This window comes from Triticum aestivum, chromosome 3B (assembly GCF_018294505.1).
Source record: "Triticum aestivum cultivar Chinese Spring chromosome 3B, IWGSC CS RefSeq v2.1, whole genome shotgun sequence".
Classification (NCBI taxonomy): Eukaryota; Viridiplantae; Streptophyta; class Magnoliopsida; order Poales; family Poaceae; genus Triticum; species Triticum aestivum.
The window spans coordinates 396,897,385-396,969,473 of NC_057801.1; the positions used below are offsets into that span (position 1 = coordinate 396,897,385).

The 72,089-nt window shown below is 43.5% G+C and overlaps 1 long non-coding RNA gene across 8 annotated transcripts; it reads right to left on the reverse strand.

Moving 5' to 3' along the window:
- Positions 1 to 16,169: 16,169 nt before the first annotated feature.
- Positions 16,170 to 20,505, reverse strand: LOC123070043 (uncharacterized). 8 transcript variants are annotated; one of them, XR_006433311.1, is made up of 7 exons: positions 19,923 to 20,503; positions 19,768 to 19,837; positions 19,598 to 19,691; positions 19,345 to 19,477; positions 18,267 to 18,831; positions 17,205 to 17,325; positions 16,170 to 16,560 (listed from the first exon to the last, which is right to left on the reverse strand). It is a non-coding gene; the product is annotated as an uncharacterized lncRNA (long non-coding RNA). The 8 variants fall into 8 exon arrangements; XR_006433306.1 differs by having other exon boundaries at positions 18,267 to 18,350; positions 18,719 to 18,831; positions 19,345 to 19,837; positions 19,923 to 20,505; XR_006433310.1 differs by adding an exon at positions 17,748 to 17,847 and having other exon boundaries at positions 19,345 to 19,837; positions 19,923 to 20,505.
- Positions 20,506 to 72,089: the final 51,584 nt, after the last annotated feature.

The window sequence follows — 72,089 nt, forward strand, 5'->3', positions numbered from 1 at the left end:
TCCCTCAACCTTGACAAATTTGTCGTGGTTTATCTTGATGATATTCTAGTCCATTCCAAGAATGAGGAATAAAATGCCCAACATCTTCGGCTTGTACTAGAGAAACTTCGTGAACATCAGCTTATGCCAAGTACTCCAAGTGTGAGTTCTGGTTACCTGAGGTAACCTATCTTGGCCATGTCATCTCTATAGAAGGCACTGCTATTAATCCTGAACGAGTTCAAGCTATTCTTGATTGGTCTCCCCCTAAGAATGTCAAGCAAGTAAAAAGTTTTCTCGGACTCGCCAGCTATTGTCGTCGTTTTGTCAAGAACTTCTCCAAGATTGCAAAGCCATTAACTGATCTGCTCCACAAAGGCAAGAATTTTGAGTGGACATCCAAATGTCAAGAAGGTTTCCAAACTCTGAAAGACAAGTTGACTTCTGTCCCAGTGCTTGCTCCCCCTAATACTCGCAAAGACTTCGTGATCAACTGCGACGCCTCTCGGCAAGGGTTAGGTTGTGTCCTGATGCAAGAGCGTAAAGTGGTTGCTTATGTATCTCGCCAATTGCGTCTTCATGAAGAGAACTATCCAACACATGATCTCAAACTTGCTGGAGTTATCTATGCTCTAAAGTTATGGCGACATTACCTCCTTGGTAATTATTGTGAGATCTTCACAGATCATCAAAGTCTGAAGTACTTACTCACTCAGCAGGATCTGAACCTTTGTCAGCAAAGATGGATGGAGGCAACATCATACTATAACTTGGGTATTTCTTATACCCCAGGTAAGGCTAATGTAATGGATGATGCCTTGAGCCGCAAGTCTTATTGCAACAACATCATGGTTCAGCAAGGATAACCACTTCTTCATGAAAACTCCGCAAGCTGAACCTCCATATTATTCCTCAAGTTCTCTAAATACACTGGTTGTTAAACCAGATATCATGGGAAACATCAAGAATCTTCAAAAATATGACTCTCAAATCCAGAAGATTACGTGCTATCTCTCAAAGGGAAGGCCCTCATTCTTCTCTATTGATGGTGATGGCACCTTGTTCTTCAAGGGTCGCTTAGTGGTTCCTACAAAAGACAACCTGGATATGACTCAGGAGCTTATGAAAGAAGCTCATGATACACCTTTTCTATTCATCCGGGTAGTACCAAGATGTACCAAGACATTCATCAGAGATTCTAGTGGTCAAACATGAAGCAAGACATTGCCCTCTATGTTGCTGAGTGTGACATTTGCCATCATATCAAAGCAGAACATCAAAGACCTGCTGGAACTCTGCAACCTCTTACTATTCCTGAATGCAAATGGGACCATGTTTAGATGGACTTCATCATTGGATTTCCCAAACTGTGGAAGGGTAATGATGCTATTCTTGTCGTCATTGTCCGACTTTCGAAGGTTGCTCACTTTTTGCCCGTTAAGGAAACCATCACTGCTAGTCAGTTGGAAGATCTATATGTTTCTAGAATTGTTTCACTCCATGGTATTCCGTTGGTAACCAGCTCAGACCGTGACAGTCTTTTCACTTCAAGATTCCGGGGAAGTTTCCAGGAAGCTATGGGAACTCATCTGTCCTTTAGCACCGCATTTCACCCCCAATCTCAGGGTCAAGTTGAATGAGTCAATCAAATTCTAGAAGACAAGATTCGAGCTTGTGTCATTTCCTTTGGCAAGAAATGGGAGGAACCTCTCCCATATGCTGAATTCTCGTACAACAATAGCTATCAAGCTAGTCTAAAGATGACCCCCTTTGTAGTATTGTATGGACAAAAGTGATGAACTCCTCTGAATTGGTCAGAAACTTGGGAATGGCCACTCTTTAGTCTGGATATTATACAACATGCCGAAGAACAAGTCCGCATTATTCGCGAGAATCTGAAGACTGCTCAATCTCGCCAGAATAGTCAGAATGACCGTCATCACAAAGATATGGTCTATCAACCTAGCGAAAAGGCTTACCTTCATGTCACACCAATTAATGGTGCTCACCGCTTCGGGATCAAGGGCAAGCAAGCTCCTCGCTACATTAGTCCTTTCCCCATTCTCGAAAGACGTGGAAAAGTGGCATACCAATTGGATCTGCCGTCGAACCTTTCTCCGCCGCTGCTTCAAGGACCCTATCCAGGCAGTGGACCATGAAGTGCTTGAATTACAAAAGGACCTCTCTTATAAAGAGCATCCGGTCCGCATTCTTAATCAAGCTGAATGTCGCACCCGTCAGAAGGCAATCATGTTCCTAAAAGTTCAGTGGTCGAAGCATTCTAAAGATGAAGCCACTTGGGAAGGCGAGGATTGTCTACATGATGAATACCCCGCTTTGTTTCCATCTACCTCCTAAATCTCGGGACGAGATTTCTTTTAATGGAGGAGATTTGTGACACCCTTGTAATTAAGCTACAGTGATCTCTGACTAATGATGCCATGTCACCTCCTTCTGCTAAGATTAATTGTCACTTAGTTTAAAACCAATTCAAATTCAAATTCAAATGCAAGTCAAATTATAAGATTTTCAAAAAGGTAAAATAAAAATGTAGGTTGGGTTGCAAATATTCACTAACTAATTGTCATGTAAGAATCAACTTTTTTCAAAATATTCAAATGCCCCTAAGCTATTTAAAGTTTATCCATGAGCATTTAATTGGACCAATTTAATTTAAATAAATATGTAAACTATTCAAACTTGGTGGGATAACTCAAAACCCTACCTAGTATTTATGAGCTAAGTTGCATATTTAACTAAAAACATTTGGAGCTAAAATATAATGCAAAACATTAAAGAAATAAAGAAATAGAAAAAGAAAAAGAAAAAGGAAAGTGCCACTATGCCCATGGCCGAGCTGCAGCAACAGTGTCGGCCCAGCCCACCAGGGGGTCTTCCCTTTCCCCAGTTCATGCATGGCGCACTGGCCGCTCGTGTCGCGTCTATGGCCTCTGCAAATTTTATTTATCTCTGATTTGAGCTTTGAGCTCTGGCAACTCTGCAAATCCATGCTTCCCTCTGCGAAGGGGCTATCTATTTACTTTGATGTTATTTTACTTTTATGTTGAGTCATCACCTTCTCAAACAAGCGTCAGACCTGAGAGCATTATTGTCATCCTCATGCATTGTGTTTAGTTAATGTTGAATGCATCATGACTAGGTCCCTTCTACCATGAATTACAATGTTTAGCCGCTGCTTGAACTTCGGAGGTGCTCCGCATTTATGTTTTGCGGTCTCAAAAAGGGCTAGTGAGATACCACTATTGCGATATTATATCATAATTGTTTTAACAAAGTGTTGGCATCTGAGATATCTTATTATTACTCGCTAGTTGATTACGCCATTGATGTGAGTTAATATAATTTTCGAGAGTTATTGTTGGCATGGTTAGTCATGATCTTTGCTGAAAACCTGGGTGCTACTTAAGCATATATATGTAAACAACAACAAAAGATTTCGTAAAAGTTTTTCTTTATCACTTTCACTTTGTCAACTGAATTACTTGAGGACAAGAAATGGGTTAAGCTTGGGGGAGCTAATACGTCTCCATCCTATCTACTTTTCCTAACGCCTATGAATTATTCGCTTTCTGTTGAAACATTTGATGTTTGGGGTTTTGATTATATGGGACCTTTTCCTTCCTCTAATAGGTGTACACATATTTTGGTTGTTGTTGATTATGTTACTAAGTGGGTAGAAGCTATTCCAACTAGTAGTGCTGATCATAACACTTCCATTAAAATGCTTAAATAAGTTATTTTCCTGACGTTTGGAGTCCCTAGATACTTAATGACTAATGGTGGTTCACACTTCATTCATTGTGCTTTCCGTAAAATTCTTGCTAAATATGATGTTAACCATAGAATTGCATCACCCTACCATCCTCAATCTAGTGGTCAAGTTGAACTTAGCAATAGAGAAATAAAACTAATATTACATAAAACCGTTAATAGGTCCTGAAAGAATTGGTCTAAGAAATTAGATGATGCACTTTGGGCCTACAGAACAGCATATAAAAATCCTATGGGTATGTCTCCTATAAAATGGTTTATGGAAAGCTTGTCATTTGCCTCTAGAGTTAGAATTTAAAGCATATTGGGCAATTAAAGAACTCAACTATGATTTCAAACTTGCCGGTGAAAAGAGGTTATTTTATATTAGCTCACTAGATGAATGGAGAACCCAAGCCTTTGAAAATGCCAAGTTATTTAAAGAAAAAGTTAAAAGATGGCATGACAAAAGAATCCAAAAGTGGGAATTCAAAGTTGGAGAATATGTTCTTTTGTACAACTCTCATTTCAGATTCTTTGTAGGAAAACTTCTCTCTAAATGGGAAGGATCATATATCATCGAGGAGGTCTACCGCTCTGGACCTATTAAAATAAATAATACCAAAGGTACTAACCCAAGGTGGCCAATGGGAAAATAATTAAACACTATATCTCAGGTACGCCTATTAACGTTGAAAGCAATATTATTCAAACCATGACACCGGAGGAACACATAAAGGAAACCTACCGGAACACTCCAGAATACTAAAAAAGAGGAGGTACATGATACGGTAAGTAAACATACTCCAAAAAATCCACAAAAATATTTTTTGTTAGTTTTGGAATATTTTATAAATTAGGAAAATAAGAAACAACCAGGAAGGGACCCGAGGGGGGCACAAGACACCAGAGCACGCCTGGGCCCCCTGGCGCGCCTAGGTGGGTTGTGCCCACCTCGGGAACCTTCCCGACTCCATTTTCCTCCCATTTGCTTGTTTTGCAAGATAAAAAATCTTTATATAACCCCTGAATGTATTGAACACCGTATCACGGAGAAATCTTTTGTTCTTCTTTCTTGTTGTTTTCTGACTGATCTAGATCGGCATGGCCACTCCGAGCTCCTCTAAGGACAAGTTCTTCGAGAACATGATCAACCCGTATTTGCAGGAGGTGATGTATCACCCTCAAGCCATTGAGATGCGTGAGGGGGTGCTCCACATGCTGGACGTCCAGGGTCCCAAGGGGACGGGGACCATGGATGCCAGGCTCGAAGCTATGGAGCAGGAGGTCTTCAAGTGCAAGGGTATGGTGGAATGTGGACTCAATGCCAATCACCTCATGATCGCAGATTACACCCGTGATCTCAAGGTGGATGGAAATTCCATGAAGGACATCGTCTTCACCTTCAACGAGCAAATCTACTTTCTGTAAAGCCAAATCTGTGATCTCCAAAACCAAGTCTTTGAATATGAGGCAAGGTTTAAAGTATGAGTTTGGCTGCCAGTTGCAGGACCCGCGAGACTCACTCCTCCTCTTATGATGGTGAGCCATTGCCATGGAAGCCGGAAGATAAGATTGCTACTACCTCATCACCACCACCACCTTGTTCATCACCAAAGGAGACTTGAGTTCATGGTATGGGCACTCCCCTTGGTTTGTGCCAAGCTTGGGGGAGGTGTCCCAGTATCGTATCACCACCACTATCTCACTTTTATCTATTTTAGTTTGATCTTTAGTTTTCCTATGATTTAGTTGAATAAAACTTTAGTTCGATCCTTTCTTTTAGAGTGTTTGCTTAGTGATTTATCTATCGATGTAATCATCTGCATGATATATAATAAAGAGTAGTTTGAGTTTTGTTTCTTTACTTTAATGTTTCAATAAAAAGAAAGTAAAATAAATGAATAAGATCATATGCTAATAATCTTATGGTAAGTAATGACATCACAAAGGAAAAGTATAAGTGGTAAAATTTATTGTAGTTTGACAAACATAGCATTGGTCAATGATGCAATTCATGAAACAATTAATAAGGGAAGAGAAGATTCACATGCAAATACACTATCTTGGACATCTTTTATGATTTTAGACCCCATTAAATATTTTGTGTCAAAATAGTTGACGTTGGACAAGGAAGACAACATAATGATTTATGTTTGTTCATATTCACATAGAAGTTATATTGTCATAGATCCTTTAACATGTGGTGCTTGCTCAATATCTTTTCTGGCCAAAAATTCATCACTAAGTAGAGATACTACTTATGTATCCAAAAACCCTTAAACCCAAATCTTATTTTGAGAGTCCACCATACCTACCTATGGATTGAGTAAGATCCTTCAAGTAAGTTTTCATCGGTGCAATAAGGCAATAAAAAATTCTTCTAAATGTGTTGGATAATTTAGTGTAAGAGAAAATTGAGCGTTGTATGAACTTGTGATGGCAAAGTAATAAAAGAGGCAGACTGCATAATAAAGGTTGCTATCATAAGGGGCAATATAATGTGATGTTCTTTTGCACTAAGGGGTTTGGCATACAAACAAATAAGCGCATGACAACATCTGCTTCCCTTTGTGAAGGGCCTACCATTTACCTTTTAGCATTTACTTTTATGTAAGAGTCAAAAGTTTTCTTCCCTATTCCTTTTTATTTTCTATTTTTGAAAGCATCATGTGGTGAGGAAAGATCTAGGAACATATATCCAGTTGGATATGAGTATGCATGAGTTATTATGGTTGACATCACCCTTGAGGTGAATACGTTCGGAGGCGAAACTATAAGCCCCTATCTTTCTATGTGTCTGGTTGAAACTTTTTGTTCGTGGGTATGTTGTGGGTGTTACCAATATAGAAGATTAAATGATGGTTGAGTATGTGGACTTGCCTAAAGGCTCCGATACTTGACCGTTCCTGAAAATATGATGAATTGTAGTTACAAAGTTGACCGAGAACATAGTTTGTTGGTTTTCAATAAGGTTTACGCTTTATACTTCAATGTTGTGACGAATTGTTACTTGTTCATGAGAAGTTATATGATAAAAGTTGTTTGATAAAGTTTTATATTAAAATTTCTTTGCTATTATAATAATATGCATGATGCTTCTATGTGGACATGTTTTTCGATTTCGGTTTTCGCTTGAGGACAAGCAAGGTCTAAGATTGGGGGAGTTGATACGTCCATTTTGCATCATGTCTTCCTACAATTATTTATAATGTTTTTATACATAATAATGCTTTTGGGAGTAATTCTAATGCCTTTTCTCTCAGGTTTACACAAAGAGGGAGAATGCCGGGAGCTAGAATTTTGGACCTAAAAAAGCTACACCAGAGTTACCTATTCTGCACATCTCAAAATGAGCTAAAAATTTACGGAGAATTGTTTTGCAATATATGAAGAATATTGGAGAAAATAACTACCAAAGGGCCCACCATGTGGGCACAATCCACCCGGGCGTGCCAGGGAGCCCAGGCGCGCCCTAGTGCGTTCTGCCCTCCTCGACCCACCTCCGATGTCCCTCTTCTGGTATATAAGTCATTTTGACCTAGGAAAAAATAAGGGGGGGACTTTCGGGATGAAGCGCCGCCGTCTTGAGGCAGAGTTGGGGCAGGAGCACTTTCGTCCTCCGACTAAGAGATTCAGCCAGGGGAACTTCCCTCCCGGAGAGGGAAATCATTGTCATCATCATCACCAACAACTCTCCCATCTTTGGGAGGTCCATCTTCATCAACACCATCTCCTCTCAAACCCTAGTTCATCTCTTGTGTTCAATCTTTGTACCGGAACCTTAGATTTGTGCCGGTGGGTGACTAGAAGTGTTGATTACATCTTGTAGTTGATTACTATATGGTTTATTTGGTGGAAGATTATATGTTCAGATCCATTATGCTATTTAATACCCCTCTGATCTTGAGCATGATTATTATTTGTAAGTAGTTACTTTTGTTCTTGAGGTCATGGGAGAAGTCATGTTGCAAGTAATCATGTGAACTTGATATGTGTTCGATATTTTGATGATATGTATGTTGTGATTCCCTTAGTGGTGTCGTGTGAACATCGGCTACATGACACTCACCATATTTGGGCCTAAGGGAATGCATTGTGGAGTAGTTATTAGATGATGGGTTGCCAGAGTAACAGAAGCTTAAACCCTAGCTTATGCGCTATTTCGTAAGGGACTGATTTGGATCCAAAAGTTTAATATTATGGTCAGATTTTATCTTAATACTTTTCTCGTAGTTGCGGATGCTTGCAAGGGGGTTCATCATAAGTAGGAGGTTTGTTCAAGTAAGAGCAGCACCTAAGCACTGGTCCACCCACATATCAAATTATCAAAGTCACGAACACGAATCAAACCAACATGATGAAAGTGATATGATAAAATCCCCGTGTACCCTCAAGAACATTTTGCTTAATATAAGAGACCATTTTGGCATGTACTTTGCCACAAAAGGATTGGGCTACCTTGCTGCACTTTATTTACCATTACCGTTGCTTTCTCGTTACAAATTATCTTGCTACCAAACTATCTGTTACCGACTATTTCAGTGCTTGCAGAAAATACCTTGCTGAAAACCACTTGTCATTTCCTTCTGCTCCTCGTTGGGTTCAACACTCTTACTTATCAAAAGGACTATGATTGATCCCCTATACTTTTGGGTCATCAGGGCATTCTTCTTCTTCAACTTGCGTTTGAGGATAAAGTTTTCCTCCCTCAAATGTGGCCCATAAGTAGGGATAGGTCTTCCTAAAGATATTTGGGTATGGAGCATAGCTTTCTCCATCTGAATCTTGTGATGACATATTTACAGATCTACTAGGAAAATAGTACAAACAAGAACAAAGGATTTCTTCACAATGCGGTGGTCAAATCGTCTGGGGCTATATATAAAGATTTTTTTTATCTTGGGAAACAAGTATGCTACAGGAAAACAGAGTCGGGAAGGTGCCCAAGGGGCTCACTACCCACCAGGGCGCGCCAGGTGGAGCAGGTGCGCCCTGGTGCCTGACACCTGGGTTGCCTTCCTGGGTGTTTTTTATTTTTTTTATTTTTTCTAATATTCCAAAACTGACAGAAAATATTTTTACGGAATTTTTGGAGTCGGTTTACTTACTGTATCACGTACCTCTTTCTTTTCAGGGTTCTGGAGTGTTCTGGAAGGTTTCTTTTATGTATTCCTCTAGTGTCATGGTTTGGATAATGTTAGTTTCAACATTAATAGGCGTAACTGAAATATAGTGCTTAGTTCTTTGTCCATTAACCACCTTCGGATTAGTGCCTTCGACATTGTTGATCTTAATAGCTCTAGAGCGGTAAACTTCTTTGATGATATATGGTCCTTCCCATATGGAAAGAAGTTTTCCTGCAAAAAATCTAATACAAGAATTGTACAATAGAACATATTCACCAACTTTGAATCCCCTCTTTTGGATTCTTTTGTCATGCCATCTTTAAAAATTTTCTTTAAACAATGTAACATTTTCATAAGCTTGGGTTTCCTATTCATCTAGTGAGCTAATATCAAATAACCTGTTTTCACCAGCAAGTTTGAAGTCATAGTTGAGTTCTTTAATTGCACAATATGCTTTTTGTTCTAACTCAAGAGATAAATGACAAGCTTTTCCATAAACCATTTTGTTTGGGACATACCCATATGATTTTTATAAGCAGTTCTATAGGCCCAAAGTGCATCATCAAGTTTCTTAGACCAATTCTTTAGGGACCTATTGACCGTTTTCTGTAATATCAACTTTATTTATCTATTGCTAAGTTCAACTTGTCCACTAGATTGAGGATGATAGGGTGATGCAATTCTATGGTTGACATCATATTTAGCAAGAAATTTATGAAAAGCACCATGAATAAAATGTGAACCACCATCAGTCATTAAGAATCCAGGGACTCCAAACCTCGGGAAGATAACTTCTTTAAGCATTTTAATGGAGGTGTTATGATCAGCACTGCTAGTTGGAATAGCTTCTACCCACTTAGTGACATAATCAATAGCAACCAAAATATGTGTATACCCATTAGAGGATGGAAAAGGTCCCATATAATCAAATCCCCAAACATCAAATGGTTCATTAACAAGTGAAAAATTCATAGGCATTTCCCGACATCTACCAATATTACCAATTCTTTGACATTCATCACAAGACAAGACAAACTTACAGGCATCCTTAAAAAGAGTAGGCCAATGATTGTAATACCTTGTGTGCAGTTCTATCTCCCACATGATGCCCTCCGTAAGCTTCAGAGTGACATTTCCGTAGGATTTGTTCATGTTCATGCTTAGGTACACAATGTCTAATAATACCATCTACTCCCTCTTTATAAAGATGTGGGTCATCTCAAAAGTAATGTCTTAAATCATAGAAGAAATTTTCTTTTGTTGGTATGTGAAACTAGGTGGTATAAATTTAGCAATAATATAATTAGCGTAGTCAGCATACCAAGGAGTATGAGAAGCATTAATGACAGCTAGTTGTTCATCAGGAAAGCAATCATCAATAGGTAGTGGGTCATCAAGAATATTTTCTAACCTAGACAAGTTGTCAGTTATGGGGTTCTCAGCTCCTTTCCTATCAGTGATGTGCAAGTCAAATTCTTGTAGCAAAAGAACCCACCTAATGAGTCTAGGTTTATTATCTTTTTTTCCATAAGATATTTAATAGCAGCATGATCAATGTAAACAATTACTTTAGAATCAACAATGTAAGATCTGAATTTATCACAAGCAAACACAACTGCTAAGAATTCTTTTTCAGTAATAGCATAATTTCTTTGGGCACTGTCTAGAGTTTTACTAGCATAATGGACAACATTTAATTTCTTATCAACTCTTTGTCTTAGAATAGCACCACCTGCATAATCACTAGCTTCACACATGATTTCAAAAGGCAAGTTCTAGTCAGGTGGTTGAACAATAGGTGCAGAAGTTAAGGCTTTCTTAAGTGTTTCAAAGGCTTCTACCAAATCATCATTAAAAACAAATGGAACATCCTTTTGTAAAAGATTAGTAAGAGACCTAGAAATTTTAGAAAAGTCTTTAATAAACCTCCTATAGAAACCAGCATGACCAAGGAAACTACGAATACCTTTAATGTCTTTAGGACATGGCAGTTTCTCAATTGCATCAACTTAGCTTTATCCACCTCAATACCTCGCTCAAAAATTTTATTCCCCAAGACAATACCTTCATTCACCATAAAGTGGCACTTCTCCCAATTCAGGACAAGATTAGTTTGTTCACATCTTCATAAAACTCGATCAAGGTTGCTTAAGCAATCATCAAAAGAAGTTCTGTAAACGGAGAAATCATCCACGCAAACCTTAACAATCTTTTCAAAAAAAGACAAAGAATATACCAGTCATACATCTTTGAATGGTAGAAGGTGCATTACATAAACCAAAAGGCATACGTCTATAAGCATAAGTTCCAAAAGGGAAAGTAAAAGTGGTTTTCTCTTGATCCGGATACAGGTATTTGAGAGAACCAGAATATCCATCCAGAAATCAAAAGTGTGTGTGCTTAGATAATCTTTCTAACATTTGATCAATAAAAAGTAAAGGGTAATGATATTTTCTAGTGGCTTTATTTAATTTTCTAAAATCAATTACCATTCTATAGCGAGTCACAATTCATTGTGAAATGAGTTCATTTTTATCATTAGGAACAACAGTAATACCTTCTTTCTTAGGAACACAATGAACATTACTTACCCATCTACTACCAGCTATAGGATAAATTACACCTGTTTCCACAAGCTTTAGTATTTCAGTTTTCATCACTTCTTCTATCTTAGGATTCAATCGTCGTTGATGATCAACGACATGTTTAGCATTAGATTCCATATTAATCTTGTGTTGACAGAGAGTGGGACTAATGCCCTTGAGATCATCAAGAGTATATCAAATAGCAGCATGATGCTTCCTCACAAATTTTAATAATATATTTTCTTCATGTTTTGTAAGGTTAGCACTGATAATAATAGGATACACCTTTTTATCATCAAGATAAGCACATTTTCAAAGTGTCAGGCAATTGCTTTAATTCAAAAACAGGATCACCTTTAGGTGGAGGAGGACCTCCTAGAGTTTGAACAGGCAAATTGTGTTTAATGATAGGTTGTTGTTCAAAGAATATTTTATCTATTTCATTTCTTTCATGCAAGTGCATATCATTTTCATGGTCTAGCAAATATTGTTCTAATGGATCAGTAGGAGGCAGGGAAATAGAAGCAAGACCAATTACTTCATCCTTACTAGGTAATTCTATATCATGAGGATGTCTACGAAACTTGACACTAACAGTTTGTTTATGGAAATCTATCTTAGCATTCACAATGTTCAGGAAAGGTCTACCAAATATTATGGGACAAAAATCATCTTGTGGAGAACTAAGAACTAGAAAATCAGTGGGGTATTTTATTCTCCCACACAAGACTTCAACATCTCTAACAATCCCAAGTGGTGTGAGGGTGTCTCTGTTTGCAAGTTTAATAGTGACATCAATATCTTCTATTTCAGCAGGTGCTATATCATTCATGACTTATTGATATGAGGTAAAAGGAATAGCACTCACACTAGCACCCAAATCATATAAACCATGATAGCAATTATCTCCAATTTTAACTGAGATGACAGGCATGCCAACAATAGGCTTGTTCTTATCTGTAGTATCAGGTTTGGCAATTCTAGTAGCTTCATCACAGAAATAAATAACACGCCATCTATATTATCGGCCAAGAGATCTTTAACCATAGCAATACTAGGTTCTACATTAATTTGTTCAGGGGGTCTAGGTGTTTCAATATTACTTTTGTTAACCACGGTTGAGACTTTAGCATGTTCTTTATCCTAACAGGGAAAGGTGTTTTTTCAATATAAGCAGTAGGCACAACTAGATCAACATTGTAAATGATAGTTTCATCTTTAACTGTAACTGGATCCTCAGTCTTTTTTTATGGGGGGGGTGATATTTGAACCACTTCTTCTTAGGGAGGTCAACATGAGTAGAAAATGATTCACAAAAAGAGGCTACTATCTCAGAGTCAAGTCAACATTCAGTGCTAAACTTTTGAAAATCATCGGTGTTCATAAAGGATTTAACACAATCAAACTCAAGCTTAATACCCGACTCTTTACCTTCGTTGAGTTCCCAATCTTCAGGGTTGTGTTTAATTCTTTCCAAAAGATCCCGCTTGAATTCAATAGTCTTCTTCATAAAAGAACCAGTACAAGAAGTACCGAGCATGGATTGATCATTACGAGAAAGCCGAGCTTAAAAATTATGTATAATAATTGGGGCATGAATATAACATTGATTTAAGCCTCCCCCAAGCTAGAGCAATACTTTCTCCTTCACGAGGACAAAAATTGTATAATTCCAATCACGATGAACTAGATGCATAGGATAAAACTTTTGGTGAAATTCCAATTTCAATTGATTCCAATCCCAAGCTCCAATATCATCACATAGCCTATACCATGTCAACTTTTACCCCCAAAGATAAATGGAAAACTTCTTCTTGACTTCATCTCCGAGTAAACCTGCAAGCTTAAATAATCTACAAACTTCATCCACATAGATTAGGAGCATATCAGGATGTCGTGTTCCATCTCCTGCATAAGGATTAGCTAGCAGTTTCTCTATCATACCCAAAGGAATTTCATAACCAATATTTTCAGTAGGTGCAGTAGGTTGAGGGGCAACTCTTTGTGTTTCCGCTCGAGGTGAAGATACCCCGAACAAACCCCTCAAAGGATTGTTTTCCATAGTAACAAGTAACAGTAAATTTCAGAATGTTATATAAATTTTTCCTTACCGATTTCCACTTAACAAGAGCGCTTCACTCCCCGGCAACGGCGCCAGAAAAGAGTCGTGATGACCCACAAGTATAAGGGATCAATCATAGTCCTTTCAACAAGTAAGAGTGTCAAACCCACCGAGGAGTAGAAGGAAATGACAAGAGGTTTTCAGCAAGGTAATGTGACGCCCCCGTTTCAATCGTACACTAATCATGCATGCAAATGTGTACGATCAATATCAGGGACTCACAGGAAGATATCACAACACAACTCTAAAAGTAAAATAATTCATACAAGCATCATATTACAAGCCAGGGGCCACGAGGGCTCGAATACAAGTGCTCGAACATAAACGAGTCAGCGGAAGCAATAATATCAGAGTACAAAAGTTCAACAAGTTGCCATAAGATGGCTAGCACAAACTGGGATACATATCGAAAGAGGCGCAGGCCTCTTGCCTGGGATCCTCCTAAACTACGTCTGGTCATCGGCGGCCTGAACGTAGTAGTAGGCACCCTCGGTGTAGTAGGGGTCATCATCGACGGTGGCGTCTGGCTCCTGGGCTCCAACGTCTGGTTGCGGCATCCGAGAAGAAGAGGAAAAAGGGGGAAAAGTGGGAGCAAAGCAACCATGAGTACTCATGCAAAGTACTCGCAAGCAAGGATCTACACTACATATGCATGGGTATATGTGTAAGGAGGCAATATCGGTGGACTGAACTGCAGAATGCCAGAATAATAGGGGGATAGCTAGTCCTATTGAGGACTACGCTTCTGGCAGCCTCCATCTTGCAGCATGTAGAAGAGAGTAGATTGAAGTTCACCAAGTATCATCACATAGCATAATCCTACCCAGCGATCCTCCCCTCGTCACCTTGTGGGAAAGCGATCATCAGGATGTCTCTGGAACTTGTCTGGGTGTTTTATTAAGTATCTGAATCTATTTGTCATAAGGTCAAGGTACAACTCTGGGTTGTCCATTTACCGAGGGACACAACTATTTGAATAGATAAACTTCCCTGCAGGGGTGCACCACATTTCCCAACACGCTTGATCCCTCTGGCCGGACACACTTTCCTGTGTCATGCCCAGCCTCGGAAGATCAACACGTCGCAGCCCTACCTAGGCTCAACTGAGAGGTCAGCACGCCGGTCTAAATCCTATGTGCGCAGGGGTCTAGGCCCATCGCCCATTGCACACCTGCACATTGCGAGGGCGGCCGGTGAGCAGACCTAGCAACCTCCATTACAAAGGAAGTTGCGTTAAACGGTCCAACCCGGCCGCCGCTCAGTCGCTGATGTCAAGAAGGCTTCGGCTGATACCACGATGTAGAGTGCCCATAACTGTTCCCACGTAGTTGGTTAGTGCGTGTAGGCCAGTGGCTAGACTCAGATCAAATACCAAGATCTCGTTAAGCGTGTTGTTATGAAGTAACCGCGGACGCCGACCAGGACCAGGCCCACCTGTGTCCTAGGTGGTCACAACCTGCCCTGTCGCTCCACCACAATGTAACACTCGGGGGTCGTCGGGAACCCAGGTCCATCACTACCTGGATGGAACCACCTGTCCTTTAAACCCCCATATCCGAATCACTTGCCGGTACTCTACGAGCCAATCCGACTTTAATCACCACCTGTATAGTATGTATGTATGTATGTATCTATGTATGTATGTATGTATGTATGTATGTATATACCCGTGATCACCTCCCGAGTGATCACGGCTCGATTGTATAGCATGGCAGACGGACAAGAATGTAGGGCCACTGATGAAGTACTAGCAACCTACACTAAGCATGTAGGATTGCAGGTAAAGGTATCAACAGTTGTAGCATAAATGACAGACTATGCAACAGAATATGATTAACCAAAAACAGTAACATGCTACACTACTCTAATGCAAGCAGTAGAGAGAAGGAATATGTGATATCAGGTGATCAAGGGGGGGCTTGCCTGGTTGCTCTGGCAAGAAGGAGGGGTCGTCAACTCCGTAGTCGACCGGGGCAACAGCGGTGTCGGTCTCGTAGTTTACCGGAGAGAAGAAAAGGGAAGAAACAATAAGTATAATGCAAACATAAGCATGATGATGCATGACATGACAATGAGCGGTGCTAGGTGTGCCCTAACGCGGTAGGAGGTGATACCGGTGAAGGGGGGAAACATCCGGGAAAGTATCCCCGGTGTTTCGCGTTTTCGGACAGATGAACCGGAGGTAAAATGTTGCAGGTTCGCTATGCTAGGGACGTGTGGCTGACGGACGGGCTGCGTATTCAGATTTGTCTCGTCGTTCTGAGCAACTTTCATGTACAAAGTATTTTCATCCGAATTACGATTTATTTTATATTAATTTTCAAAGTACTAGTTAACCCGTTGCGCCATTTTCAAATGGCGCAAAGACCCGTTGAAGCCATGTTGTCGATGAAAATAGTTTCGTTTTGCAAGGACATATTGATATTGGTAGTATAAAGCATGTGTGTTAAATCATGCTATATTAAAAATAATATGTTTATCACGCTAAGGAATCTGAGTTTGAAAACAAACTTATTTGTATAATATGTGACCAGTTAAGGAAGCATTTTTTTAGTTGAAAATATAGTTACCACACTGAGAAAGTGAAAAAATAATCATATTTGTATGTTGGTACCAAGCTTTTATACAGAAATTAAAATAAACTACATGCCTAATATGACTATTCCATAGACTGAGAATATAGCAGGAAAGACACAGAAGCACACACGCAAAGAGGGAAACTGCATACATTCTAATTATCATAGTGAGCAACTAAGATTGCTTATGGACACCAGAAGTTCTCTAAGTGGCCGAATAGCCCTAGGAAGTTGCAGGTGGGCACGGCGGCAGATCCAAGCAGCCTTCCTCGCTGGCCGACTGGTGATACTACTGATTTCGTCCTCCATTGACGAAGACGATGATGCAGTAGTCCAATACATATGAAAGCAAGTGGTTTTGTCATGAAGCATATCGGCATGGTGCAGATTTTGGTTTTCTGAAATAAGGCATGAGCAATTAACAAAAAGATTCATCACAGATGGCTAGAGATATAAATGCAAACAAGTTATAATCACCTTCTTAAAGCATGCAAACCAGTAATATAGGTAACAAACCGTGAGTTCAGTAAGATTTTGGACACGAAATGTTATTTACATAGCAGGAAAAAGCTTTTGTTTACAAAACAGTGTCACAAAAATATATCCCAATAAGAAGCTTGCTTATTTTCACATGGCCTGTTTATATTTCTGGTAACTAAAACAACGTGTCAATGAGCAAGAAAATAAGAGAATAAAGCTATAACCAGATTGTTCAACAAACCTCTATAGCTTGCATATACACCAATGAAAGGTAGTAAAAAAGAAGGCACTCAGCAAGCACAATTCAGAATTAGAAGTGCACCTAACCAACGGGATCATGGTACTCAACCAGATTAGAACCACATTTAACTGAAGAAAGTCATGTTAATGGAGCAATAAAGCCTTACAAACATGGATATGAACCGATGGCACATGAGCACTCAATCAAGCATGAAACAAACCAGCAGGATATTGCGGTACAAACTGTATTAAAACCACATTTTTTATGATGGGCTCCAAAGGAAAATCCCACAAACTGGCTAGCAATCAGAACAAATCTAACCTTGCCTCGGCCGTGGACCAAAACAACCAAAACATGGGGCAGCGGAGCAATGACGACACCATCCATCCATGTACCACTGATGACACTTGAAAACTGAAACGACCCTGATAAACAGAGTGTCCTGGTGGTAAGAATGAGACAGGTTCATTATCATATTGTTCAGGTTTTAGAGCATATTCTAAGATAAGAGCATCCATATTGTCATTATTAATTAATGGTTAGTGCATTTGCAAGTAAAATTGTTGAAGCCATGAGGTGTATAACTACATAGAACTTTTTTGGTAGCTCCAGACTGGCAGGTATTGCATTTGAAATACGCTAGGTTAGTAGTTTAAGTCACTATCATCAAGATAACATCATTCATGTGTTCTCTGGTCTCTTTGCCATCAAATTATATGCATGGGTTTTCTAGGACTTCTATATTTGCATCTCAAATGTTGATGCTCTGCCTGATCACAACAATTGCATTAACCTAGATTAATGATAACCTTGCATGTCATGGAAGGAAGAAGAGTGAAGCGATCTACGCATAAGAATGCCTACCGTTTACAAATCTGTACCGAAAACAAAAGCATGAGTGATAGTGATAGGGACGCATACAAAAGCCATGACTCAATCCTTGGCACGAGTTACCGATTTGAACCTGTTATTTGCATAGCAAAGGACTTTATTTTCATATAAAATTATTATAGATCAATCTTTAATGTGGTAGAACCATAATTTCAGAACATAACACCAATTAGAGTGCATTTCAGCCACCTTCAGCATTGTAAATCAAGATAAACAATGGAGGCCAAGATAAACAATAAGTAACGCCAAAATACTGATCATCAACTTAGTGTTTTGTTAATCGTTCTATACCAAGCATCAATGTTGTTTACACTCTTATCATAACTGATAAAAAATATGCATCCTTGGACATGCTTATTAGTTTTACGCTCAAATAGAACTTATTAGGCCAATAAACCATACAATGTGATTTCTTAAGTACTTAGCAAGCTCTCATAGGCTAATCAGAAGCTCTTTTATTGATTTAGATGTAGTAACCAAGTCATTGTGTACCTTTTGGCAAGTTCATGCATTATTGCACCAGGTTTGAGGTCCATCAATCAAAACAAATCCCAAGCACATGAATTGAGCGAACACCTGACAGAACAAAAGAATTGGTGAGTGTTATCTATACAAAAACTAAGACAATGAAGTAGGAGGGATAATTATTTACAACAGAAGAAATGGTGGAGTATAATATCTCTACTCGACTCTGAATTAGCAAAATAAGAAGACATGGAAAGGCACTTGAAAAACATCATAGCAAAGTTCTTGATGCACTTGAAAAAACATTCTGATGAACAAAGCGGAGTCCTCAAAGTGAGAATTAATCTGTCCAATCTACATGCAAGATTACAGTTTTGATCTAAACAACTAAACCCAAATCAATAATATAAACCTAAATGCAAAGACTTTGCATGACAAAAAGGCGTGCATATCTGAATGAAAATGGGGTTCTTCGTAACTTCAAACCACCCTCGCATGCTTTGGTTCGATAATCAGCCACTGGCAGGCCCAAAGATTCTAAAAGGACATCCAGCACCATTCTGTAGGGGATTTTCACCATTGGGGGAGTAGCCTGTGGTTTAAAATGGATGATATTAATTTGCAGAGTATGAAAAGAATGTAAGGCATAGCCTAAAACGGCCTATTTATTTGACACCCAAAACATAGAGTAACTGGAAGCTTATGGTTAAACCATGTCTGCTAGGCTGCTACAGCAAAAAAGAAAAGAAAACACACATAGATCACCAATTAGAAGGGCTCCCTGCACACCAGTCAATGGTCTGTATAAGTAATTCCCCTTCTCGACGAGGAAAGATCTAGGTACCAAACAAAACAAGAAAGCCAACAAAAAAACTTCTAGGAATATAGCTAGATCCGAGAGCATCTCCTCAGCAGTAACAAACAAAAATCAACTTTGCAAAAACTAAGCTAAGGTACCCAACAACTTAAAAAGAGGACAAAATTTCTATATGAAAGACTAGCTAGATCCGAGCATCTGGTCAACTGAAGAAACAAAAAGAATCCTCTTTGTAGGAACCTAGCTAGACATGAACATCTCCTTGACAAGAAGAGTGAAGAAGCTCACCCAATAGAAGAACTGGAGCATGGACCTGCCATAATCACTAGCATCCTTGGGTTCGCCGCTAGGACGCTCGTTTTCGTCGGGGTCTCCTATTCTCCCTCGAAATCGGACTGTGGCTGAGCACCATGGAAGGGTCCTTTCCAAATTGCCATAGAAAAGCGGTAAAAACTGGAGTCAGCTCATAAACACATTTATGGGCAGAAACATATATACATAGATGGAACACATAAAGATAAGGAATGCATATATCAAGTACATGGAAACCCATATCACTGCCAAACATGAAGAAACATTAATAAACATGGAGAGAAGTGATACAAAGCTTCAACTTTGCCCCATGGAGTATCCAGCTACACAGGAACGGTATTGGAATTCAGAAATTGTATGAGATGTACCATACCACCAGTGAAATGCTAGGTCACTTACATTGCTTGGATTTGGATGTGCACAACATCATTCTGTAGAGTCTTAGAAAAGGGAGATCCAATCCCATAACCTGGCAAATCATCAAACAAAATCAGGAAGGGAAATATAGGAGAAATTAGAGGATAATACATTAGCTCCAGAGACATTGACCAAACCTAGGAAATGTGTGACTGGCGAGGATGAAAATACCTACAGACATCACCAACACCAACCATGGCTACTGCAGTCGGTGCCGCAACGTATCTTGCCAACCAAACCAACATGTGAAACAAGAATGAAATTAGATCGAAAGGGGAGGGATGCGCGCCGCGGCAGGGGTGCGAGCGAGGAGGAAGGAGAGGTGCGGCGGCTCTGATGATGAGGATGAAGGAGGGAGGAGTGCTGTTGTTGTAGTGATTCCCCATGGAAACCCAAGCCCCAGCGGTGCGTCGACGGCTGGTTCGGGAGGCGAGGGATTGAGCTCCGACCTAGCACCACTAGATCCGACCCCATCACCCCCTAGTTCCTTGCCTTCCCATGAAGTGTGCGCCGCCTGGGGCCTACTCCCGTCGCTGCTCCTTCCCCGTGGAAACCCGCGGCGGACGAGCCCCAGCGGCGCGGCGGTAGCTGGTCCGGGAGGCGAGCACGCGAGAGCTGTGTGATGTGCGCGCGCGGACGAGGAGGGAGGAGAGGGGTGGAGGAGAAACATGGGTGGGGTAGCGGCGGCTGGAGGGATTGGGGTGGGGTGGGCTGTAGGGTTTGGGGGCAGAGGAAGACGCGCGACGCGCGTGGATACGCTCGTTCGCACCCGCTTGGAGAGTTCACCCAGCCAATAGAAAGCTCGGACGAGCCCACCAGTCATGGACGCGGAAAAAGAACTGTGCGGCCAAAAGTAATAGCACAGACCTGAGTCCCGATCCAACGTCCAAAACGAGTTTGGACCAAGATCCAGCGGCCAACGAAGATGCAAATCGAGGGAGCTTCCTGGGAGTGAGTTGTCCAGCCTCATTATTGGTTTAAATTAAACAATTTCTAGAATTTCCTAAATTATTAATAATTCGAAATTTAAATGTAAAAGCTATGTGTACCCATTGTGTGCACGGCCAGAGAGGCTTACAGGTGGGCCATGGGGGTTGATGTTGACCTGTCAAACTGGTAGGTGGGGACCACCTGCTAGTGACACATGTTTTTAACATGTTAAATAAACTAGTTTAATTAGTAGTAGGCCCACTCTCATAGACCATACTAACCAAAACATTAAACTAATTCCTAAAACTAATCCTACTTAATTACCTAATCTAGTCTAAATGGGGGTCGGGCCCCGCATAGCAGTGGGCCAACTGGACTGGCCACGGCCAGGCACGCACGAACGCCCCAGGCGTCGGCGGCCACTGCCAGAAGCCGGCGGGGTAGGGAGCGGCCGGTAGCGGACGACACTGGCACGGGGCTGGGCATGGTCGGCAGCGGCCGGCGCCGGCGCGACAGCCGCAGAGTAGTGTGCAGCGTGAAGCGGCGGCGAGCGCGAGCCGTGAGAGGCGGGCGCAACAGGATGGCGAGGCCAGGGGCGCGACCCTGATGAGCAGCGGGGGCGTGGTTGGGTGTGACAGGCGCATGGGAGCAGCAACGTGGGGTGCGCGCGGGGCGCAGCCAGGGAGCGGCCACCGGCAAGAGCAGGCAAAGCGTGCCATGGACGAGGACGACCGAGCTCGAGGACGACGGCAAATGGCGACAAATCAAAGGGGAAAGGTGGGGAATCTGCAGAGGAGCTCACGTTGAGGCCGTAGGAGAGCTCGAGGAGGTCGGGGATAGCCGGGAGCAGCGGATCGACAAGGTGGACGACGACGACCGTGGTTGGGGAAGAAGGCCGATGGGACGTCGCGAGGCGCTCCGGCTCGACCTAGCGCTTGCAGACGGTGCAGAAGAGGATGGCGGTGCTCCTCGACTTCCTCCCGAGTGTCGGGGAAGCTTGTGGCGACGAGCACGGCGACGACACAGCGATGGCGTTCGGGTGGCAAAGGAGGGAAGAGAGCGAGCGAGGAGGAGGGGAATGGATAGGGTTTGTCGAGGGGGTGCGGGGACGGCCTTATCCGCCTCGGCGGTACTGTAGCGACGCGAGGGGCAAGTGGGTGCGGTGGAGACGGCCACTAGCCTCAGGCACGTGCGCGTAGAGGACAACGAGCAAGGGGGAACAGGAGGTTGTGGGTGACCGCAGTGGGCTGGGCCTCACTGTGCACTAGAGGCCCAAGTGCACAGTGTGGGCCCCTTTTACTTTCTTTCCCTTTTTTCATTTTTATTTTCTATTTTCAATTATAACCATTGTTTTGCATTTGATTTGCTATTAAACTTTTTGGTAATTGAGAAACATGCCTCAATAAATATTATTAACTAGCACTGTCATAAAAAGTTTGAACCTCATTTGAATTCATTTGAATTCTGGTTTGAATTTAAATGTGACGACTGAGTGTTGCTGCCTCATTCAAAAATAGCTAGGGGCATCTTGGAGTTTCGAACGATGTTGGTTTTATTTTTTTAATAGCTTTGGGAAATTTGCAATAATATGAACACTTTTGTTTTACCGTTGGAAGAAGTAATATATTTGACTTTATTTTAAATTTGAATTTGGGGTTGAAATATTTCTTAATTGTTTTTCTGAGGGCATAATGATGATGACTTGGCATCATTAGTGTTGATTTACTGTATGATTCTCGGGGTGTTACAAATCTCCTCTACTACAATAAATCTCATCCCGAGATTTAAGAGGGGGAGTAAGAGGGGGGTGTTCTGCTTACGAAATTCTAATGAGTCTTCCTGGACCTGGTTGCGTGTAATGAAGTGTTTGACCCATGGCATTGATGTCTTTATGTCTCTTATGCAGTTCATCATGATGAAGTCGGGGCCCTTCTTCAAGAACTCCATCATAATTACGAAAGAAAAAGGATGGGGGTATTCCAGAAGAACGAACCTCTACAAGTTGACTATCTGGTAGACAACATCGGGGAAGGTGGCGGAAAGTAACTCTCAAATTGAAACTTAAGAAGATATCGAGAGCAAAGTAAGAAGGTACCATGAGAAGTTTCGAGCGGGCAGGCAATCGTTCGATGCATGGAACAGGGCATGATAGGGGCTCAAAGCAATGAGAATAAGTATTGTATCTAAAACTAGAACTGATGATCTCTCGGAAGGTGGCTCGTGAATTACATATGAGGCCATGCGTGAGGAACAACCTTGGGAACAGGGGGTACAGGAGAGTCAGGTTTTGATCATGTGGACTGTGGGTTATGGTCCCACCATGTGGTTTAAAGTAGAAAGGGGGCTGACATCTTGCGGTCATGATAGCAAGGCATGACAGAGGGTAGCCTGTCAGTTATGTCGGCAACAGCATCCAAAGCAAGGGCAAGGGACGAAGAGAACCATTTTCCTGCTCGTTGAATGAGGCGGACCAATAGGCAAAGTTCTCATCCATCGGTGATTACCGGAAAGTCATCAATAATAATAATAGGGCTAGAGTTGTACACCGAGGTGTTTACCTAAGTAGGGAATTATCTCTGCTAGATCATATAGTCCACAAGAAAGGTTAAACAACACAATGGAAAGGAAAATGTGATTATCAAATTAAACAAAACAATTGAAAGAAAAATGTGTTTAAACACATATTTCGGGGTATATCCTTCTCAGGGACAAGCAAAGAAGAAATATCCATGACAGGATATAAAGTAGAAAACCCTTTAGGTGAGGGGACAGAAATTTCATGACATTACCCATACAACGGTGTTTGGATATTTGATAAAGAAAATGTTGCATTGCGCTTCAAATATTCTTGTTGATGAATGGAGTACCACAGACATGCTTCGAGATAGGATTGACATGGTCACTGGGTAGAGATCAAACTTTGGATACACAGAGGATCCATCAGGAACAACTTATAGAATAAGTCTTACAATCTCCTCATTGAAGAATCGCCAACCTTGCTAAAAAGGAAGAACTATAACAATAGGTCTTCCGGCTAGGTGTGCTAGGCATGACATCACCTTATCGAGTTAAAGAGCAATGTTATGACTCTTGGGAATATGTCCCAACCATCATATCTGACCGAGATTCAGATCTAATTGGTGTCAGGATACCTCAGACTCATAATGCCTGAGAAGGAAGGGGTGCAACACAATTTGTCGAGATTACATTGTAAGATTCTTGGGAATTGAACTATGGAAGCGAGTTCCGAAACAAGAGTTCATCATTAAGTCAAGGAGAGGTGTGGAGGTGGCTGATTGACTCAGCGACAATTCATTGAGATTTCCAAAAATATGTATTTCCACAATTATGTGAACAAGGAGATAACATTAGTCAGATCAAATGATATAATGGTGTATGCTCAAGGGAAACATACACAATTAAAAATTGGTTGAAAGATGCACCCGAAATATGGGCTTAGGTAGCATGATCAAAGTTAGAATGGTGCATCAGTAACCAATAGTCTAAGAACAAACGGTTGACCATTAACTTCAATCAATAGGGTCGCTAGAAATTTGAATTCACACATCATAGTTTAATTGTCGGTATTCATTTTTGAAACAACACGGTGACCAAGAAATGAAGGGATACGGTGTGAAGTATCACTTTATCAAGAGTTCTCAGGAGGTGGTGAAATTCCCATGACATTCTCGACATAACAGATGGTAATACTCCAAGGTAGAACATAGCATAAGTTGGATGGCAAGGAACTCAAGGTCCAATACAAAACAAGAACAAGTTGTGTGTTTAGAGGGGATGCAAGAATGTTGTCGATGTTAACACAAGCCATCGGGGGGGGGCAAGGATGGTATTTCTCATCATGAATTTAATTGATCTATTGGGAGGAGTCAAAATATTGATTATGATGATCATGACAAATTTTGTCGAGAGGCTTCACGAAGGAGCAATCGAACAACGATGACATCAAGCAAAAGCAATGGTGAAGCAGAGGGTTATTGGAACCACATATACAACACAAACTCAGAATCAAGCTTGATGTTCAAGGCAAAACGATATGACGAGGAAGATCGACTTAAGTTCATCTCATCGTCGAAAATTTGTGCTCCGGGAAGAAAGGCCAGGTAGCACAGTTAAAAGTTGGCATGATAATGATATAGCCGATCGGGCTAGGAATGACTTGAAGGACTATTAAAGTCATAAGCAAAAAAATTTACTTAGAGTTATTGAATCAGAGTGCGGAATCGATTCACTTATCAGTGTTCTCGGTTGACAAACATACCAGAACCCATGATGTGACAATGAGAAGGAAAGGTAGTACTTCATCAAAAGTTCATAAGATGTAGTGCAATGGCATGATATCCTCGAGATACCAGGGGTAATACTCAAAGATAGATCATAATAGAGGTTGGGCAGGTGTATTTATCTGTAGAAGACAAGTTCTTTGACTTGTCCGAGAAATGGGATCAAAGAAGAACAATCATGGTTGGAACCACGGTTGCTAAGGATCAATTCACAGACACCAGATGATATTTATCAAGGAAATAGCTATTATTACAAGAAGATTCCATGATAGGAACTACATCGTGTCCATGGGCATGAACACAAAGTTCAAGGTCGACTCCCATTTCTCTAATGCGTAACCTTTCAGTCACTTCTCGCCCTCGACGAAGTTGTAGTGTTGAAATTCTATCTGACATGACACCAGTAGAATATGACCCGTAGTAGTTTCCTGGTTCACAACGATTAGGAAAGGCATAGGTTCAACCCATCGGGGCCTCTTAGGAACATATAACACAAACTTAAGGATTAAATAACACAAGCTCGAATGCAGAGCATGGTTGGCCAAATCAAAGAATAGGACTTACTAATTGCATTATGTATCAGGGAAGAACTTCTCGAGATTTTTGGTATACGAAGGACACTGTCAGATGATAATACATCAAAGGATTTGATGGTCCATAACGGAGCTGATGTGAGCATCGGCACACAATGAGAGGAAGAAACAATGCAAAGGCATTGGACTATAGAAACAACTGACTAATTCAAAAGATCAAATGTGAAAGAATTATGATTTCCAAATCAAGGGATTAGAAGCAAAGGCTCTGATTAAGGATGGATAAGTTGACTAGGCTTAAGGTACAATCGATGGGAATTTGATTGGTCGAGATCCAACTCATGTCTAAAATGACGTCTGAGCCGGAAGGATGAATTCTAGGATCTGATTAAGGATTGTGAGCATTCGCAACATATCGAATCAAGTGATTCGAAATGATAGTGACAGGGTATGTCAACGGAGTTTACTAGAAGTATGGAATTAACCATAATGCCGGACGACAAGGAATTCAAGAACAATGGGCTGTTGAGGATTTTCAAAAAATCCAATGGTATTTCGAGGACTTTTGTGAAACACAGGAACAACTGGGAATGAGCGGATACTCGGTAAGTGCGAGAAATTATCCATAGGGGTATTCAGGTTGCAACGAACTGCAAGGCAGTAAGCACAAAGTATTCTCAAAATAATAAAAAGAATTTCAGGGTATCTTGTAATAACAAGATCAACGTGGAATGATAGTAAGAATGGCAAGTGTATGTGGTTATCCATAGAGGTTTATCAATGGAAGGGAATTGCAAAAGCGATGGCACTAAGTCTCAAGAGAACATCATAGAGTGTCTTCGGAATCTTCTGGTGCAGCAGGCGATCATCGGTAATAAGGAGCTCTCCAGTTGGAAGTGATCACGAGATCCTAATGTTAGAGTTAGCAAAATTTCATTTAACCCAAATAGAAGAGAGATCAGAGTCCCAGAGTATAGATGAGGAATAAAAGATCCTAACACCACCCAATGGCGACGTAGGCCTGTATACCACACAACCCTGTTAGTAAAAGTTTTGCAATGACTAGACTCAACTTCGGCCAAGGAGTTGGAAAGGGGGATTCCTACAGGTAGTCAGCTCTGATACCAAGTTGTGACGCCCCCGATTCAATCATACATTAATCATGCACGCAAACATGTACGATCAAGATCAAGGACTCACGGGAGGATATCACAACACAACTCTAAAAGTAAAATAAGTCATACAAGCATCATATTACAAGCCAGGGGCCTCGAGGGCTCGAATACAAGTGCTCGAACATAAACGAGTTAGCGGAAGCAACAATATCTGAGTACAGACATAAGTTAAACAAGTTGCCATAGGATGGCTAGCACAAACTAGGATACATATCGAAAGAGGCGCATGCCTCCTGCCTGGGATCCTCCTAAACTACTCCTGGTCGTCAGCAGCCTGAACGTAGTAGTAGGCACCCTAGGTATGGTAGGGGTCGTCATCGACGGTGGCGTCTGGCTCCTGGGCTCCAACGTCTGGTTGCAGCATCCGAGAAGAAGAGAAAAAAGGGGGAAAAGAGGGAGCAAAGCAACCGTGAGTACTCATCCAAAGTACTCGCAAACAAGGATCTACACTAAATATGCATGGGTATATGTGTAAGGAGGCAATATCGGTGGACTGAACTGCAGAATGCCAGAGTAATAGGGGGATAGCTAGTCCTATCGAAGACTACGCTTCTGGCAGCCTCCATCTTGCAGCATGTAGAAGAGAGTAGATTGAAGTTCACCAAGTATCATCACATAGCATAATCCTACCCAGCGATCCTCCCCTCATCGCCCTGTGGGAAAGCGATCACCGGGATGTCTCTGGAACTTGTCTGGGTGTGTTTTATTAAGTATATGGTTCTAGTTGTCATAAGGTCAAGGTACAACTCCGGGTCATCCTTTTAGCGAGGGACACGACTATTCGAATAGATAAACTTCCCTGCAGAGGTGCACCACATTTCCCAACATGCTCGATCCTTCTGGCTGAACACACTTTCTTGGATCATGCCCGGCCATGGAAGATCAACGCGTCGCAGCCCTACTTAGGCTCAACAGAGAGATCAACACACCGGTCTAAATCCTATGCGCGCAGGGGTGTGGGCTCATCGCCCATTGCACACCTGCACATTGCGAGGGCAGCCGGTGAGCAGATGTAGCAACCTCCATTACAAAGGAAGTCGTGTTACACAGTCCAACCCGACGCACGCCGCTTAGTCGCTGACGTCAAGAAGGCTTGGACAGATACCACGACTTCGAGTGCCCATAACTGTTCCTGCGTCGTTGGTTAGTGCGTATAGGCCAGTGGCCAGACTCAGATCAAATACCAAGATCTCGTTAAGCGTGTTGTTATGAAGTAACCACAGACGCCGACCAGGACCAGGCCCACCTGTCTCCTAGGTGGTCACAACCTGCCCTGTCGCTCCACCACAAACTAACACTCGGGGGTCGTCGGGAACCCAGGTCCATCACTACCTAGATGGAACCACCAGTCCTTTCAGCCCCCATATCCGAATCACTTGACGGTACTCTACGAGCCGACCCGACTTTAGTCACCACATGTATCGTATGTATGTATGTATATACGTATGTATGTATGTATGTATGTATGTATGTATATACCCGTGATCACCTCCCGAGTGATCACGGCCCGATAGTATAGCATGGCAGACGGACAAGAATGTAGGGCCACTAATGAAGTACTAGCAACCTACACTAAGCATGTAGGATTGCAGGTAAAGGTATCAATAGTTGTAGCAACAATGACAGACTATGCAACAGAATAGGATTAACCAAAAACAGTAACATGCTACACTACTCTAATGCAAGAAGTAGAGAGAAGGAATAGGCGATATCGGGTGATCTAGGGGGGGGGGCCTGCCTGGTTGCTCTGGCAAGAAGGAGGGGTCGTCAACTCCGTAATCGGCCGGGGTAGTAGCGGCGTCGGTCTCGTAGTTTACCGGAGAGAAGAGAGGGGAAGAAACAATGAATATAATGCAAACATAAGCATGACGATGCATGACATGACAATGAGCGGTGCTAGGTGTGCCCTAACGCCGTAGGAGGTGATACCAGTGAAGGGGGGAAACATCCGGGAAAGTATCCCCGGTGTTTCGCGTTTTCGAACAGATGAACCGGAGGTGAAATGTTGCAGGTTCACTATGCTAGAGACGTGTGGTTGACGGACAGGTTGCGTATTTGGATTTGTCTCGTCGTTCTGAGCAACTTTCATGTACAAAGTGTTTTCATCCGAGTTACGATTTATTTTATATTAATTTTCAAAGTATTGAACAATTTCTAGAATTTCCTGAATTGTTAATAATTTGAAATTTAAATGTAAAAGTTATGTGTACCCATTGTGTGCACAGCCAGAGAGGCTTATAGGTGGGCCAGGGGGTTGTTGACTCAGCAGGTCAACAGGTCAATGTTGACCAGTCAAACTGGTAGGTGGGGACCACCTGCCAGTGACACATGTTTTTAAGAGGCTAAATAAACTAGTTTAATTAGTAGTAGGCCCCACTGTCATAGACTATACTAACCAAAACATTAAACTAATTTCTAAAACTAATCCTACTTAATTACCTACTAATCTAAATGGGGGCCGGGCCCCGCATAGCAGTGGGCCAACTGGACTGGCCACGGCCGGGCACGCATGAACGCCCCAGGCGTTGGCAGCCACTGCCAGAAGCCGATGGGGCAGGGAGTGGCCGGTAGCGAGCGGCACTGGCACGAGGCTGGGCGTGGCCGTCGGTGGCCGTGGCCGGCGGCAGCTGCAGAGCAGCGTGCAACGGTAGGCGGCGGCGACGCGAGCCATGGCAGAGGCAGGCGTAGCGGGACGGCGATGCCAGGGGCGCGACCCTGATGAGCAGCGGGGGATGGTTGGGCGCAGCAGGCGCATGGGAGCAGCAGCGTGGGGTGCGCGCGGGGCATAGCCAGGGCGCGGCCACCGGCAGGAGCAGGCGAGCGCGTGCGCATACTCGAGAGCTTGATTGCGGTCATGGACGAGGAAGACCGAGCTCGAGGACGAAGGAAAATGGCGACAAATCAAAGGTGAAAGGTGCAGAATCGACAGAGGAGCTCGCGTCGAGGCCGTAGGCGAGCTCGAGGAGGTCGGGGATGGCCGGGAGCAGCGGATCGACAAGTGGACGACGACGGCCGTGGTTGGGGAAAAAGGCCGATGGGACGTCGCGAGGCGCTCCGGCTCGACCTAGCGCTTGCAGATGGTGCAGAAGAGGACGGCGGTGCTCCTCGACTTCCTCCCGAGCACCGGGGAGGCTTGTGGCCACGAGCATGGCTATGGCATGACGATGGCGTTCGAGCGACAGAGGAGGGAAGAGAGCGAGCGAGGAGGAGGGGAATGGATAGTTTTCATTGAGGGGGCGCGAGGACGGCCTTATCCACCTCGGTGGTACTGTAGCGACGCGAGGGGCGAGTGGGTGTGGTGGAGACTGGCCTCGGGTACATTCGCGTAGAGGACAACGAGCAAGGGGGAACATGAGGTTAAGGGTGACAGCGGTGGGCTGGGCCTCACTGTGCACTAGAGGCCCAAGTGCATAGTGTGGGCCCCTTTTACTTTCTTTCCCTTTTTCATTTTTTTATGTTTTCAATTATAACCATTGTTTTGTATTTGTTTTGCTATTAAACGTTTTAGTAATTAAGAGACATGCCTCAATAAATATTATGCAATAACTAGCATTGTCATAAAAAGTTTGAACCTCATTTAAATTCATTTGAATTCTAGTTTGAATTTAAATGCGATGATTGAGTGCTGCTGGGTCATTCAAAAATAGCTAGGGGCATCTTGGAGTTTCGAATGATGTTGGTTTTATTTTTTTAATAGCTTTGGGAAACTTCGCAATAATATGAACACTTTTGTTTTACCGTTGGAAGAAATAATATATTTGACTTTATTTTAAATTTGAATTTGGGGTTGAAATATTTCTTAATTGTTTTTCTTAGGGCATAATGATGATGACTTGGCATCATTAGTGTGGATTTACTATAACATGATTCTTGGGGTGTTACAGGTAATTTCTGCAAGCACTGAAATTGTTGGTAACACGTAGTTTGATAGCAAGATAATTCGTAACAAGTGACAAGTAGCAATAGTAACAATAGGTGCAGAAAGGTAGCCCTATCCTTTTTGTATCAAAGGATAGGCCAAAACAATCTCTTATGGTAAGTAAAGCGTTCTTGAGGGCTCACGGGAATTTCATGTAGTCACTTTCATCACATTGGTTTGATTCACGTTCGCTACTTTGATAATTTGATATATGGGTGGACCGGTGCTTGGGTGCTATTCTTACTTAAACAAGCCTCCTACTTATGATTAACCCCTCGCAAGCATGTGTAACTACAAAAGAAGAATTAAGATAAAATCTAACCATAGCATTAAACATGTCAATCCAAATCAGCCCCTTACGGAATAGCGGATAAACTAGGGCTTAAGCTTCCGTCACTCTAGCAACCCATCATCTAATAACTACTCCACAATGCATTAACTTAGGCCCAAAGATGGTGAAGTGTAATGTAGTCTATGTTCACATAAGACCACTAAGCGGATCACAACATACATATCATCAAAATATCGAATGAATATCAAATTCACATGATTACTTGCAACATGACTTCTCCCAAAATCTCAAGAACAAGGGTAACTACTCACTAATAATATTCATGCTCAAGATCATAGGGATATTAAATAGCATAATGGATCTGAACATATAATCTTCCACCAAATAAACCATCTAGCATCAACTACAAGATGTAATCAACACTACTAGTCACCCACAGGTACCAATCTGAGGTTCGGGTACAAAGATTGAACACAAGAGATGAACTCGAATTTTGAGATGAGATGGTGTTGTTGAAGATGTTGATGAATATTAGCCTTCCAAAGATGAGAGGGTTGTTGGTGATGATGATGGCTTCGATTTCCACCTCCCGGAGGGAAGTTCCCCCGGCGGAATCGCTCCGCCAGAGGACAAAAGTGCTCCTGCCCAAGTTCCACCGAGAGACAGCGGCGCTCCGTCCCGGAAGTCCTCTCTTTATTTTTTCTAGGTCAAAAGACCTTATGTACCAGAAGATGGGCACCGAAGGTGGGCCAGGTAGCCCACTACTCACCAGGGTGCGGTTGGAGGGGGTGGCGCACCCTGGTGCCTAGTCCACACCTGGGTGGCCCCCTTCAGTATTTCTTTTCTCCATTATTTTTTATATATTAGAAAATAATTCTTCGTAAAATTTCAGCTCGTTTGGAGATGTGCAGAAAAGGTATCTCTAACATAGCTTTTTCAGGTCCAGAATTCCAGCTGCCGACATTCTCCCTCTTTGTGTAAACCTTGCATATTATGAGAGAAAAGGCATTAGAATTACTCAACAGTGTGTTATATTGAATAAAAACAATATAAATAATAGTAGGGAAACATGATGCAAAATGGACGTATCAAACGACAGGGCAGGTAGAGACCACCAAAGAGAGAGGTGGGCCTGGTCCCTGGTCGGTGTCTGTGGTTATTTCATAATAACACTCTTAACGAGATTGGGTATTTGATGTGAGTTGGCTGCTGGCCTATACGCACTAATGCAGCGTAGGATAATGGTTTATGGGACCCTCGGCATCGTACGATTCCTTCCGAAAGCTCTATAGATGTCATAGTTGAGTGCCATGCACCCGGGTGGTCCACATAGGCACCTGCTTTGTACAAAGAGGTAGCCAGGACTGGTCCCGACCATCCTCGCAACGCGTAGGAGTGCTTTGGACGATAGGCCCATGACCCCTTCACACTTAAGCGTGTCGATCATCCAAGGTCGGACATTACCCAGGAAAGTGTGTCCGGCAAGAGGTAATCAAGCGTGTTGGGTAATGTGGTGCACCCCTGCACGGAAGTAATCTATTCGAATAGCCTTGTCCACAGTAACAAGACGACTTGGAGTTGTATTCCGACCTCTTGCAACTAAAACCAGATACTTGATAAAACACACCTAGATAAGTGATAGATACAAACCGGAGATCGCTTTCTCACAGGGTGACGAGGAGATGATCTCCGCGTAGGATTATTGATATGTGTTTGAGCAAGATGTTACCATATTATTCTCCTCTCTTCTACTACTTCAAGATGATGGCCACAGAAAATGCATGTCGGCGCAACAAACCCTAGGTCCGTTGCCCGGACTGTGCACAAGCCCAAGGACAAGATTACAGCACCAAGATCAGACCAAGCAAGAGGGATCAATTCTTTGAAGGATCCAAGTACTGATCAAGAAGACCAAGATAAGCTAGAGAAGCAAGATATCGCTAAGGAAATAACCTCCCTTGCCGGGCAGGCGAGCCTGGCAAGGTTGGGTTCGCCCCGGAAGCAAGCTTCCTGATCGTCCCGGCAGGCCTGCCGGGGCTTGCGGTGGCAAGCCACTCTACTGCTCCACCTCACAAGCAACGCAAGTCATAGATCAGTGTGGTGTCAATCCCCAAGGTGAACAAGTGGCTGCTTTTTGCCACATGGCAGCCACTTCCTACAGCAAACACCTCCATATGACACCCGTCCTGAGACGTGTCAAGCAAGCATGCGCGAAGCTGGCAAGACGGCCCAGCAAGGGTTGCCGGGTACGCTGTGATGTGACACTCGATGGCGCATTTAATGCACTCTAGTAGCCTGCGGAGTTAGGTATGATAGCACTGTTTGCTATCTAATCAGTACGTAAAGACTCATTTACCACTTTGGTAACTCTTCGTTTTTATTGACTCTGCATATTAGAGTTGACTGAAGTCAAACTTCATAAACTTTGACTAACTTTATAGAAAACTATATAAACATTTATCATATCAAATCTATATGATGTGAAAGTACATTCAATAATAAATCTAATTGTATTGATTCACTATTGTTTATGTTAATATTTTTGTTTATAAACTTGGTCAAAGTTAACAAAGCTTGACTTTGACCAAAGCTAATATGTGGACTAAATAAGAACGGAGGTAGTACTACCCTAAGTTGTTAACACAACATATTATTTTGTAGCCATGTTAACAATTCATTAAATTTGTTTGCTTTTTGTGTGTATTTATTTATGATTCAAGGGGGTTTTAAGTTCCAGTCAACAAACACTTATGTTTCCGTGTCCGCTCTGTATCCAACCCGTGTCTGTTTTCGATAGTATCTGTTTTCATATTCATTTCCGGGGTTTCTGTATTCGTTTCTGCTTCTGCAAGAAAATATGAAAACAAATGTGATAGCACCCAGTTCCATCTATTTTCACTCTGTTTCATCCCTAATCGATGGCGTCATCAACTATGGCACCCAAGAAGAAGCCCGGAGTTGCAAATCACCCGTCCACCTCGAAGGCTCCACCACCCGTGACGGCCGACGTCATGGGGAATGGGGGGACGCGTGAGGATGTGGACGCTACGAGGCATGTGGTCGGCGTAGGAGGCTTTGTCACCACCTCCCCCACGTCCGAAGCAAAAGCGGGAGGCACCGGGGAAGGACAGCATCAACAACATCCCAGCGGCCATGCTCCACGAGGTACGGATGGAGGGATTATTCTGTCTGCACCCTCTCTCCTCGCCGAAGGGCACAACCACAATGGTGGCGCTCGTTCTGGGGCGAATCGGAACCCTCCGGCCGCCCCAGCTGTGGGTGCGACCGCAGGGCACGCGCCACCCTCGAAACGGGCTGACCCAGCTACTGCACCCAATAGAGCCGCTGGCCCTCAAGTGCCTCCACCGCATAACCACGCCATCCAAGCGGCTGGTCCGCAACAACAAGGGCACGATGTGGTCGCCACCGGTACCAGCGGGAGCCAAGTGACATTGCGGTCTACATCGTCATTACCTATGCCAAGCACCGCCTCAGAGGCCATGGCGCGGGCTCAGCTGCTATTGAGATTTCCGCCAGCAGCCGATCAGATGGATGAGTGGCGAGCCACCATCCAAAGCCTGATTGGTTTCACCGAGGCGGGAGGATCACAGTGAGATGGCCCGCCATGGCCTCCCCATACGACGGTAATGGCTTGTGCAGCTGGCTGAACAGAAGGGGCCACCCTCACGGTGCAATCCCCACCACAGCAACCAGCACGGGAGCCACAAAACTAAGAACCCGATGATGTCTCGATGACCTCTTCCGACCCTCAAGCGCGTCAAGGCCAACGGCGGGCCCCAGAGGACAGGCGGAGGGAAGGCGCGCGCATCATCATTGAGCGTCACCGGCACGACCACTGCTAGCCCAATGTGTGTGATGGCCTCGACATCGACGAGCCCGCGCTCGGAGATGGCGGGTGCCTGCCTTTCGAGGTGGGGTGCCCTGCCTTCACCCGTGAGCTGTGGCAAGTCCTTTGGCCGTCCTCTTGCATGTTCAAGACAGAGATACCCAAGAAGTATGATGGGAGACTGAACCCGGTAGAGTTCTTAAGCATCTATACCATCACTATTCAAGCTGCCGGGGGAGAGATGAGAAGGTGTTCGCCAACTACCTCCCTTCGGCACCCAAGTCAAATGTGAGGTCTTAGCTGATGCACCTGCCAGAGAACTCCATTTCGACCTGGGTTGACCTGTGCCATGAGTTCATTGGACCAGGGCGGCCCAGCAACTTGCAGCTTCTCCAGCAGAAAGAAGGAGAGACTCTACGAAAGTACTTGCAGAGATTCTGTCGAGTCCACAGAAATATCCCAGACATCCACCCGACAGCCATGATAATTACCTTCTAGTCCAACATGTGCAACCGCAGGATACGTTCCAAGATGAACGTTCGGTTGCCCAAGACTGTGAAGGAGCTTTACACCTTGGTTGACAAATGTGCTCGGGTGGAGGAGCGGAGGAAACTTCCCGGAGAGGAAGGTTGTGTCGACAGCTACTCAGAGGCTGATGACGAGACTACCAGTCAGAATAAGAAGCACAAGGATAAGACGGTGATGACTGTTGAGGGATCGGGCATGCCTAGTACCAGCAAGAAGGCTAAGGCCGAAGCCCCCGGCAAGGAAGCTGCCGCGTGCGCTGACTGTCGGGAGGCTGTGGCTGTCGAGAAGGCTTGGAAAAGTGTTGGACCGTACTGCAAGATTCATCGGACCAAGGTCCACCATCTCCAGGAGTGTCATTATGTTGAGCATCTCGTCAAGAAGCAGAGGGTTGAGTATGAGAAGCATGATAAGGAAAAAGGTCAGAACGGTACTGGCGGGAAGGGCCGGGCGGTGAAGCAAATCGCCCCGGCAAGGCTCCTCAAAACCAAGGAAAACCCGCTAGGGGGGCAAGACAAGGAGGATTGCCATGCTGAAAGTGATGGAGGGGATGAAGAGAAAACCAGCAAGCAGGAATTCTAGAAGGCCACTGACGCCCTGTGTATTGACGATGGTGCATCTTTGCACTCCTCTCACCGCCAACTGAAACAGTGGGCCCGTGAGGTCAATGCCATGGAGCCAGCAGCAGGTTCTCGGAAGCCGCTCAAGTAGTCACAAACGCCCATCATATTTGATGTAGAGGATCACCCCAACCGCATCACTGCGGTAGGGTTCTTGCTGTTATTGGTCTCACCAACGATCCACAACCTCAAAATCACAAAGATGTTGGTTGACGGCGGGGCCGGGTTGAATCTGATTTCCCTACAGGTTATCAGCAAACTCCAGATAGCAGAGGAAGAGATTAAGGCCACGGGCACGTTTCCAGGAGTCAATCCCGGCAGGAGCCATCCTAAGGGAAAGATCATGTTGCCAGTGACATTTGGGGAGAGTTAAACTGCCGGACTGAGAAGGTTGTGTTTGATGTGGTCAACCTCCCCCTGCCGTACAATAGAATCCTTGGGCGCCCGGCCTTGGCCAAATTCATGGCGGCATCCCACTATGCCTACAACACCTTGAACATGCCTAGGATGATGGGTGTCATTTCCATTCTGCCAAACAAGAAAGACGCAATGATTTGCGTGGATAAGATGTACCGGGACGCAGTCGCGGTAGAGGCCGTTGAAGCTACAGTGCCTACCAAGGAAATCAAAGGGAAGAAGAAGAATAGTAGGGATGTCGGCAAGGAATCTAGGAAGCGCACCTCTTTGGAGCGTGCCACACCTGTTAATGACATGCCGGAGAGTTCCAACAACAATTGGACCAAGGCTACTGCACCCCATGTGAAAAAGGTCCCGACAAGACTGGCTGGCGCTGATGGTACTTCTACTATCAGTGCCACCCTTGATAAAAAATAGGAAAGCGTGCTCATTGCCTTCCTACGGGCGAGTGTCAATGTGTTTGCCTGGCAAACATCTGATATCCTCGGTGTTCCCAAGGAGTTAATCGAGCACCACCTTGCTGTCTGCCCACATGCCCGACCTGTCAAGCAGAAGGTTCAGAAGCAGGCCATAGAGCAACAGCAGTTCATTATCGAGGAGATCAAGAAACTTGAGGTAGCTGGTTTTGTTAGAGGAGTAATATATCTAACATGGTTAGCGAACCCAGTGGTTGTGCGCAAAGCTAATGGGAAATGGAGGCTTTACATAGATTTCATGGATCTGAACAAGGCATGCCCGAAGGACCCATTCCCATTGCCGCGCATCGACCAGATTGTGGATTCCACTTCCGGGTGTGATTTGCTCTCCTTTCTGGATGCATACTCTTGATACCATCAGATCTTTATGTCCAAGGAATATGAAGAAAAGAACTCATTCATCACCCCATGTGGCACATACTGCTTTGTGCGCATGCCTTTCGGGTTAAAGAGTGTCGGGTCCACTTTTCCAAGAGCAGTCCAAATTAGCTTTGAACCATAGTTGCACAGGAACATTGAAGCTTATATGGATGATATTGTGGTCAAGACCAAGGACTGATCAACCCTCATCCAGGATTTGGAAGAGACATTTGCTAAGCTGCGCAAGATCAACTTGAAGCTGAACCCGGAGAAGTGTGTGTTTGGCGTTCCCTCCGGCAAGCTACTTGGTTTCTTTGTGTACCACCATGGGATCGAGGCGAACCTAGATAAGATCAAGGCCATCGAGCAGATTCAGGCACCCAAGACAGTTAAGGATGTGAGGCGTTTGATAGGATGCGTTGCCGCACTTAGAAGATTCATCTCCAAGTCTGCCGAGCGTGCGTTGCCATTCTTCGAAATTTTGAAGAAGGCAGGACCCATGAAGTGGACCCCGGAAAGCAGACGCAACGCTGCAAGATTTGAAGACCTACTTGTCTTCTGTTCCCACTTTGGTTGCATCCAAGCCATAGGAGTTGTTGCTGTTGTATCTGGCAGTGACTAATCAAGTGATTAGCGCAGCATTAGTGGCACGGCAGGAAGTGGAGGAGATAGCAGCCTCAGTAGGTGTCCCATCTAGCGAAGAGAGAGAGAACAGCCCGGCAAGGCCATATATGGATCAGGACAAAGAAAAAGCACTGCAGTGGAGGCAACCCCAAGGACACGGCAAGGAAGAAGGTGGTGCAGCGCCCAGCATACTTCGTCAGCTCCCTATTGCAGGGGGCTAGATCCAGGTATTCTGGCGTGCAAAAATTGATTTTTGGCCTTGTCATGGCCTCAAGGAAACTACACCACTACTTCCAAGCCCATGAGATCACGGTTGTCACACGCTCCCTGTTGCAAAGGATACTCCGAAACCCATAGGCTACCGGCAGAATAGTGGAATGGGCATTGGAGTTATCCAGCTTTGGCCTGAAGTTTGAGAGTACATCCACGATTCAAAGCATGGCATTGGCAGAGTTTATTAAAGAATGGATGCCAACTCCTAATGAGAAAGTGCTGGAAACAGTTATCCCCGGCAAGGAATCACCCCAAGAATGGATCATGTATTTCGATGGTGCCTTCTACCTATAAGGTGCAGGGGCTGGCATGCTTATCGTTGCTCCCACTAGAGAGTACTTGAAATACGTTGTGCAGATGCATTTTCCTCGGGAGGAGGCGACCAACAATATAGAGGAGTATGAGGGACTCCTTGTCGGGCTCAGGATTGCCACAGAATTGGGAATCAAGAAGCTGATCATTCGAGGAGATTCACAACTTGTGGTGAGACAAGTCAACAAGGATTACCAAAGTCCATTCATGGAGGCATATGTCAAGGAAGTGAGAAGATTGGAGGAGGGCTTTGACGGATTGCAAACAGAGCACGTACCCTGTGCGGAAAATAACATTGATGATCATCTGTCAAAGTGCGCTGTGCAGAAGCTACCCGTGGAACCAAGAACTTTTGTTCTCCATCTTACTCAGCCCTCCGTATCCCCGACAACAATGGCCCGAAAGAGGAGGAAATTGGACTCCAGTGAGCCTCTCCCGGTAGAGCCTCTCGGGGCTCCTGGCATGGACCCTGCCGGAAATAACTCCCTTTCGATTGCCGGGTTGCACCCTCCTGCCCGGCCACTGGTCCCCACGGTTGTGGGATGCGCTCCCATGAATGAGGAGGTGCCGCTAGTCCTCGTTACCAAGCCCCTGGCTCCAACTTGGGCAAGTCACATAGTCCATTTCCTCCAAACTTGAGAACTTCTCGAAGAGCAAGAACAAGCAGAAAGAGTAGCCTGGAGGGCCAGTATGTATCAGTTTGTCGGTGACACACTATACAGAAGAAGGACCAATAGTGTGAAATTGAAGTGCATTTGCTGAGAACAAGGAAAGAAACTGCTGGCAGAAATACACAAAGGCATGTGCAACTCCCACATTGGATCAAGGGCTTTAGTTGGGAAAGCATTCTGGCAAAGATTCTATTGGCCCACAACCCTCCAAGATGCCGTCGAGCTAGTCACAAAGTGTGAAGGCTGCCAGTTCCATTCCAAGAATATCCATCTGCCTGCCCAAGCACTTCAGACAATCCCTTTGTCATGGCCGTTTTTGGTGTGGGGGCTCAATATCCTCGGCCCTTTCCCCCGAGCTGCTAGGGGCTTTGAATTCTTGTTCGTTGCAATCGACAAGTTTACAAAGTGGCCGGAAATAGCTGCCATGAGAAAGGTGACTGCTTAGTCAGCTATTAAGTTCTTGAAAGATTTGGTGTGCCACTTCGGGGTCCCCGCCCGGATCATCACTGGCAACGGCACCCAATTCACGAGCCGTGCCTTCATGCAATATGTTCGTGCCCCCGGAAGCTAGATCTCATTTGCCTCTATTGCACATCCCATAAGTAATGGACAAGCTGAGAGGGTGAACACTGAAGTGTTGCGGGGACTCAAGACAAGAACATTTGATAAGCTGCAGAAGTGCGGCAGGCAATGGATCGATGAGCTGTCAGTAGTTCTTTGGTCCCTCAGAATGACACCAAATTGAGCTACCGGGCAAACTCACTTCTCCCTAGTCAATGGGGCAGAAGTAGTTATCCCCATGGAACTCATTTACGGGTCGCCTCGACTACTTGCCTACGATGAAATAGCGCAGGAACAACACCGGCATGACGACACTGTGCTTCTCGAGGAGAACCGTCTCTAGGATGCTACACGTGCTGCACGCTACCAACAAGCCCTGGATCACTATCACAGCCACAAGGTTCATGCCCGGTGTTTTGAGGAAGGCGACCTTGTCCTTAGGTGTGTTCAGTCCGCCAAGGGTACAAACAAGTTGTGGCCGAAGCAGGAAGGCCCTTACTGGGTAGTACGAGTCACCAGACCTGGCATCCCGTCTGGAGACCGGAGATGGCATTCAATTGCAAAACTCGTGGAATCTTGAGCATCTCCGCAAGTTCTACCCATAAGGCACGACTGTCGGGCCCTGTTCGGCAGCCACCCTTTGGTACATGCCTTGCCTCAGTTGCATGTAACCCCTTGTACAAAGCTAGGCGCAGACCCTGAGCAACAGAGAAATAAATGAAGCGCTGGGGCCCCCTGACAAGTTGCATGCATTCATAAGCATATCATGAGCATTGCATGTTCATGTAGATATGATCACATCTGGCATCATTTTCATCTGCATAAACTGCAGGCTCCTACCGTGGACTCAGTCCCCAAGAGGAGATAAGAAGATGAGCCAACACTACGGTCTCCGGCAAGCCAAACAGGTAAGTTCTTTATCTTATCCATATGTGTTCTGTAAGTAAGGACTTGAGCATGAGAAAACGCTGCTACCCTTTGAAACTTAGGTACTCCCACCCTTCGACTCGAACGCTGCTTCAGTCGGGGTGGTCGTAGTGGCCTTTGATGGATAAGGACTGGCAGGGGGCTGTTCCCTCTTTACAGTTTGTTCCCGGTAGGCCTACTCCCGGGCAGCAAAACAGAGGGTACCGGCAGGATAGGCTGCCTGGGGAAATCCTTTTACTTAAAAAAATATAGAGGCATCCCACCTCTGCATGGACATATACATGCACGAGTCCTCGGCAAGGTTTATCTTTTTCATTAATATGTCGATCAAACAAGTACAAACCTTACAGTACACAAACATGGATTCAAGAGATTACATTATTTGAACTAAAATTTGGCAAGTGCCTATAGATTTAAGATTGAAAAAAGATAAGTGCCTCGTGATGCCCTTTCTTGTCCCTCTCCTCCTAGGCACTGGAGCAGGAGGTGAAGATGGCAAAAGGGGCACGTAGGCAGAAGCCCAGCCTGACCATGTCGGGCTCCAGGAGAGATAGCCCGGTAGAAGCAGGAGGGCATGGACGAAGGTGATGGTGAAAAGATCAGCGGAGACAACCCATCGACCACCACCACCAAGGCCAGCATGATGCGGCGGGGAAAACGGAGCTGCAGCCCGCGAGGAAGCCTGCCGGGGTCCAGCTAGAGAGTTGCTAAGGGAGCCAGGAGGGGAACCACACCCACCCCTATGCCCAACTCCCCAGCAAATCGCTTTGCCGAGAAAGGGGTGCAGGTGCAAATGATGGTGCTGCTGCCTGACAGTGACAGTGCGGCTGGTGTTCAGCCGGAGTCGGAAACATTGCCCTCATGATCAACGCCGTCGTCATTGCCATCACTGTCCTCCTCGTCGCTATTACTTGAGGAGGAGCTTTCGTCGTTGGTCGAGCTCTCCGCGTAGCACCCTAAGCGAGCACCCGAGCTCCCAAAAACCTTGATGGAAAGGAAACCGTCCTCCACTAACTTAAAATGGAGGACATGCCCTTTCGACAACTATGGGCACGAGCAAAAGTCTTCCAGCCTCGACGGAAGTACATGACAGGAGGGGTGGGGAAGTCTACATTCACTCGTATGTTGCCATTCCCGCAGCCCCTCATGTGCAGTCTCAATGCTCACGGCTGCTCAAACTCCATCGCCCTTGCAAATGGAGTAGGAAGACGAAGGCAACCGTGTGGAGGCTTGTACAGCCTGATGATGAACTCCAGAGGCTAGTCTCTGACGTGGCCTTCCATTGGAGGAGGAGCCTCTGGTGGGGGTATGGTCAGGGCGCCGCCCCGTCCTCCTCTTCCCCAGGCGCCACGACGACCACGGCTTCGTCCTCTCCCTCCTCCTCTCGTAGCGGGTTTTGCCCCCGCACTCTCAGGAGGAGGAGGGATACGCTATCGAGCAGAAGCTCTCGTCGCTGCCATTGAAGCACCACCACGTCCTTGCCCTCTTGTCCTCCTCCTCTCGTAGTGTGTGAGAAAACACGCCACTCCTACCCCCTTTTTTATAGGAGAACGAGGCGGGGGCTGGCCTCTCATTCGGAAGGTGACCGCCCTACTCCCCCAATGCGGCTTCCCTACGCCTTCGACGGCTCAGGAAATTAGGGCCTACCTTCTGCGCCAATCAACGACGCCTGGCTTTCTGCCATAGCGCCCATTTCTGCGCCCTCCGCATCCACCATCTACCCTACACAATGCATGCGGTGCATGTGGCGGATGCACCAAGGACAGTAGGAAAGTGGGGTGGCAGTTTATACCCTGTGATCATGGGATATGGGCGATCCGCGGATTGTGGTTCAGTTTCTCCCATAACATTTCGCACGACGTGCGTGAAAACCGGAAACTGACCCAAGCTCGGGTTAAGGAAGAACCAAAGAAGATCTCAAAGGGCAGAGTTACCCTTGCGCTCTTTCATGTGCACTGGTTAGGGCCTGCCCCGATGTCGCCCAGCGTTGCATTTGTGCCAGGCCCAGGGGCTCCTGACGGTGCCACAAACCATAGATCCGTTGCCCAGACTGTGCATAGGCCCAAGGACAAGATTACATCACCAAGATCAGACCAAGCAAGAGGGACCAATTCTTTGAAGGATCCAAGTACATATCAAGAAGACCAAGATAAGCCAGAGAAGCAAGATATCACTAAGGAAAGAACCTCCCTTGCCAAGCAGGTGAGCCAGGCAAGGTTGGGTTTCCCCCGGAAGCAAGCTTCCAGATCATCCCGGTAGGCCTGCCGGGGTTTGCGGGGGCAAGCCACTCCACCGCTCCACCTCACAAGTGACGCAAGTCATAGATCAGTGCGGTGTCAAGCCCCAAGGTGACTAAGTGTCTGCTTCTTGCCACATGGCAGCCACTTCCTACAGCAAACACCTCCATATGACACCCGTCTTGAGACGTGTCAAGCAAGCAGGCGCGAAGATGGCAAGACAGCACAACAAGGGTTGCCGGGCATGCTGTGATGTGATACTCGATGGCACATTTAATGCGCTCTATTAGCATGCAGAGTTAGGTATGATAGCATTGGTTGCTATCTAATCAGTATGTAAAGACTGATTTGCCACCGTGGTGACCCCTTGCTCTATAAAAGGAGGCCCATGGCAACCATAGAAAGGGTTCCAGAGGTTCCGGTTCCCGAGGCTTGGAGATTCAGCCATTCGGACCCTCACACATACATACACGTGTAGCCACTTTCGCCCCGAGGCAACCCTGCCGGGCAAGTGTGATGCGTCCACCACCATTTTCCACCATCAATCCACCAAAGCAGGAGTAGGGTTTTACGCCTCACGGCGACCCGAACCTGGGTAAAACTGCCCGTGTGATCTCTGTCACGCTGTGTTACGCTTCTCCGCTCTTTGTGCAACGTGCCCATCTCTCCGCCAAACCAAAAGGGCTCATGGCCCCATAGGTGGCCGTGGTTTCCCACGACAATGCAGTATTCGATAGGATGAGCTTCTCTCCCTTTATTGTGGCATTCTGCAATTTAGTCCATATATACTACCCCATTTCCTTGATACCGATGCATATGTAGTGTAGATCTGATGTAAGTCTTGCGAGTACTTTGGATGAGTACTCACGGTTGCTTTGCTACCCCCTTTTTCCTTTGACCCAGATGTTTGTAGAAGATGATGGCGTCGTAGATGGAGGTCCCCCCAGCGGAGCCTACTACGTGTAGACCGATGACTAGGAGTAGTTCGGAGGTCCCAGGCAGGAGGCCTCGCCTTTTGATCTAGTGGCATTGTTTTGGTTAACCTTCTTAAGGCAGACTTGTCTAACTATGTTTGTACTCAGATAATATTTGCTTTGATGACTTATGTATTTGGGTCCTCATGACCCTGGCTTGTAATATACTTCCTTTGTCCCAAAATAAGTGACTCAACTTTGTACTAACTTTAGTACAAAACTAGTACAACGTTGAGTCACTTATTTTGGGACGGAGGGAGTAAGATTTATGTTTATCATTGTGTCGCAGAGTTGTGTTGTGATATCTTCCCTTGAGTCTTGGATTTTGATCATGCATGTTTCCGTGTATGATTAGTGTATGATTAAGTCGGGGCATGATACGTCTCCGTTGTATCTATAATTTTTGATTGTTTCATGCCATTATTCTACAACTTTCATATACTTTTGGCAACTTTTTATACTATTTTTGGGACTAACATATTGATCCAGTGCCTAGTGTCAGTTCCTGTTTGTTGCATGTTTTCTGTTTTGCAGAAAATCCATATCAAATGGAGTCCAAACACGATAAAAACTTACGGAGATTATTTTCGAATATATGTGAATTTTGGGAATTGGAATCAATGTGAGACGATGCCCGAGGGGGCCACAAGGCAGGGGGCGTGACCCGGGGGGTAGGGCACGCCCTGGGCCCCTGTGATCACCCCGTAAGGTGGTTGGTGCCCTTCTTTCGCCGCAAGAAAGCTAATATCAGGATAAAAATCCTATTAAAATTTGAGCCCAATCAGAGTTACGGATCTCTGGGAATTTAAGAACGGTGAAAGGCCAGAATCGGGGAGCGCAGAAATAGAAGGAAACATAGAGAGATCCAATCTCGGAGGAGCTCCCGCCCCTCCGCCGCCATGGAGGCCATGGACTAGAGGGGAAACCCTTCTCCCATTTAGGGGAATGGTATAGGAAGAAGAAGAAGGAGGGGCCCCTCTCCCCCTCTCTCCCGGTGGCGCTGGAACGCCGCCGGGGCCATCATCGTGATGATGATCTACACCAACAACTTCACCGCCATCATCACCAACTTTCTCCCCCTCTATGCAACAGTGTAACACCTCTTATCCCCGTTGTAATCTCTACTTAAACATGGTGCTCAATGCTATATATTGAAGGAAATATGCCCTAGAGGCAATAATAAAGTTATTGTTTATTTCCTTATTTCATGATAAATGTTTATTATTCATGCTAGAATTGTATTAACCGGAAACATAATACATGTGTGAATACATAGACAAACATAGTGTCACTAGTATGCCTCTACTTGACTAGCTTGTTGATCAAAGATGGTTGTGTTTTCTAGCCATAGACATGAGTTGTCATTTGATTAACGGGATCACATGATTGACTTGACCCATTCCGTTAGCTTAGCACTTGATCATTTAGTATGTTGTTATTGCTTTCTTCATGACTTATACATGTTCCTATAACTATGAGATTACGCAACTCCCATTTACCGGAGGAACACCTTGTTTGCTACCAAACATCACAACGTAACTGGGTGATTATAAAGGGGCTCTACAGGTGTCTCCAGAGGTACATGTTGAGTTGGCGTATTTCGAGATTAGGTTTTGTCACTCCGATTGTCGGAGAGGTATCTCTGGGCCCTCTCGGTAATGCACATCACTACAAGCCTTGCAAGCAATGTAGCTAAAGAGTTAGTTACGGAATGATGCATTACATAATGAGTAAAGAGACTTGTCGGTAACGTGATTGAACTAGGTATTGAGATACCGACGATCGAATCTCGGGCAAGTAACATACCGATGACAAAGGGAACAACGTATGTTGTTATGCGGTTTGACCGATAAAGATCTTCGTAGAATATGTGGGAGCCAATATGAGCATACAGGTTCCGCTATTGGTTATTGACCGGAAACGTGTTTCGGTCATGTCTACATAGTTCTAGAACCCGTAGGGTCCGCAAGCTTAAGGTTTCGATGACAGTTTTATTATGAGTTTATGAGTTTTGATGTACCGAAGGAGTTCAGAGTCCCGGATGAGATCGGGGACATGACGAGGAGTCTCAAAATGGTCGAGACGTAAAGATCGATATATTGGATGACTATATTCGGACATCAGAAAGGTTCCAAGTGGTTCGGATATTTTTCAGAGTACCGGGGAGTTACGGGAATACGAGGGAAGAAGTATATGGGCCTTATTGGGCTTTAGCGGAGAGAGAGAGAGAGAGAGAGGCAGGCCGCGCGCCCCCCCAATGACTAGTCCGAATTGGACTAGGGGGAGGGGCAGCGCCCCCTCCTTACTTCTGTTTCCTCTCCCCCTTCCTTGTCTCCTACTCCTACTACATGGAAGGGGAGGAATCCTACTCCCGGTGGGAGTAGGACTCCTCCATGGTGCGCCATAGGGGCCGGCCCTCTCCCCCTCCTCCACTCCTTTATATACGGGGGCAGGGGGCACCTCTAGACACAATAATAATTGATATCTTGATCTCTTAGCCGTGTGCAGTGTCCCCCTCCACCATAGTCCTCCTCGATAATATTGTAGCGGTGCTTAGGCGAAGCCCTGCGATGCTAGAACATCAAGATCATCACCACGCCATCGTGCTGACGGAACTCTCCCTCGACACTCGGCTGGATCGCAGTTCGAGGGATGTCATCAAGCTGAACGTGTACTAGAACTTGGAGGTGCCGTAGTTTCGGTGCTTGATCGGTCGGGCCGTGAAGATGTATGACTACATCAACCGCGTTGTTCTAACGCTTCCGCTTTCGGTCTATGAGGGTACGTGGACAACACTCTCCCCTCTCGTTGCTATGCATCACCATGATCTAGCGTGTGCGTAGGAATTTTTTTGAAATTACTATGTTCCCCAACATATATTATTTCCCAATGGTATTTGGCTATCCTATGATGTTTGAGTAGATCTGTTTTCTCCTATGGGTTGATTGATGATCATGATTGGTTTGAGTTGTATGTTTTATTATTGGTGCTGTCCTGTGGTGCTCTCCGTGTCGCACAAGCGTGAGGGATCCCTGCTGTAGGGTTTGCAATATGTTCATGGTTTGCTTACTGTCTGTGTTGCGTGAGTGACTGAAACACAAACACGGATAAGTGGGTTATGGCGTATGGGAATAAAGAGGACTTGATACTTTAATGCTATGGTTGGGTTTTTACCTTAATGCTCTTTAGTAGTTGCGGATGCTTCCTAGAGTTCCAATCATAAGTGCATATGATCGAAGAAGGGAAAGTATGTTAGCTTATGCCTCTCCCTCATATAAAATTGCAATAATGATTACCGGTCTAGTTATAGATTGCCTAGGGACAAACAACTTCTCATGACAAAATGCTCTCTACTAAAACTAACTTAGTTGTTTCTTTATCGAAACAGCCCCTAGATTTTATTTACGTGCTCTTTATTATCTTGCAAATCTATCCTACAACACCTACAAAGTACTTCTAATTTCATACTTGTTCTAGGTAAAGCGAACATTAGGCGTGCGTAGAGTTGTATCAGTGGTTGATAGAACTTGAGGGAATATTTGTTCTACCTTTAGCTCCTCGTTGGGTTCGACACTCGTACTTATCAAAAGAGGTTGCAACTGATCCCCTACACTCGTGGGTTATCAAGACCTTTTTCTGGCGCCATAGCCGGGGAGCAATAGCATGGGGTGAATATTCTCGTATGTGCTTTTTTGCTTTATCACTAAGTAGATTTTATTTGTTGTTATAACTTGTTCTCTATCTTTAGTTACGGATATGGAACACGAAATACCAAAAAAATTAGGTGTACTTGCTACTCATGGAGATGGGGAACCTCCTAAAACCCTCGATGATCATTATGTGAAAGATATTATGCACTACTTCAATAATCCCGAGAAAACCCATTCAACTATATAATGGGAGACACGTTGGATGAACGTGAATACTTTAGGGATTATCGCTTGACTCAAAAAGGGAAATTATTATGGGATCAAATTCATATGTTGCATTGGTATGCTCGTGAACTATGCTTGAGACATGATTATACTTGTTGCTCTAGGATGAAGGCTCCACACCTTCCCTTTTCATGTAAATTTAATGATAATCAAACCTTGGATTCTTATGCTAATGGTATTTATGATTAGTATGATGTGGAACGAATAGAAGAATTTGTTGCTTTTAAGGGTGCTTATGGAATTGAATCTTTGTTTGAAAAGTATGAAGCTTTTGATGATGATGTTTATAGGCCAGAAAATTTTGCTATACTTAAATATTGCTATGAGAATTATGAATACAATGTCGATATTGATGCATTTATTGAGAAAGTCTCCGCTGTCCAAGAAGAGATTAATATTTTGCAGGAATCTATGGAAGAAGAAATTGCTGAAACTGTGAGCTCATTAGATGAAAAAGATGACGAGGAGAGCGAAGAACAAAAGGAGGAAGAGCAAATTGATCACCCATGCCCACCTTCTAATGAGAGTAACTCTTCAACTCATACGTTGTTTAATTTCCCTTCATGCTTACCGAAGGATGATTGCTATGATTCCTTTGATTCGTTTGAAATATCCCTTTTTGATGAACTTGATGCTTGCTATGCTTGTGGCCATGATGCCAATATGAATTATGCTTATGGAGATGAACTTGCTATAGTTCCTTATGTTAAGAATGAAATTGTTTCTATAGCACCCACGCATGATAGTCCTATTATCTTTTTGAATTCTCCCAACTACACTATATCGGAGAAGTTTGTGCTTATTAAGGACTATATTGATGGGTTGTGTTCTATTATCGCACATGATGATTTTGATAAATATAATATGCATGTGCTTGCTGCTCCTACTTGCAATTATTATGAGAGAGAGAGGAACTCCATCTCCGCCTCTCTATGTTTCCAATACGATAAAATTACAACAAACTATTTATACTATCATTGGCCTTTACATTGTGTGCATGAATTGTTCTTTTATGACATGCCGATGCATAGGAAGAGAGTTAGACTTCGTCACTTCATGATATATGTTACTTTGTGCTCACTACTAAATTAAAAATCATTGTTAAATAAAATTGGCTTTGATATACCTTGGGATCCGGGTGGATCCATTACTTGAGCACTATATGCCTAGCTTAATTGCTTTAAAGAAAGCGCTGCCAGGGAGACAACCCTGAAGTTTTAGGTAGTCATTTATTTCTATTGAGTTCTTTTATAAAGTTTAAAAACAAAAAAAATAAAGAGGGGAACCTAAAACTTTTTCAAAAATAAAAGTGAAAGTGAGAGAGACGAGCATTGTTAAAGTGGGAGGATGCCTTGAACTTTGATCATGCCCATGGAAACTTTGTGAATCTTAATTACAGAAACTTTTCAACAAACATAATTATCCCTTTGTATAAATCCATTGTATTATAAAAATAATGTGCCAAGATTTGCCTTTAGGATGATTAGATTGCTTGTTTGGTTTGTGCGGTGCATAAACAGAAACTTTGGCTGTAGTGCGTGATTTTACATTTTTTTACTGGAAAGTCAAATGCTTCTAAAACTTTTTGCACGGTACTACTATACAAATTATTTATTTTGTCCTAATTTTTTAGAATTTTTGGAGTTACAGAAATATGGTAGATGTTCAGATAGTTACACACTGTCCTGTTTAAGACAGATTCTGTTTTTGTTGCATTGCTTTGCTCGTTTTGATGAAACTATCGATTCTATCAGTGTTATATGCCATGGAGAAGTTATAATACAATAGATACAATGCAAAATTAAATATGAATGTGTTTGCAACATTACTTAAAGTGGTGATTTGTTTTATTATACTAACGGATCTCACGAGGGTTTTGTTAAGTTTTGTGTGATTGAGGTTTTCAAGTTTTGGGTGAGATCACGATGGATGAAGGAATAAGGAGTGGAAAGAGCCTAAGCTTGGGGATTCCCGAGGCACCCCAAGGTAATTTTCAAGGACTTCCAAGCAACTAAGCTTGGGGATGCCCTGGAAGGCATCCCCTCTTTCTTCTAATGATTACCGGTAATGTTACTTGGAGCTATATTTTTATTGGTCACATGATATGCGTAAATCTTGGAGCGTCGTGTGCTTTTTCTTTTTCTTTTAGTAATGCACCATGCTGGTATGAGATAGTCCTTGGTTGATTTATAGAATGCTTCATGCACTTCACTTATATCTTTTGAGTATGGCTTTATAGAATGCTTCATGTGCTTCACTTATATCATTTGAAGTTTGGATTAGGTGTTTCCTTACACATAGAAAACTGCCATTTGTAGAATGCACTTTTGCTTCACTTATATTTGTTAGAGCGTGGGAATATCTTTTGTAGAAAGTATTAAACTCTCTTGCTTCACTTATGTCTACTTAGAGAGTCAACGGGAATTGGTCATTCACATGGTTAGTCATAAAATCCTACATAAAACTTGTAGATCACTAAATATGATATGTTTGATTCCTTGTAATAGTTCTGCAATATAGAGATGGTGATATTAGAGTCATGCTAGTGGGTAATTGTGGACTGGTAGAAATACTTGTGTTAAGGTTTGTGATTCCCGTAGCATGCACGTATGGTGAACCTTTATGTAACAAAGTCGGAGCATGATTTATTTTTTGATTGTCTTCCTTATGAGTAGCGGTTAGGGACGAGTGATGGTATTTTCCTACCAATCTATCCCCCCTAGGAGCATGTGCATAGTACTTTGTTTCGATAGCTAATAGAATTTTGTAATAAGTATGTGAGTTCCTTATGACTAATGTTGAGTCCATGGATTATACGCACTCTCACCCTTCCACCTTTGCTAGCCAATCTTGTACGCCGCAACTTTTGCCGGTACCATACACCCACCATACCTACCTATTATGGCATCTCCATAGCCATTCCAAGATATATTGCCATGCAACTTCCACCGTTCCATTTATTATGACACGCTTCATCATTGTCATATTTGTGGCAAAACCACCCTTCATAATTTTTATACATGTCACTCTTGAGTCATTGCACATCTTGGTGCACCGCCGGAGGCATTCATATAGAGTCATATTCTGTTCTAAGTATCGAGTTGTAATTCTTGAGTTGTAAGTAAATAAAGTGTGATGATCATCATTATTAGGGCATTGCCCTAGTGAGGAAAGGATGATGGAGACTGTGATTCCCCCACAAGTCGGGATGAGACTATGGACGAAAAAAAAGTGGCCAAAAAAGGGAGAGGGCACAAAAAAAGAGAAAAAACAAAAAATGATAGAAAAATAGAGAAGGGGCAATGCTACTATCCTTTTGCCACACTTGTGCTTCAAAGTAGCACCATGTTCTTCATAGAGAGAGTCTCCTATGTTGTCACTTTCATATACTAGTGGGAATTTTTCATTATAGAACTTGGCTTGTATATTCTGGTGATGGAATTCCTCAAATGTCTGAGGTCTTCATGAGCAAGCAAGTTGGATTCACACCGACTTAGTTTTCAGATTGAGCTTTGATAACCCACAAGTATAGGGGATCGCAACAGTTTTTGAGGGTAGAGTATTCAACCCAAATTTATTGACTCGACACAAGGGAGCCAAAGAATATTCTCAAGTATTAGCAGTTGAGTTGTCAATTCAACCACACCTGTATAACTTAGTATCTGCAGCAAAGTGTTTAGTAGCAAAGTAGTATGATAGTAATGGTAACAGTGATAAAAGTAACAATAGAAGTTTTGTAGTGATTGTAACAGTAGCAACGGTAAAGTAAATAAGCAAAGCACAATATGAAAAGCTCGTAGGCATTGGATCAGTGATGGATAATTATGTCGGATGTGATTCCTCACGTAATAGTTATAACATAGGGTGACACAGAACTAGCTCCAGTTCATTAATGTAATGTTGGCATGTATTCCGAATATAGTCATACGTGCTTATGGAGAAGAACTTGCATGACATTTTTTGTCCTACCCACCCGTGGCAGCGGGGTCCTAATGGAAACTAAGGGATATTAAGGCCTCCTTTTAATAGAGTACCAGACCAAAGCATTAGCACTTAGTGAATATATGAACTCCTCAAACTACGGTCCGAGAAGTATCCCGGTTATTATCACTTCGGGGTTGTCGGATCATAACACATAATAGGTGACTATGGACTTGCAAGATAGGATCAAGAACTCACATATATTCATGAAAACATAATAGGTTCAGATCTGAAATCATGGCACTCGGGCCCTAGTGACAAGCATTAAGCATAGCAAACATCAATCTCAGAACATAGTGGATACTAGGGATCAAACCCTAACAAAATTAACTTGATTACATGGTAAATCTCATCCAACCCATCACCGTCCAACATGCCTATGATGGAATTACTCACGCACGGCGGTGAGCATCATGAAATTGGTGATGGAGGATGGTTGATGATGACGACGGCGATGAATCCCCCTCTCCGGAGCCCCAAACGGACTCCAAATCAGCCCTCCCGAGAGAGATTAGGGCTTGGCGGCGGCTCCGTATTGTAAAACGCGACGAAACTTTCTCTTTGATTTTTCTCTCTGCGAAAGCAAATATATGGAGTTGCAGTTGAGGTCGATGGACGTCCAGGGGGCCCACGAGGCAGGGGGGCGCGCCCAGGGGGAGGGGGCGTGCCCCCCACCCTCATGGACAGGGTGTGGGCCCCCTGATGCTATTTCTTTCACTAGTATTTTTTATTAATTCTGAAAAGTTGCTCCGTGGATTTTCAGGTCATTCCGAGAACTTCTATTTCTGCACAAAAATAATACCATGGCAGTTCTGCTGAAAACAGTGTCAGTCCAGGTTAGTTCCATTCAAATCATGCAAGTTAGAGTCCAAAACAAGGGCAAAAGTGTTTGGAAAAGTAGATACGACGGAGACGTATCAACTCCCCAAGCTTAAACCTTTGCTTGTCCTCAAGCAATTCAGTTGACAAACTGAAAGTGATAAAGAAAAACTTTTACAAACTCTAGTTGACAAACTGAAAGTGATAAAGAAAAACTTTTACAAACTCTGTTTGCTCTTGTTGTTGTAAATATGTAAAGCCAACATTCAAGATTTCAGCAAAGATTATGAACTAACCATATTCACAATAACACTTAGGTCTCATGTTTACTCATATCAATGGCATAATCAACTAACGACCAATAATAATAAATCACGGATGACAACACGTTCTCAAAACAATCATAATATGATATAACAAGATGGTATCTCGCTAGCCCTTTCTAAGACCGCAAAACATAAATGCATAGCACCTTTAAAGATCAAGGACTGACTAAACATTGTAATTCATGGTAAAAGAGATCCAGTCAAGTCATACCCAATATAAACTAATAGTAATGCATGCAAATGATAGGGGTGCTCTCCAGCGGGTGCTTTTTAATAAGAGGGTGATGACTCAACATAAAAGTAAATAGATAGGCCCTTCGCAGAGGGAAGCAAAGATTTGTAGAGGTGCCAGAGCTCGATTTTAAAATAGAGTTGAATAACATTTTGAGCAGTATACTTTCACTGTCAAAATAACAACTATGAGATCTTGATATCTTCCATGCTACACACATTATAGGCGGTTCCCAAACAGAATGGTAAAGTTTATACCCCCCCACCACCAACAAGCATCAATCCATGGCTAACAACGGGTGCCTCCAACTAACAACAATCCTGGGGGTGTTTTGTTTTAATTATTTTGATTTGATTTGATCTTTTGACCATGGGACTGGGCATCCCGGTTACCAGCCATTTTCTCGTGAATAAGGAGCGGAGTCCACTCCTCTTGAGAATAACCCACCTAGCATGGAAGATACAGACAGCCCTAGTTGATACATGAGCTGCTCGAGCATACAAAACAGAATTTCATTTGAAGGTTTGGAGTTTGGCACATACCAATTTACTTGGAACGGCAGGTAAATACCGCATATAGGAAGGTATGGTGGACTCATATGGAATAACTTTGGGGTTTATGAAGTTTGGATGCACAAGAAGTATTCCCGCTTAGTACACGTGAAGGCTAGCAAAAGACTGGGAAGTGACCAAATGAGAGAGCGACAACAGTCATGAACATGCATTAAAATTAATCTGCACCGAGTGCAAGCATGAGTAGGATATAGTCCACCATGAACATAAATATCGTGAAGGCTATGTTGATTTTGTTTCAACTACATGCGTGAACATGTGCCAAGTCGAGTCACTCGAATCATTCAAAGGAGGATACCACCCTATCATACCACATCACAACCATTTTAATAGCATGTTGGCACGCAAGGTAAACCATTATAAACTCTTAGCTAATTAAGCATGACATAAGCAACTATAATCTCTAATTGTCATTGCAAACATGTTTATTCATAATAGGCTGAATCAGGAATGATGAACTAATCATATTTACAAAAATAAGAGAGGTCGAGTTCATACCAGCTTCTCTCATCTCAATCAGTCCATCATATATCGTCATTATTGCCTTTCACTCGCACGACCGAACGGTGTGTATAATAATAATAGTGCACGTGCATTGGACTAAGCTGGAATCTGCAAGCATTCAATTCAAGAGAGAAGACAAGGTAATATGGGCTCTTAGTTAAATCAACAATCATGCATCTTTGAGCCACTAAACATTTTCATTATGGTCTTCTCCTCTCGACCCCCAAAGGAAAAAAAAGAAATAAAACTATTTACACGAGAAAGCTCCCAACAAGCAAAAGAAGAATGAGAAATCTTTTTTTGGGGGGGGGGGGTTTCTTTTAATTACTACTATAAGCATGGAAATTAAACTAACTATTTTTTTTGGTTTTTCTTAAGGTTTGTCAAACACACAAGAAGAAAGCTAGAAAAAGAAATTAAACTAGCATGGATAGTACAATGAAAAAGTATGAGCACCGACAACTAGAATGAGTGTGTGAACATGAGTGTAATGTCGGTGAGAAATACGTACTCCCCCAAGCTTAGGCTTTTGGCCTAAGTTGGTCTATGGCCATGGATAGCCTGACTGATATCCGAAGTTGTAACTGGGGTCGTACTGAGATGCAACAGCCATTGCCTCCTGGCCTGCAGCACGGCGGCGAGCTGCCTCTGTCCTCCTCTCGTACTCATTTGCCTCCTCCCTGGTGACAACATATCTTCTTTTTGCCTGGTAATCAAAAAGGGAAGGAGCAGGGAGAGTAACATGGACAGCGCGACGTCTGTCAAAGATTAGTCGATACTGGAGGAATTGTTCATTCCTCTCAAGAAAATGATGACTGGCCATAGCATTATAATCTAAATAAGCGGGAGGCAACTCCCTATCACCCTCATGTGGAGGTATACCAAGATAATTAGCCACACGGGTTGCATAAATCCCTCCAAATAAATCTCCAACTAAACCATTATTATGCAATCTACGCAATCTACGTGCAACAATTGCCCCCAAGTTGTATTCTTTATCACCTAATACAACACTCTTGAGAACACAAATATCAGGAACACACATGTGACATGCTTCATCTTTACCATTAATGCATCTACCAATGAAGAGAGCAAAATAATGTATAGCAAGAAAATGAGTGCTCCCTATGGTAGCTTTTGCTATTTCTCTAGATTCTCCCACAGTGATACTAGGAAGAAAGTCTTTATATTCAGATTTATGGGGTTCATTAACACTACCCCACTGTGGGAGTTCGCAAGCAGTAGTAAAATCTTCTAGGTCCATGGTATATGATTGATCATAAATATCAAACAGGACACTTTGAGAATTATGCAAAGATGAAAATTTAAACCTTCTCACGAATGAATCAGTCAAATAATAGTACTGAGGACACTTATCTTGCATGAAGTCCTCAAGGTCAGCATTACGCACATATGTATCAAATTCATCCTTGATGCCTACATTGACCATAAATTCTTCTGACGGCCATTCACAAGGCCGCACATCAGCTTCCCTTGGTGGTTCATCATCTTGCTCACGCATAGCACGCATGGGTCCTTGCTTTCTTGAAGAACCACCTTGGTACATTTTCCAAGACATAATTCTTCCTCTGAAAAATTTCTGAAATTTTTAGTAACTCAAAATAAAAGTGAATCAAACTCAATAAAACTGATAGCAACTACTCCCACAAGTGCATAGAGCCTATATCATGCATTAGAATTACTTGGGACCTCATAAATTTGACATGCAAGCTCAAGAACAGGGTCGCCTATGCAACAAAAATTAGCAATGAATAACGCACTAGAACAAAAACTAATTGGACCATTGGAGGAGTCACATACCAAGGAACAATCTCCCAAAGCAGTTTTGTGAATGGATCTTTGAGCAAGGAGATCGAAAATCGCAGCAAAATGAGCTAGAACTCATGGTTGAGCTGGATAGTGATTTTTTTGGGAGGAAGAAGAAGTGTGTGGGTGCAGGAATAAGTGGAGGGGGGCCACCGTGGCCCACGAGGCAGGGGGCACGCCCTGGACCCTCGTGGCCAGGTGCTTGCCCCCCCCCCCCCCGCTGTGTTCTCAGTGCCTAAAATTCTCAAATATTTTAGAAAAAAAATCATACTAAATTGTTAGGGCATTTGGAGAGCTTTTATTTTCGGGATATTTTTTTATTGCATGGATAATTCAGAAAACAGACAGAAAATACTATTTTTTTCTTTATTTAATCCAAATAACAGAAAGTAAAAGGAGGGTACAGAAGGTTGTGCCTTCTAGTTTCATCCATCTCATGATCATCAAAAGGAATCCACTAACAAGGTTGATCAAGTCTTGTTAACAAACTCATTCCGAATAGCATGGAACCGGAGAAATTTTGGATAACACTAGGTTACCTCAATGGGGATATGAACATCCCCAATAATAAGAATATCATATTTCTTCTTGACAGTAGGAATAGGAAATTCAAAACCTCCAATAATGATAGTTGGAACTTTTCCAATAGAATTGATACTGTCAACTTGAGGTTGTTTCCTTGGAAAGTGCACCGTATGCTCATTACCATTAACATGAAAAGTGATATTGCCTTTGTTGCAATCAATAACAGCCCCTTCAGTATTCAAAAAGGGTCTACCAAGGATAATCGACATACTATCGTCCTCGGGAATATCAAGAATAACAAAGTCCGTTAAGATAGTGACATTTGCAACCACAACAGGCACATCCTCACAAATACCGACAGGTATAGCAGTTGATTTATCAGCCATTTGCAAAGATATTTCAGTAGGTCTCAACTTATTCAACTCAAGTATATGATATAAAGAGAGAGGCATAACACTAACACCGGCTCCAAGATCACATAAAGTAGTTTTAACATAGTTTCTTTTAATGGAGCATGGTATTGTTGGTACTCTTGGATCTTCTAGTTTCTTTGGTATTCCACCCTTAAAAGTATAATTATCAAGCATGGTGGAAATCTCAGTTTCCGATATCTTTCTTTTATTTGTAATGATATCCTTCATATATTTAGCATAAGGATTTGTTTTAAGCATGTTAGTTAAGCGCATACATAAGAAGATAGGTCTAATCATTTCAGCAAAGCACTCAAAATCCTCATCATCCTTTTTCTTGGATGGCTTGGGAGGAAAAGGCATGGGTTTCTGAACTCGTGGTTCTCTTTCTTTACCGTGCTTCCTAGCAACAAAGTCTCTCTTATCATAAGTTGATTCTTTGATTGTGGGTTATCAAGATCAACATCAGGTTCAATCTCTACATCATTGTTATTGCTAGGTTGAGCATCAACATGAACATTATCACTAGGTTCATGTTCACCACCAGATTGTGTTTCAGCATCAGAAATAGAAATATCATTGGGATTCTCAGGTGTGTCTACAACAGGTTCACTAGAAGCATGCAAAGTCCTATCATTTTTCTTTTTCTTATTTTTAAAAGGACTAGGTGCATCTAAATTATTTCTTTGAGAATCTTGCTCTATTCTCTTAGTGTGGCCTTCAGGATACAAAGGTTCCTGAGTCATTCTACCAGTTCTAGTAGCCGCTCTAACAGCAAAATCATGTTTATTATTTAGTTCATCGAGCAAATCACTTTGAGCTTTAAGTACTCGCTCTACTTGAGTGGTAACCCTAGAAGCATATTTGCTAATGAGTTTAGGTTGACCTTTAACTCTAGCCATATAATCACTCAAGCGTCCAATCATGTAAGCATTACTCTTTAATTCTCTACCAACATAAGCATTGAAATTTTCTTGTCTAGCCATAAAGTCATCAAATTCATCTAAACATTGGCTAGGAAACTTAGTAGAGGGGATTTCATCTTTATCATATCTATAGAGAGAATTTACCTTTACTACCTGTGTTGGGTTATCAAGACAATGCGTTTCCTCAATAGGTGGTAGATTAAGACCATGTATTTGTTCAACAGGAGGTGAATTCTTAACATCTTTAGCTTTAATACCTTTTCCTTTCATATATTTCTTTGCCTCTTGCATATCTTCAGGACTGAGGAATAGAACACCCCTCTTCTTTGGAGTTGGTTTAGGAATAGGCTCAGGAATTGGCTCAGGAGTTGGCTCAATTGGATCAGGAATTGGATCAGGAACAGTCCAATTATTTTCATTAGTCAACATATTATTCAATAGCAATTCAGCTTGGTCGACTGTTCTTTCCTTGAAAACACAACTAGCACAACTATCCAAGTAGTCCTTGGAGGCATCGGTTAGTCCATTATAAAAGATATCAAGTATTTCATTTTTCTTAAGAAGATGATCAGGCAAAGCATTAAGAGGATGATCAAGCTTGTGGGAGACTCTCTTCTTCAATTTCTACAAAATTATATATTTCCCACAAGGCAACTTGTTTCTTATGAGCATGGAAATATTTAGCAGAGAAGTAATAAATCATATCCTGGGGACTACGCACACAACCAGGATCAAGAGAATTAAACCAAGTTTTAGCATCACCCTTTAATGAGAATGGAAATATCTTAAGGATATAATAGTAGCGAGACTTCTCATCATTAGTGAACAGGGTGACTATATCATTTAACTTAGTAAGATGTGCCACAACAGTTTCAGATTCATTGCCATAAAAAGGATCAGATTCAACCAAAGTAATTATCTCAAGATCGACAGAGAATTCACAATCCTTATCAGTAAAAAAGATAGGTGAAGTAGCAAAAGCAGGCTCATATTTCATTCTAGCATTTAGAGATTTCTGTTTCCATTTAGCTAATAACTTCTTAAGATCATATCTATCATTGCAAGCAAGAATAGCTCTAGTAGTTTCTTCATCCATAACATAACCCTCTGGAACAACAGGCAATTCATACTTAAGGGGAGAACCTTCATCATCACTATCTTCAATAATTCCATCTTCAATAATTTCATTCTCTCTAACCCTAGCAAGTTGCTCATCAAGAAATTCACCTACTGGCAAAGTAGTATCAAGCACAGAAGTAGTTTCATCATAAGTATCATGCATAGTAGAGGTGGCATCATCAATAACATGCGACATATCAGAATTCATAGCAGTAACAGGTTTAGGTGTCGCAAGCTTACTCAAAACAGAAGGAGAATCTAGTGCAGAGCTAGATGGCAGTTCCTTACCTCCCCTCGTAGTTGAAGGAAAAATCTTTGTTCTTTCGTCTTTCAAGTTCCTCATAGTGACCAGCAGAAATAAATCCCAAGTGACTCAAAGAATAGAGCTATGCTCCCCGGCAACGGCGCCAGAAAATAGTCTTGATAACCCACAAGTATAGGGGATCGCAACAGTTTTCGAGGGTAGAGTATTCAACCCAAATTTATTGATTTGACACAAGGGGAGCCAAAGAATATTCTCAAGTATTAGTAGTTGAGTTGTCAATTCAACCACACCTGGATAACTTAGTATCTGCAGCAAAGTGTTTAGTAGCAAAGAAGTATGATAGTAATGGCAACAGTGATAAAAGTAACAATAGCAGATTTGTAGTGATTGAAACAGTAGCAACAATAAAGTAAATAAGCAAAGCACAATATATGAAAAGCTCGTAGGCATTGGATCAGTGATGGATAATTATGTCGGATGTGATTCCTCATGTAATAGTTATAACATAGGGTGACACAAAACTAGCTCCAGTTCATCAATGTAATGTAGGCATGTATTCCGAATATAGTCATACATGCCTATGGAAAAGAACTTGCATGACATCCTTTGTCCTACCCTCCCGTGGCAGCGGGGTCCTAATGGAAACTAAGGGATATTAAGGCCTACTTTTAATAGAGTACCAGACCAAAGCATTAGCACTTAGTGAATACATGAACTCCTCAAACTACGGTCATCACCGAGAAGTATCCCGATTATTGTCACTTCGGGGTTGTTGAATAATAACACATAATAGGTGACTATAGACTTGCAAGATAGGATCAAGAACTCACATATATTCATGAAAACATAATAGGTTCAGATCTGAAATCATGGCACTCGGGCCCTAGTGACAAGCATTAAGCATAGCAAAGTCATAGCAACATCAATCTTAGAACATAGTGGATACTAGGGATCAAACCCTAACAAAACTAACTTGATTACATGGTAAATCTCATCCAACCCATCACCGTCCAGCAAGCCTACGATGGAATTACTCACGCACGGCGGTGAGCATCATGAAATTGGTGATGGAGGATGGTTGATGATGACGACGGCGACGAATCCCCCTCTCCAGAGCCCCGAACGGACTCCAGATCAGCTCTCGCGATAGAGATTAGGGCTTGGCGACGGCTCCATATCGTAAAACGCGATGAAGCTTTCTCTCTAATTTTTTCTCCGCGAAAGCTAATATATGGAGTTGGAGTTGAGGTCGATGGACATCTAGGGGGGCCCACGAGGCAGGGGGGTGCGCCCCCACCCTCGTGGATAGGGTGTGGGCCCCCTGATGCTATTTCTATCGCCAGTATTTTTTATTCATTCTGAAAAGTTTCTCCGTGGATTTTCAGGTCATTCTGAGAACTTTTATTTCTGCACAAAAATAACACCATGGCAGTTCTGCTGAAAACAACGTCAGTCCGGGTTAGTTCCATTCAAATCATGCAAGTTAGAGTCCAAAACAAGGGCAAAAGTGTTTGGAAAAGTAGATACGATGGAGACGTATCAAGCTTTCATACACTTATAGCTCTAGTGCATCCGTTGCATGTCAACCCCTTCTCACTTGCATCGATATTGATTGAAGGGCATCTCCATAGCCCTTTAGTTTTCCTAGTTGATGTGAGACTTTCTCCCTTTTTGTCTTCTCCTCACAACCACCTTATATTCCACCTATAGTGCTATATCCATGGCTCATGCTCATGTATTGCATGAAAGTTGAAAAAGGCTTGAGAACATTAGAAGTATGAAACAATTGCTTGGATTGTCATCGGGGTTGTGCATGATGAAATACTTTGTGTGGTGAACATGGAGCATAGCCAGACTATATGATTTTGTAGGGATAACTTTCTTTGGCCATGCTATTTTGAGAAGACATGATTGCTTTATTAGTATGTTTGAAGTATTATTGTCATTATGTCAAATGATAGACTATTGCTTTGAATCACGCGTGTCTTCATATTCATGCCATTATTAGATTACATGATCAGGATTATGCTAGGTAGCATTCCACATCAAAAATTATCTTTTTTATCATTTACCTACTCGAGGACGAGCAGGAATTAAGCTTGGGGATGCTGAAACGTCTCTGTCGTATTTATAATTTTTGATTGTTTCATGCCTTTATTCTACAGCTTTCATATACTTTTGGCAACTTTTTATACTATTTTTGGGACTAACATATTGATCCAGTGCCAAGTGCCAGTTCTTGTTTGTTGCATGTTTTTTGTTTTGCAAAAAAATCCATATCAAACGGAGTCCAAGCGCGATAAAATCTTACAGAGATTGTTTTTGGAATATATGTGAATTTTGGGAATTGGAATAACGTGACACGATGCTCGAGGGGGCCACAAGGTAGGGGGCGCGCCCTAGGGGGTAGGGCGTGCTCTGGGCCCTTGTGGTCACCCCGTAAGGCGGTTGGTGCCCTTCTGTTGCCGCAAGAAAGCTAATATCTGTATAAAATCGTGTTAAAATTTCAGCCCAATCGTAGTTACGGATCTCTGAGAATTTAAGAAACGGTGAAAGGCCAGAATTAGGGAGCGAAGAAATAGAAGGAGAGAGAGAGAGATAGAGAGAGAGAGAGAGAGAGAGAGAGAGAGAGATCCAATCTCGGAGGGGCTCCCGCCCCTCCGCCGCCATGGAGGCCATGGACCAGAGGGGAATCCCTTCTCCCATCTAGGGGGAAGGTCTAGGAAGAAGAAGAAGGAGGGGGTTCTCTGCCCCTCTCTCCTGGTGGCGCCGGAACGCCGCCGGGGCCATCATCGTGACGACGATCTACACCAACAACTTCACCGCCGTCGTCACCAACTTTCTCCCCTCTATGCAGTGGTGTAACACCTCTTCTCCCTGCTGTAATATCTACTTAAACGTGGTGCTCAATGCTATATATTATTTCCCAATGATGTATGTCTATCCTATGATGTTTGAGTAGATCTGTTTTGTCCTATGGGTTGATTGATGATCATGGTTGGTTTGAGTTGTATTTTTTTATTGGTGCTATCCTGTGGTGCTCTCCGTGTCGCGCAAGCATGAGGGATCCCCGCTGTAGGGTTTGCAATATGTTCATGGTTTGCTTATTGTCTGTGTTGCGTGACTGAATGAAACACAAACACGGATAAGTGGGTCATGGCGTATGGGAATAAAGAGGACTTGATACTTTATTGCTATGGTTGAGTTTTACCTTAATGATCTTTAGTAGTTGTGGATGCTTTCTAGAGTTCCAAACATAACTGCATATGATCCAAGAAGAGAAAGTATGTTAGCTTATGCCTCTCCCTCATATAAAATTGCAATAATGATTACTAGTCTAGTTATCTATTACATAGGGCAAATAACTTTCTCATGACAAAAATCTCTCTACTAAAACTAACTTAGTTGTTTCTTTATCTAAACAGCCCCTAGTTTTATTTATGTGCTCTTTATTATGTTTGCAAACCTATCCTACAATACCTACAAAGTACTTCTAGTTTCATACTTGTTCTAGGTAAAGCGAACGTTAAGCGTGCGTAGAGTTGTATCGGTGGTCGATAGAACTTGTGGGAATATTTGTTCTACCTTTAGCTCCTCGTTGGGTTCGACACTCTTACTTATCAAAAGAGGCTACAATTGATCCCCTACACCTGTGGGTTATCAGGGCATCACATGTTTAGAATTGCTAATGTTGTCAAAGGTTTAGGTAAACCTGCATCCATGGTTCACACTCAGTTAGAAGAAGTTGCTAAATTACAAAATGATTTGCTTAATGAGATGAATAATAAAATGAACGATCATGTTGTTAGAGTAATGACTAGAGGAGGTAGAATGACTCAGCAGCCTCTATATCCTGAAGGTCATCCTAAAAGAATTGAGCAGGATTCTCAGAGAATTAATATTGATGCACCCAGTTCAAGTGAGAAGAAAAATAAAAATGATAGAACTCTGCATGCTTCTGGTGAACCTGCGGTAGAAAAACATTCTGAGAATAGTAATGATGTTTCTATTTCTGACGCTGAGACACAGTCTGGTAATGAACATCCACCTAGTGATAATGATAATGATAATATTCATGTTGATCCTCAACCAAACAATGATAAAGAACCTGATAATGATGTAGAAATAGAACCTGCTATTGTTTTTGATAGCCCACCTCCTAAGAATAAAAGATATGATAAAAGAGATTTCATTGCTAGAAAACATGGTAAAGAAAGAGAACCATGGGTTCAGAAACCCATTCCTTTTCCTAGTAAGCCTCCAAAAAATAAGGATGAGGAGGATTTTGAGCGCATTGTTGAAATGCTTAGACCTATCTTTTTGTGCACTCACTTGACTGATATTTTGAAAATGCCTCCATATGCTAAATACATGAAAGATATTGTCACTAATAAAAGAAAGATACTTGAAGCTGAAATTTCCACGATGCTTGTACTTTAAGGGTGGAGTACATAAGAAGCTAGGAGATCCAGGAATACTAACTATACCATGCTCCATTAAAAGAAGTTATGTCAAAACTGATTTATGTAATTTGGGAGCCGGTGTCAGGGTTATGTATTTCTCTTTATATAGAAGACTTGATTTGAATAAGTTGACACCTACTGAAATCTCTTTGCAAATGGCTGATAAATCAACTATTATACCTATCGTATTTGTGAGGATGTGCATGTTGTAGTTGCAAATGTTACTATCTTAACGAACTTTGCTATTCTTGAGATGCCCGGGGACGCCAACATGCACTACAAAAAAATACACTTCCATGATGATATGTGTTTGTCACAGTAGGTCATCTTTTCTGTCATGCATGTACATCCATGACGATTTTATGACAGAATCAAGATAGTCATACCTGTGATGTCGTAGAAGTGTTCCATGACAATACCAAAATCATCATCATGGAAGTGTCCACTTCCATGACGATAAATGCCGAGTCATAGAAGTGCTTTCATCAAGGGTAACCAACATGTGGCATCCACTGTAATGGGTCACCGTTAAACTATCGGGTCCGATAACCCGCTAACAGACCAATGGTGATTTTCCACGTGTAAAATTCTCATTGGCCGACGGAACCACGTGTCAGCTCCACATTGGCATAGATGTCACTCATCCAATGGGCGAGATGCGCCTATGATATGCTGACACGTGGAAAGGGCCAAAAGTGGCCCATAAAGATTAAATGGGCCAACCCAACTAAAGGCCCACAAGATTTTGCATACCATAATGGGACGACCCAACTAAAGGCCCATAAGATTTTGCAGACCATAATGGGCCGACCCAGCTAAAGGCCCACAAGATTTTACAAAACATAATGGGCCGGCCCAGCTAAAGGCCCACAAGATTTTGAAGACACTAGTGGGCTGGCCCGTTAACAGGCTACCATGTTTTGGGCCAAATGCCGGCCCATATTTGATCCGGTCCATTAACAGCCTGCCATGTTTTGGGCCTAATAAGGGACCATATGAGATCGAGCCCATTAATAGCTTACCACGTTCTGGGCCATATTACATCCCATATCAGATCCGACCCTTTAAGAGCCTTTGGGCTAAATCATGTCCCATATTAGATTCGGCCCGTCAACTGGGCCCTGTGCTTTTGGGCCCACTTGAGGCTCGGTTAGGATTTCTGTTTGCTAAAGGCCCATTTAGTAATATGGCCTGATATTAGTTTCGGCATGTTAAAGGCCCGTTTAACATTTCTGCCCTATATTTATTTCGGCTTGTTAAAAGCCCTTCATATAGTTGGGCCTAACTATGGCCCACTTTGCATCTGGTCTGCTCACAACCGATAATCTGATTGGGCCAAACAAGGACCGAGACAATTTTGGCCTGTTAACGGCCCGTCATGTGATTAGCAAAATCATGGGCTGGGGTGTCAGGACCCCGACTCAATGCCACATCGATCTAGCATGTAACACCTCATATCACTTTGCGTCCTCACGCACGGTATTCCCACGGGTGTCGCCTTACCTTTGCCCGGGACCGTTTGCGCCTTTTGGCACACGTATATGATAGTGTCGCTAGCATCCATATGATAAGGAGCCCGGGCTGACATGGCTAGTCGTAAACCCAAAGTGGCACAAACTTACAAGGACAGGCATCCATGAACCAGCATCGAACGTGTCGGTCATCAGCGGGTGAATCCAGGCTGTAGCACTGGGCTAGCAGGACTCCGATGAACCGGGTTGTAGCGGGCTAACAGGACTCCGGTATTCATCGCGTGACATTTCCCCGAAGGGATAGACACAGGAACGAAGAAGGACACATGCCGACCAGCCTAAGTGTTCCAGAGCAGTAGCAAGCTACCATGGCTCGGTGGAAACACTAGGAGACATTTCCCGGTAAGAGAGGCTACTAAAGATAAACAACTAGATAGTCAGATCCCACACATACCAAGCATTTCAATAACATACACACAATATGCTCAATATGTGCAGATACAACATGGCATCACAACATGACTCTACGACTCAAGTATTTAATCAATAGGCTCCGGGAGCGAGATACTACAAACAGGGGTCTCATGACCCTACATTCAGAGCATACAGATCAAAGCACAAGCGGAAGCTAATATGTCTGAGTACAGACATCTACAAATGAAAGAGGCTGAGAAGCCTGACTATCTACCAGATCCTGCCGAGGGCACAAGATCGTAGCTGAGGTATCAAGCTAAACATCGAAGTCCACGTGGAACTACTAGCGAGACCGAAGTCTCTCTGCAAAAACATAAAATAGGCAAACGTGAGTACAAATGTACCCAGCAAGACTTACATCAGAACTAACTACATATGCATCATTATCAACAAAGGGGATGGTGGGGTTTAACCGCAGCAAGCCAGCTTTGACTCGGTGGCTATCCTAAACTACGACTGCAAGCAACTCTTTTGAGGTGGCGCACACGAGTCCACATATTCACCAACCAATACACCACTATGGATCCGCTCCCGTCTCCCTACGAGAACGCCATCCATAGCACTCACGCCTATCTTGCGTATTTTAGAGTATCCACTTTCACTTGTCTATGAACTGATATAAGCAACCCAGAAGTCCTTTTCCGCGGACACGACTATTCGAATAGATGATGTTAACCCTGCAGGGGTGTACTTCTTCACACACGCTCTCACCACTTACCGCCGTTTACACGACATGTACTCGACAACCTTCAAGCGGAAGCCCAACGTGGGTGTCGGCCACGGCCTACCTAAACACTCGAGTCTCTAGTCTAGGTTTATCGCCTATTCGGGTTCCATCCATGAGGAGATCCGGCCGGAGTTTGGCTCACAGCCCCAAACGATGTGAACAGGGTTCCGTGACACCAAACGGGCGCCCGGTATACCCGGCCACGTGCCTACCGCATCACAGCCCACCCCTCCGGTCAGCGCTGCCCACGGCCTCCAGCATACTACAAACACCAGAAACTACTTGCAACTCCTGGACAGAGGACAAGGGTGATTAAGAAGCCGAGAGGGTCCATTGGTTTCGGGCCCAATGCGTGGTAGTAGCTGAATCATGGATCACAAACACAGAACTCAGTTCCTGAGGACAGCTGCAATGAGACAACCCACCATGTACTCCTACATGGCCTCTCACCGCTACCTTTACCAAATCGTGTTCACACACTTAGCTCACACACAGAAGGACATGGTCACACACCTCTGATTCACCCCCGATGAATCAGACCTGACTCAACTCTAAGCAGTAGCAGGCATGACCAACAAGCATGAATGAGTAGGCACAATAGGGCTCAAACAACTCCTACTCATGCTAGTGGGTTTCATCTATTTACTGTGGAATGACAGGTCATGCAAAGGATAAAGGGGTTCAGCTACCGCAGCAAGTAACAGTTGAATCGTTGTTGCCCTAATGCAGTAAAAGAGAGCAGGAGCGAGAGAGTGGGATTGTATCGGAATGAACAAGGGGGTTTTGCTTGCCTGGCACTTCTGAAGATAGCATTGAGTCTTCATCAGTGTCAACGATCACATCGTCGGTACAACGTCTACCGAGGGGGAACAACACCGGCAAACAAAGAAGAAACACGATCAATGCAATACACAATATGATGCGTGCTATGACATGGCAATATGAATGTGTTTTGGGCTAATGCACTTAGCTATGATTTAAATGAAATTGGTTTGAATACATGATTCAAACTCCAACTCCATATATGATTATTTAAATGCCCTTTATTTGTTTTGTCCAAAACAGAGGACAAACATTGTTCAAACATGCATGAAAATGGTACAGATGGATTCCTTGAATTTTTCTAATAATTTTTCATATATAAATTATTTCATTTGGAGTTACGGTTGAATTTCTTTGAATTTTAGAAGTTTTTACAATTTTCTGAAATTTCCTGAATTATTTTAAATCCAGAAAATGGTTAACTGCGTCAGCATGACGTCAGTGTGACGTCAGCAGGTCAAAGGCGTCGACCAGGTCAAACCTGGCCCTGGGTCCCACTGGTCAGCGTCTCAGGCTGGTTTAGGTGGATGACATGTGGGACCAGTCAATGTTGACTTGACTAAGTCAAAATCTGACACGTGGGGTCCACAGGTTAGCACTAATCTAAACAGAAAAATTAAACTAATCTAATTAGGCTTGGGGCCCACATGGACGTGGCTCAAGGGGGTGTTTAGAGTGGTCATTAGCGGCTAATGGAACTGCCACGTCAGCGTCACCGGAGTTACGCCGGCGATGACCAGAACGCGGTGGAGGCACTCTAGAGGGGCTCGGGTTTCGCGCTCCGGCGTCCAAACGAGCGGAGGAGACCACCTACGGGCAGCTGGTGATCCAGCGCGTCGAGTGGTGCAGTCAGTTACGCCGGGGGCGACCTATATCGACGGCGGCGAGCTCAAAGGCGGCGGCCGGAGTTCGGGTCTCAGCGGTTTCGGCACTAGGGTGCACGGGAGGGGAAACGGGTGGTGGACTTGGCCTTCTGGGGAGCTCCTGAGCACGGGCCTGAGGTCTGACGCGAGCTGCGCTAGCTAGAGCGACGGCGGCGACATGGCCGGCGGCGGTGGGGTTTCGGCCTTGGTAGATAACCTAGCTACGGCGCGCGAACGACGAAACAGAGAGGGGGAAATGGACGGAGAGCTCACGTAGACCCTGTAGAGGTGGACAGCGAGCTTGAGGGAGGCCGGACAGGGACGGATTTGACGGCAGCGATCCGCGGTGGCCGAGGAGGGGAACGGCGAAGCTGGCGGCATCCAGGGCTTCCGGCGCCTTCCGTCTTGGTGAGGAGGAAGAGGGGGACGAGGCGGAGCTTCTTGGCGCTTAGGCGAGGCGTGGGGTGGCCAGTGGCCACGGTGGTTCTCGTCGGCGGCGGCGGGCGCGTTCGGTCAGGAGAACAGAGGAGGGGGAGAGTGTTCCGGGGAGAGAGAGGAGAGGGGCACGGGGAGAGTAGGAGGGCTAGAGGGTTGCGTGGCGCTCGGGAGAGGCATCCAGACCCTCGGCGGCAAGCAGGAGCTGGCGAGGCGCGTGCTCGCGCGTGTCGGCCACGCGTGTTGTCCTTCTGGCGAGAGGAGAGGGACGACTGGCATGGCCAGTCAGCTGGGCCGAACTACTGGGCCAGCTGGTAAGTGGCCCAGGTAAGCCTCTCTCCCCTTTTTTTCTATTTTGTTTCTCTTTTCTATTTCTGTAGTTTGTTTCTGATTTAGTTTATAGCCCAAATCATTCTAATAAATCCTGCAAATAATTGTGGGCATTAAATGAATTATTACAGAGGCCCTTAACTATTTTCAGAATTGTTGGAGCATTTAAAAATATTAATAGTATTTAAATGCCCCAATTCAAATACAATATGGATTATTCAAAAATCCATAATGGCCCAAAAATATTGGCATCATTTTTGGTAGAGGTTTTTCACCTTTGTCAAAAATCATGAACATTTTTGAAAGCCATTTGGACTTACTGAAAGTATTTTAGGTGAACCTAGTGAATTCCTTTAATGCTAGGGTTTGAGCAATCCCCATTTCAAGTTCATTCAAAAGTTGAACATGATGCACACATGAAGGGCTAGCCTACTGCATACCAGAACTAGGGATGTGACAACTCGCCCCCACTAAACAAGAATCTCGTCCCGAGATTCAGGTCGTGAGGTAAGAAGACAAGGGGACACTAAGCCAGCTCAAACTTCATGATCCAATTGTCCTTCTCGAGGATGCTGATTCAGTGCTCCAATTGATCTTGACGTCTTTGCTTTTGAAATTTTCATCCAACACGAGGACAGAAACACTCTACAAGGATGGATCATTTTAATGATCACAAGATCAACTCACGGAATGAGATGTAGAACATCTCTTGAGCTGAGAGGCAAAACACTCATCATGAAGGACGAAAGGAACTGTTTGATGAGGTTTCAAAGTAGCGAGGAAAATAGTTGCCATGATTCCACAACGAGACACCTTAGGAAAGGTAACTCGTAGAATATATCCCCCGTAAGTGGCAAAAAGAATTACCTTTGATATAGAGATCATTGAGACTCTCTATATTAGCCTAAGGCAAATCACAATCGATCATTTGGAGGAGTTCGGTGGGATGACATTCCCGGGCCAGAATGGATGATGTGGATTACCTTGTTGAAAACAACACAAGGAATGATTCTAGTAACTGGGGAGAAGCTCAACAGTAGAGATTGAATCCACTGTTGGAAATGGTTATAGCATAACCGAAGAAACTGGGAGCAATCCCAGTTAGTGCCGATGATAAACACCTAGCGCTTGAGTGTGCTCTCAGGAACTTGAGCATTTCCATAATCATCAAGGGTTTCACCAACATCCATGTCAAGGGTGCTGACCACACAACATACTACCATGATGAATAGCGATGGACGATGCAGATGCAAAGGAGGGATAACACTTTCTTGGATTTCACCTTAGCGAAGCCAAGGGAACGAAATCTAGATGATCGACCGAGAGACATTTAGCACTCCGCTTCTAATGTTCTCCTTGATGTACTAGCGTATCCCATTCCTTGAAAATGGGTATGGTATCTAGAACATCAAGTAAAGGACGTACTTCGGAAACACAAAAAATCATAAGGCATAGCTAGGGAGTAAATCCTACGAAGTCCTTATGGGGAGGTGGCCAACTTTCTCAATCAAGATACTACAATAACAGGTCTTCCGGCGGGGTGTGTTGGCCACGACATCCACTTTACCGGTTATCACGAGACCAATATTATAGTTCTTGGGAAATGTTCCAACCATCATATCTGCCTGAGATTCAGATCTGGTTGGTGTCAGAATATTCCAGACTCATCCAGTCTAGAAAGAAAAATTAAAGTTTGCAACACAAATCGACGAGATGACGTTGCGAGATTCTCGGAAAATGGACTACGATAGCAAGCTCCAAAATATGAGCTGGTCTTGCTACAAACATGTGAACACGTTGTCCGAGACAAGCGTGTCCACATGGTGTCCTACAATAAAACACTACCGAGGTTCCGGTGGGGAACCATCATCGAGGATATCGAAGTCCTCGCATAAGTCTTGCTCTTAAGAAGAGACTTCTTCTCCTTGAACAAATCAATCAGTGGCTTGGTGTGCTAGGACTACATATGGAATGAAGGTTGCAAGTCTTCGAACCACAGAATACTTCGCACGTATGCATGAATGATTTGAGACGATTCCAAAGGAAGCAACATTGACTTTCTCAAATCCACGGCGGCAACTTTCATCAAATGCACATGAACTGGAGGAAGTCACTTCTTACATCCGAACATATGCTTCATGCACGAGACATGAAGATAATGCTTATAAAAGTTTCCAACACTAGCTGGATGTTCAACACGAATCATGGATGAGACAAAATGCTGCTGATGGGCTCAACAACAAGTTATCGGGATTTCCATGGAGATGGAATTCCATAACTATGTGAACAAGGTGATAGTATTGGTCAGACCCAAAAGATATAATGGTGTATGCTCGAGGAAAATCCACGAGTAAGACAACATTACGAACATTGTTGGTTCTGATTTGATTTAAGAATAGCCCACACTCAAATCAAAGTTTTGGCAAGACAATAGCTCCAGCAACTGGTCTCAAGGATCAATTGATGAAGATATCATCTTTCTTCAACACACACAAAAGGATATCCCTTAAAATGAACTAAGCCAGGCAAGCTTTTATCTCCCGACTCTCCAAGTTGTTGTTTAGCTTGACCAACCAACTCAGGGGTATGCAACACAGATTCTTGGAGAATGGCTAGTTTACAAGAAACCAACTTGATCACGAACTCAACATAGCGGTCAGGCGACAACCTGGTGATACTTCCGTGAAGATATTTGGAAAATCACGAACCACCGATATGTTACTAAGCTCGAGAACAATCTTGCTTTTTGAGGCAAGACGATATGATCAATAGAGCGAAGATTTGAAATAATCCTAACTCATCGATCGAGGAGTGCACCGAGAACAAGGACTAGGTAGCACAATCAGTCTTAGAATGATGATTCAATAACCAACACGCTAAGAGTGAAAGTTTTGTCCTTTAACTACCAAGCAATAGTATTGCTAGGAGTATTGATTTCACACATCACGATTCACTTGTCGACATTCCGGTTGCAACAACACGGGAACCGAGAAATGAATAATGATGGAGAGAGGTATCACTGTGTCAAGAGTTCATAGGATGGTGTGCAATTCCCATGACACTCTTGATATAAAGATGGTAATACTCTAAGGTGGAACAGAGCAAAATCAAGATTAGCAATTTGATCTGTGGAGTACGACTGCTTTGACCCAATCCTGGAAATGGACAAGGTACTGGAGTTTGTTTTTCCTAGTTATTTCGGAATAGAATGGCTTGACGGACCACAAGAGTAATAGGCCTCGATAAACGAATGCACGCATACTCTGGACTATCAATTGATAGACGAGGGTCAGAATGCAACTA